The sequence below is a fragment of the Lipophrys pholis genome, assembly GCF_963383615.2.
Source record: "Lipophrys pholis genome assembly, chromosome: 8".
Lineage (NCBI taxonomy): Eukaryota > Metazoa > Chordata > Actinopteri > Blenniiformes > Blenniidae > Lipophrys > Lipophrys pholis.
In genome coordinates this window covers 19,783,181-19,853,341 of record NC_137630.1, presented here as the reverse complement: position 1 = coordinate 19,853,341, position 70,161 = coordinate 19,783,181, and the positions used below count along the sequence as shown (strand labels likewise).

General features: G+C 41.6%; 6 protein-coding genes across 8 annotated transcripts; 1 reads left to right on the top strand and 5 right to left on the bottom strand.

Moving 5' to 3' along the window:
- The first annotated feature begins 682 nt into the window (after window positions 1–682).
- Window positions 683–3,676, top strand: snai1b (snail family zinc finger 1b). The gene is made up of 3 exons (XM_080469737.1): window positions 683–896; window positions 1,472–2,023; window positions 2,249–3,676. Exons 1-3 carry the CDS (start codon window positions 821–823, stop codon window positions 2,428–2,430), a joined length of 810 nt encoding a protein of 269 aa, XP_080325863.1. The 5' UTR covers window positions 683–820; the 3' UTR covers window positions 2,431–3,676.
- A 15,384-nt stretch (window positions 3,677–19,060) lies between these two features.
- On the bottom strand, window positions 19,061–34,216 carry samhd1 (SAM domain and HD domain 1). 3 transcript variants are annotated; one of them, XM_080470326.1, is made up of 18 exons: window positions 34,159–34,216; window positions 31,585–31,635; window positions 29,357–29,598; window positions 29,194–29,260; window positions 29,036–29,108; window positions 28,121–28,281; window positions 27,590–27,705; window positions 26,736–26,806; window positions 25,786–25,944; window positions 24,173–24,273; window positions 23,964–24,072; window positions 23,731–23,822; window positions 23,509–23,624; window positions 22,999–23,141; window positions 21,560–21,655; window positions 21,372–21,476; window positions 20,230–20,367; window positions 19,061–19,955 (listed from the first exon to the last, which is right to left on the bottom strand). In XM_080470326.1, exons 3-18 carry the CDS (start codon window positions 29,535–29,537, stop codon window positions 19,809–19,811), a joined length of 1,875 nt encoding a protein of 624 aa, XP_080326452.1. In that variant the 5' UTR covers window positions 29,538–29,598; window positions 31,585–31,635; window positions 34,159–34,216; the 3' UTR covers window positions 19,061–19,808. The 3 variants fall into 3 exon arrangements, with proteins under 3 accessions (XP_080326452.1, XP_080326450.1, XP_080326451.1); XM_080470324.1 differs by lacking the exons at window positions 31,585–31,635; window positions 34,159–34,216 and adding an exon at window positions 29,786–29,900; XM_080470325.1 differs by lacking the exons at window positions 31,585–31,635; window positions 34,159–34,216 and adding an exon at window positions 29,650–29,864 and having other exon boundaries at window positions 29,357–29,539.
- A 2,215-nt stretch (window positions 34,217–36,431) lies between these two features.
- LOC308113828 (uncharacterized protein) lies at window positions 36,432–40,981 on the bottom strand. Its single transcript, XM_080470327.1, has 3 exons — window positions 40,725–40,981; window positions 39,738–40,034; window positions 36,432–38,551 (listed from the first exon to the last, which is right to left on the bottom strand). The coding sequence occupies exons 1-3, from the start codon at window positions 40,933–40,935 to the stop codon at window positions 37,578–37,580; spliced, it is 1,482 nt and encodes a 493-aa protein (XP_080326453.1). The 5' UTR covers window positions 40,936–40,981; the 3' UTR covers window positions 36,432–37,577.
- Window positions 40,982–41,726: 745 nt separating this feature from the next.
- On the bottom strand, window positions 41,727–44,601 carry LOC308113859 (uncharacterized protein). Its single transcript, XM_080470387.1, has 2 exons — window positions 44,356–44,601; window positions 41,727–43,476 (listed from the first exon to the last, which is right to left on the bottom strand). Exons 1-2 carry the CDS (start codon window positions 44,525–44,527, stop codon window positions 42,260–42,262), a joined length of 1,389 nt encoding a protein of 462 aa, XP_080326513.1. The 5' UTR covers window positions 44,528–44,601; the 3' UTR covers window positions 41,727–42,259.
- A 2,796-nt stretch (window positions 44,602–47,397) lies between these two features.
- On the bottom strand, window positions 47,398–60,140 carry LOC308113717 (NUAK family SNF1-like kinase 1). Its single transcript, XM_080470161.1, has 7 exons — window positions 59,714–60,140; window positions 53,996–54,116; window positions 52,781–52,932; window positions 51,482–51,547; window positions 49,293–49,412; window positions 48,870–49,002; window positions 47,398–48,715 (listed from the first exon to the last, which is right to left on the bottom strand). Exons 1-7 carry the CDS (start codon window positions 59,948–59,950, stop codon window positions 47,523–47,525), a joined length of 2,022 nt encoding a protein of 673 aa, XP_080326287.1. The 5' UTR covers window positions 59,951–60,140; the 3' UTR covers window positions 47,398–47,522.
- A 351-nt stretch (window positions 60,141–60,491) lies between these two features.
- On the bottom strand, window positions 60,492–67,096 carry LOC308113728 (kelch repeat and BTB domain-containing protein 12-like). The gene is made up of 10 exons (XM_080470172.1): window positions 66,961–67,096; window positions 65,342–65,539; window positions 65,036–65,217; window positions 64,822–64,954; window positions 63,748–63,981; window positions 63,291–63,649; window positions 62,902–63,175; window positions 62,150–62,297; window positions 61,872–62,069; window positions 60,492–61,651 (listed from the first exon to the last, which is right to left on the bottom strand). The coding sequence occupies exons 2-10, from the start codon at window positions 65,510–65,512 to the stop codon at window positions 61,503–61,505; spliced, it is 1,848 nt and encodes a 615-aa protein (XP_080326298.1). The 5' UTR covers window positions 65,513–65,539; window positions 66,961–67,096; the 3' UTR covers window positions 60,492–61,502.
- Window positions 67,097–70,161: the final 3,065 nt, after the last annotated feature.

Below are 70,161 nucleotides of genomic sequence, written 5' to 3'. Positions count from 1 at the left end.
AAACTGTCTCCAGAAGCTCATGCACAACACACCACGAGTTTAATCATCTGCAACATGCACACAGAGTAATGTGATCAATCCCCAAATTGTCTGACGTGGGAGATGATTGAATTAGGCTTTAAAGATAATGAAGGAAGATTTGCGGTCCCAACATCTAAATGCCACCCTACAATTTGTATTTGCTGAAAAGCTTAAGCTGAAATATAAACACAAGTGGTTTAATTCTTCACCAATAGTTTCGGATTGTTTACTGATAGATGCTGACTTTGTACCGACAGAGGACGCTCCAGCTTTTGTTTTGAGCTCGTTCTTTTTTTTTTGAGGAGCAGAATTCAAGATCCAGAAAGTGGTTACTAAATTCCCGAGAACCTTTTTTGTGTTGCGCCTTTTGCACAACACATGCAGTTTTTCCTCCTCAATGAAATCTATTCATGTGCATAATTTGATCAGGATACGAGAACAGGCTATTCAAATCGGAGCTGAGCATTCACTGGGGATTAATAGATGCCTTTAGTCAAACGAGGCTGATTTGCACAATCACCTTTTGGCGAGAGGTGGGCAGCTAAGGTGAATGATGCCGCTGGCGCCGTGAGACGGGGAGGTGTGATAATGGGGCGGAGATCTGCCCACCCAGACTGCTTCTGCCCCCCTAATAAGGGGAGGCAACTGTAGGATCCCCAACAAGACACACTGGAGATACAGACAGCGTTTGGACCCTTTGCAAGTCCTGAAGTCCTGAAGCTCCGCTCCGACTGAAGAAGCTGCGCTCCTCCGAGGCGCGCACCGCCGTGGGAATAACTCAGACCACTGAAGCCAGAAAATGCCTCGATCATTTCTCATTAGGAAATATTGTTTCAACAAGAAGCAATGGAAGAGGCAGCTGGAGAGCCAAACAGGTATGTCTTTATTCCTCACTGATACATTAACACTGACTCGGTGCGTATTACACCCTCTTTAAGATCCAACGCATTAATGAGGAACGGTTCACTGAAGTGAACAGAACTTAAACTTCAGCGGTGCCACGTTTGACAAATTTATAATATTTCGTTCAAATCAAAACACCTGCTTCTTGAAGAAAACACTTCATGACATGGTTTTAATTCAGTGCAACTCTGTTTATATTTTTTCGTGGCTTCAAACTTACTTTTGCACTCTACAACTACAAATCTCAGTTTATAACTTATTTTCCTGTGACTGTTAACATTCAAAGCCAGGCAGGTTTTTTTTTTATTTTTGTTTTATAAACTGTTCTAATGTTTTAATTACCGTTTTTAACACACGATACAATACACAACAAAATGTCACTATTGTGTTTCTGTAAATGTTTGACCCTATCATCAGTGCAAGATGATGGGATTTGGGATCAATTCAGGCTGTAACATGAAACCAGGAATGAAAACCAGTTTAGTGCTGTCAATTTTACGGAAATCCCTCCTGATTTTATGTCTTTTGTGTCCTTTTGTGTTTTCAGCTTTTGTCCCAGAAAGCTTTCCAGAGGCAGAGCTTCCGACACAGAGCCACGGTTCTGCGCTGACACATCGCCCCCCAGTCCTCCTCATCAGCAGCCTGTACTCCCTGCCTGCACCGCTCTCCCCTGTGTCCCCTCTGTCCCCTTCACCACGAGGTCCTATGGACCTCAGCAGCTCTCCCTCCTGCAGCAGTGCTGAGGAGGAGGAGGACGGAGGTCGTACATCGGACCCCCCCAGCCCCGAGGCCATCCAGTCCATCTACAACTGTCTGCACTGCAACAAGAGCTACTGCAGCCTCTCGGCGCTGTCACACCACCAAATGTCCCACCACCAGCTCCCCTCCACCTGTGTCCAACAGCAGCAGACCCCCTCCGTACCGACCGATGTCTCAGCACGCCCTGTCTTCCACTGCAAACATTGCCCCAAGGAGTACACCAGCCTGGGAGCCCTGAAGATGCACATCCGCTCACACACTCTGCCCTGTGTGTGTCCCACATGTGGAAAGGCTTTCTCCAGGCCGTGGCTGCTCAGAGGACACATCCGCACCCACACAGGTAAGCGCCTTCATGCAGTCCGGTGTGCTCTGCTGCACCTTGTGCTCATTGACGTTTATTGATGTTCCCTTCATGTGACAGCAAATGTTTTTGCTGAAAATGGCAAAATCTAATCTCAGCTTCACATTTTGTTTTCCATGATGTAAGGCGATGTGCTCACAAAGTCTCTGACCTCGTAATGTATAAATTGATTAGGCACCACTAACAACGTTCCCTTCTGTCCAGGTGAGCGTCCCTTTGCTTGTCAACACTGCAGTCGGGCTTTCGCCGACCGCTCCAACCTGCGCGCTCACATGCAGACCCACTCCGAGGTGAAGAAGTACCAGTGTAGCTCCTGCTCTCGCACCTTCAGCCGCATGTCGCTGCTGAACAAGCACAACAGCTCCGGATGCTGCCCAGCCTCATAGACTCACAGACATTCCCTGGATTACTCTGATGACTTAAAGCTGCTCGTTGGTTCTGTTTTCATTATCTGAGCCAAGACACCCAAAGGACGATGGGACATTGTTTCCAGCTGCATAAATGGCAATTCTGCTTTATAAAGAGACATTTCAAGTGCCTTATTTTTCAAGACCGTGGATGTATCAGAAGCCATGAGAATGTGTGACATAATTTTGATGCATCCTGTCAACTGTGTGTATGTGTGTGATTTAAGGGCAGCTGGACATGTAGTTAATTCCCAGGAAACTCCGTCGGTGCCGGCCGGTCCGGGACGCTCGCCATGCTGCAGCTGCTTGGGTGTGTTTGTGTGTGTGTATGTGGGGATGTCATTCCTCACCGTACTATACATACATGACATGTGTGTGCATATGAGCAAGTGCGAGTGTTGAGACAGCTGTCTGTGTGTGGTGTACTGTGGAGGCAGGGCGCTGAGAGACGTGCTAGCTGCGACCTCGACGACAGGTGACACCACCCGGCCCGGCTGCCCCCTCCTCGTGGCACAGACACTTTCGAAACACTGAATGTGTGTTATATTAGGGGGTGATACTATTTAGCGAAAATGGCTTTCATTGAGATTTGCCCTCCTTATGTGTGAATGTGCAAATTTTCGATCAGATGAACAAGTCTAATCCCCATGTACAAACCCCTTGACGGTTTGTACCCATTAAATATAGCAAAATTGTATTACCATGTGCAACTGGACCTAAGACTTGATTTTAAAGTTATTCTTCAAGTCAGATGTGGCCTAGGGTCAAATCTTACATTTCCATTGTGCCTGTATCTACTGAAATATTTTTTGTAATACCCAATTATTATTAGTTTTTAGGTTGTTGTTTTATTATAGTCAATTATGTTTAACATCAGCTGCAAATGTCAATGGGGTTGGATACATCGGGGTTAGAGTTGAATAATATGCCAATTATTGGTATCTCTCTGCTCAGTTTGACCATGGCCATATTTTAAAATGCTGATACAAATACCACCCCCACTAGTTATAGGACATGAAATGACTACTTGAGAATGACCAAAAAAAACCAAAACATTTGCCTTCACCGATATTGTAATTTTACAGTGTAAATTTATTTTGACATGCTTGTGGAAATTTTTAGGAAACATTTTGATGTTTAAGACATTGTGCCTTTTTTTTTTTTTTTTTAAGGTTGTATATATTTCTGTAAAATGAAAATAAAAGCATTACTTGACAAAAACCTCACTCTTGTTGTTTCGGTGTATTCTAGTCATTCATTTTAACCAGCATTGAATTTACATATAGATGAGTTTATTGAGACAGACATGACAGTTTCTGAATGAGAAGATAGAGCGGTGCATTGTTGTATGGGTTGTGTGTTTGGGGGAGTTGTGGATAGGTTTGTATGATGCTGAGTGAGAAGGGGAACACCTGCACGCACCTGCCCGGCTGTGTAGTGCACATATAGAGAGCACATGTCAAAGAGGCGACAGGGTGTGCACAGACCCAGGGCTGGTGTGGAAGCCACCAGCAACAATACAGAGGAGGAAGACACTGAGCACGAAAGAGGCCAGATTGAACAAGTGTCGCAGAAGGAAGTTGGTGTGAAATTAGCTGAGTGTGGGAATCCCACTTCCTCCTGCAGGAGGACCAACAAATGGACCAGGAAAACCAGGCTCTCAACCAACAAATGTAACTGCAGAGAAAACCTGTGTGTGTGTGTGTGTGTGTGTCTGCGGAGAAAGGCCGAATAACTAAATCAGATTCATTTAAACCTGTGGAGCCATCTGCTCAGAAGAGTTTTGAACACACCACTAAACCACACCAATCCCCTTAAAACTCCACAAAACTCCATTAAACTCCACCAAGGCCCCCAAATACCCCTTCAAATCTCACCAAGAACCGTGAAACCGCACCAAACTCCATCAAAGCCCACTACCCCCCTGACCCACACACACACTGACGCCAGCGTGTCTTAAAGAGGTAACAAAGTGTTTCCTCCAATAGTTCTCAGTGTTGAGAGGTGAACGCATGCATGTGTGTGTGTGTGTGTGTGTGTGTGTGTGTGTGTGTGTGTGTGTGTGTGTGTGTGTGTGTGTGTGTGTGTGTGTGTGTGTGTGTGTGTGTGTGTGCGTAGGGGGGGTTGTTGAGGAGCCACTCAAAAAGCTGGAGATCAGATTGCATGACTTAGCTTGCCCAATGTAAACAGCACCCGAAAAACGACACATGTGTGCACAGATTCAAACAAACTCCTACAGAATGGAGACTTTGATCAACGGGGGATTTTTCAATTGTCTGCGATATTTCTCTCCAGGCTCCTGTTCGTGGAGAGGTGAGCGTCATTTAACTACTGTACACCTACACAGGTAATGAGTCGGTGAGTCAGAGAAACGGGCCGCAGGAGGCTGAACTGGGCTTGAACTGCCAACACATTCAACAAGTCCACTGATGGAGCAGCAGAGGTGAAATAGAGAGAAGACACACAACGATGCCACATAGTCGACACTGCTCACTTTGCTGCATGAAATATTTAAACTCCCCCGGGTACAAATGTAAACAAACACATGCTGCTAAACAGACTGTCACATCTTGTGTGCTTCTGCCGTTTTGAAATTTAACTCTGACGTTTCGCTGGGGGGACATACTTCTGGTTTGCAGTGTGTAGGAGGCAGTCTATCACCGTGTAGCTTTGAGGCAATGAGATCACTGGACCTGTCACCTCTCTTTTTCATCGTGCTCTGCTGTGTGTGTAATATCATATTGGTGTCTTCAAAGTATTTTAATGTTCACAGCGTCACGCATGCGGCCCCTGACTAATTTGACATTCCTGAGCCATTAGTGACAGACATACAACACCACCGTCCAACAGCGAGAGGGCTGCTCTGTCTGCTGTTCTTGCACTTCGCTCTTGAATCGGAGTAATTAGATTTTCCTTTAGCAGGAAATAATGTTACGCTGACCTGATTAAGAGACAGGGTATTGCCAGTCATTTAAATTTCTCACATGCATTATTGTCATGAACAGAGCGTGCAATTGTTGTGTTATATGAAATCATCACAATGAAAATGAAATTGCCTATTTTACTGCTGAGCTTAGAATTTTGAAAGTGACTTATGTAATACATAATAAATATAACTTGTGTTTTATTCCGTCTAAAAGCTGATGTTTGACATTTTCAACTGGATGAATGTTGTTTGCTAGAGTGGCGTCATTCTTAGAAACACAAAATAAATGTCTGTTTCTAAACAATCTTTGTTTGAGGGGGAAGATGGGACGAATCAGAGGGTGTCCACCGGGAAACAAAGTGTCTGAAACATTTTTCCAAGCTGAAGTGTCAGCTTTCTCCCCCTCCAACTCTGTTTTCAGTCCATGTGTTTGTGGTAGTGTTTGGGACACAGGAAGTGGCCTGTCAGTCTTGTACAAACACAACCCATCCAAAAAAGTGCTGATGTGAAGCATCTGGGTGCGGCTCCAGCTGTTTGTGCGTCCTGGGTTGTATATGTCTGTGAAGTGTCCCTTCTCACAGTGGTCTTCACTGACAGAGAGAGAGAGAGAGAGAGAGAGAGAGAGAGAGAGAGAGAGAGAGAGAGAGAGAGAGAGAGAGAGAGAGAGAGAGAGAGAGGAGAGCTGGTGCAATCAGAACTGGCAGGGTTTTTCAAGCTGATTCACCGGAGGATCAAATTCAAGCCAAGAGGGTTAAGTCACTGGGTTAAAGTTTCAAACCTTACAGGCTGCAGAACTCTTACACAATGCTGCTGTCCAAAGTCTCAGTGCCAACCATCCTGCCTGTAACTGTCCCCATGATCCCCCGTCGTCCTTAAAAAGACAGAGAGCGTTAAAGAAAATGTCTCATTTACATTTTCTGAGACCTATGCATTTAACTCCGAAAGAAAAACAACAGTCCTCAGTTGAGGTTTTCAGCAAAGGGTGAGTTGGGGATAAGAAGATGACGAGACATGGAAAGCACCACAGGCGTAGAGACTGGACATTCAGGGAGGAAAGGGGGTTGGTGGGGGTCTGCAGAAGAATGAGTGTTGCTGTTTGCGGGCCATTAATCAAATCAGTAGGGAGTAGAATTTACTGAGGAATGCCACATGTTGCAATGCAGAGTTGATCAATGACATGTGCTGTAAGGGCAGTGAGATATGCTTTCTTCTGAATGCTTTTCCAGTGAGAGTTTTGAATGATTGTGGATGCATTTATGCAAACAGACATTCATTGAGCAAAACACATGCATAGGTACATTCTGAGGATCTTGCAACACTGTGGACCGCTTCCTTAAAAATACTTCTTTATTGTTTGTGCCGTTACAAATGCATTCGTATGCATGCAGCTATGTGACACATGCACACAAAGAGCTAAGATCCCTGTACAAATAACCCAGTTTTACCCAAGGACAGGATATGGTCTTCAGGAGGGGGTACACGCCATTTCCTGCCCACCTCCGCACTCCTGCTGTCCCCTTCAATGGTGTGTGTGTGTCAGAGTGTGTGTTATGTGGCTGGTGCTTTCTTCCTAAACACAGACCCTCTGTCCCACAGGGTCAGAGGGTAGAGGATGAGCCATAAAGGAACACAGGGGCAAACAGATTTTGTGAGAAAAAAAGTTTCCAACGTTTAGTTTACCGGAGTCAGAGGTGGGAAGTTACAAAGTACAAATACCTTTTTCATTGTATTTCGGTGTCTGAAACTCTGCTTGATATGGTCATCTTCTATCTTTTGTCAGAATTTAACACAGATATTTGTACATTAGACACATGTTCTCATCAGCTTTTAGACTTACATTTCCATGTCCCCCTTTCATTTTGTATCACCTCAACATGAAGATGGATATCAACGTAAATTAAAGGAACAAATGCACATGAAAAGAACAGTGTCTTTGTACCGACATGAATAAAGAGAGAGTTCACGAGATGTGAAATGAACCACAATATGTGGCAGTGGAGCAGCTTTTAGATTGGGAACAGATGCACTCTCCTTATCCATGGCACAATTTAAAAGAACAGAAATAATACCACAGAGAAAATCTTTCAAAGGCTCCTTGCTGCTACCACATCACGAGAATTACTTTTTTTCTTAGTTTTAGCAAAGTAAAAATGACATCAGAACTTGGACTGGAAAAGAACACCACGCTTTGCACTGCCTACATGCATGTTTGAATAGTAAAAGAATATCAAAAGAAGAACTACAAAACTGAGCCCATTGGGGTCGAAAAGGCGTGCTTGAGTCATTTTTGGGGATAATTCTGTTGACTTGAGAGCAGACTGTCTACTTCAGAAAAATGAAAATAAAGACTCAAAACATGTTTGTTAAGCAGTTTTTATTGTAATAATCCATTTTTATCATTGTTTCCTTTGAGATTTACAAATTTAAAGCACACTAAGTGTAGGATGCATGCTTGTTTTGTTAAAACTATGAATAAAATTAGGCAAGTTTGGAAACGTAACATCTAATTCTACCATTTATCCTTTGCAGTGACGTTTGGCTGTTGTGTGAAGAGCGGGACACTACTGATGGGGGAGCTCATTGGTAGAATAGTTTCCTGTCATGTTCTCTGGTCTATGACACCGCACAGAAATCAAGAAAATGAAAACTGAGACTCTGTCAAAAGTTACTTTATTTTGACCTGCCAGCTGTGCTCCACCTACTGACCAACGCGATGATGGTTTCCTCAGCGTTAATGCGACTGTGGCTTAACACACTTCATTTGGCCGATTAGTGCACCTTCACCCACAGAGAGAAGAGACTGTGGAAGGGGAGGCATCGCAAAAGCCGCCAGGGAGGGAACTCCTCTCAGCTATGATTTGCTGGAAAAGACACAGATTGAAGAAATGTCAGTGGCACAGAGAGAACTGAGATTAAATGTGGCTCAAGAAAAGGGAGTGTCAGGGCCGAGTGTGCACAAACCACCGTCCAGCATGTCAAGACATGATGGCGTAAGAGAGTGCTAACAGAGAGGGGAGAGCTTGTAAGAGAGGATACATGGAAAGTACTTTCAGAGGGGGATGTAGCAGAGAAAGCAGATATAAAAATAGAGATGAAAGAACGATAAATTGAAGTCCTAAGAAAGATGAAAATTAAAACAGAGACGGCATTGGTGTTTTGCTTGGACCTCTGTAAGTCTGTGTTATACTTGGCAATAGAGAGTAAAATATTCTTCTGTGCTGACCGACTATTTTTCTTTCATTCCATTTTCCCTCCCCTCACGTTGTGTCATTTTTTCTCCTCATCTCTCCATCTTTTTTTTTTTTTTTTTTTTTAAACCACAGGTATTCAGGTATTTGGCCCCAGGGTGGTGCTGGTAGTGCTGAGAGGTGCAAGGTGCACTTTTGTCCTCCTGTCAGGGCCTGTGTGGGCCCAGGGGAAGGGGAGTCACCGGCCGAAGGACCAGGACATTTCTATTGTCCCGACACATTCCACTCAATGAAGGATATGGTGGAGCGCGAGGGAGGGGAGCTGGGCAGGGGTTCAAGATGTGTGGAGACAGGAGAGCCGCCTTTCGGCAGGGGCTCTACAGTTTGTGTGTGTTGCTGCAGAAAGCACAGATTGCCTCCCCTCTCCTCCTCCTCCTCCTCCCTCTGTCTTGTCCCGTCCTATCCTGTCCCTTGAGGAGCCGCAGGGCAGGCAAATGCACCTGCCTGAAATCCACACCCCAGGGCCAGACGCCTATCTCCCCCCCATCTCTGTGGTTTTATAGAAACACTGCATGTGCCACACTCACCAGTGTCCACTTACAGTCTTTTAAAGGCGCCACAGAGATATCCATCCATGTTTAGGGTAAGATATTCACAAATAAGCACTTAAGTTAAACTGCAACCATTTTTGTAGACCATTAATACATGTATGATTTAGGATTTGATGAAAATGCATCTGGTGTTCACACTAGGGTAAAACAGAGGAAGAGAAAAATCTGTAGGTGTTACCCTCTCTTATTATACCAAGAACTTATCACAGTTGAAGTCGAGGTTTCAATATGGAGTTTGCATGTTCTTCCTCCCTTTGACAATAAACTTCATATGGAACTGTTTAGCTACCACACAATGAAAACAATAATAACTCACACCTAGAGAGACTTTACTAACATATTTCCATTCTCCTGAAATTTTTATGTCGATAGTATTTACTATATGTCCCCATAAATATAGTGAATACAACTGTCTTCTAGCATTGATATGACATGCTGCATTTCTATCATTTTCTTTACGTCCTCATGGTATTGGTCTGTATCTCATGTACCTTCTTGGCCAGGTCATCATCAAATGACCTACCTGGTTAAATAAAGCTTTAAATAAAGATTTTTAGAACAACAATTACAACATATCTTTAAAAAAAAATGAATTGAAAGAAAAAGGATTTGATAACGGAGAAGAAATACCTTTTTAACTGGATGAAATGCTCAGAACAACAAGATTCAGAGGTGGTAACCATCTACCTCACCTAATTTGGATTAGACTTGTTAGATTGTCTCCTTTTCTTTGGGGTGACATAAGTGTTTTTGTTTTTGTCTTGACATTCACATTGTGTTTGGTCCTTCGCTCTTTGCGTGCGCAACACTTCCATCCTTGTGGTGCCTCCGATGAAGAGTCCTAGACCTATTTTGAGGATTTAAATGTAGTTTCAGGGTTATGGTTGAAATTACCAGGAGTTTAATCACAGTTGTAACTCTCCAGGTGAGGGAATGCTTAAAGTCAATGAAAGGGTCTTGCAAGGGCAGCAGCACAAGCCTGTGCATGCATGTGTGTGTGTGTGTGTGTGTGTGTGTGTGTGTGTGTGTGTGTGTGTGTGTGTGTGTGTGTGTGTGTGTGTGTGTGTGTGTGTTTGTGTGTGTGTGTGTGTGTGTGTGTGTGTGTGTGTGTGTGTGTGTGTGTAACTGGACCCACATGTGCAAGTAGGGACAGGTGTGTCACCACCTGACCACGCCCCCGGGCTGCACGGCACCTCCTGTTCACGACACCTGTCCCCCTTCTTCTGTGCTAAGAACCTGGAGAGCTCTCCTCTTTCTCCGTCACACACACACTGACTGCAGGTTGCTGGGCTGTGACGGAGTGATGGTGGGAGACCAGGTCAGACGGTCTGGTGGCCGGTTTGTCTTGAGTATCGACGCAGCTGTCCCTCTGAAACTAGAACTTACAGTCCCTTTATGCCCTCATATGGTTTCATCCCTGCCCACTCAGTGACTTTGCTGCAAGCTGTTGGAGAGCAGCTTCAAGTCCCAGAGGCAACAGATGGCAACAAATCAAACATGTCTACATCCAACGCACAACAATAACATTTGACGTTTCAGTCGTTCATACTTCTTCAGTTCTGAAGATTTTACTGAGCGGTTGTAAAATTTAGAGATGAATTAACATTCTCCAAACATCATTACACACTATTTGACATGATATTTCTTTGTGGACAGTGCTGCTAATACATTGGGAAGTTTTGGAAAACTATGTGAAAACATTTCTGTGACAAGGCCCTTCAGCGTGTGTGGCACATTAAAATAAAACAACACCTTTCACAACTCGGCATGCTCAAGTTAATATTAAAACCTGCACCACAACATTTATTTTTATCTAGGTTGTTGTACTATAATTGTTGCACCAGATTAGACAAAGTTCAAGATCCAAACTGATGACATGCAGTAACACTTATGTGATGCCACAAGTGCTAATTGCTGGTTTCTGACCACATTTATTACATATTATGTTTTATTTCATTCCTGCTGACACTTTCAAGTTGCTTTTTATCTGAGCCTGGTCAGGTTTTAAACAAAGTGGGTGAAACAAATGAAATCAGAGCTGATAAAAATGATGACCAGGACAATGAGAGTGCGCCTAGGTTATCATAAATGGAGATTTCCTTTAGTTTTTCATTTTTATTTATCTGTTTTGAAAAAGAGTGTCACAAGGGAGAAAGGGAGGGAGAGGTCAAAGCAGCCTGAAGGCCATTGTAAATTCCTCGCTGGCTCAACCAAAGACATTCTTCTCCAATGTTTTTCTTTCTAATCTCTATGCTCAGATTACCAGCTAGAGGGTCTGAACAGATGAGAGCACGACAGGGTGGCAATGCGTGCACACACAAGTGCCCAAACATGCACCAACACACACCGTTTACATTGACTTTGCAGTCATACATGAATCATCACTCTATCCCCTGCTGTTGCACCGAGTGCTGCAATACACTGATAAAACACATGAAGGCTGTAGATGCAATCTTGACATGTCGACCAACTTTTGTAAGTGAAACAAATTAGAACAAACTCACCAACAGACTGAAGCCATTACCTGAGACTTTGTTTTTTGAAACCCAAAGAAAACAACACCCCTGTGGTGAATGCTGAGAGGATTCCCACATGACAGCCCCCCAGTGCCACCAACACACACACACAAAATGCAGGATTTGAAACAAGACGCCTTCCATAAAACCTTCCCAGATGTGCTCAGATCAGTTTAACCAGAATGGTGCTGATTCTCTGTTCGATTATTAATTACCAAAAAAGTTAAGTGTGTGTGTGGTTGTTTTGTTTTCATTGACAGACAAAGCAACATTATGTTGCCCCATAAATAAAACCAGAAAAGAAACATGTTGAATTCAAGATTGTGTTGAATTTAAGATTTTCAGCAGTGTCATATGTTGACCAGCCACACTCGTACAGGTGCACCCGTACTCCTCTTTATTTTTGCCCAAATGCACAAACTAAATTAAAGGGACAAAACCCTGATTTAAATTAGTTTCCAATAAACTATATAAACTGCAAGTACTGCTCAGCTGACCCTAAAACATGATTTAAATTTATACAATGAGGGGAAATGAATCCCTGTAAGTCCCACTAGTATGTTATCCTCACTACCAGAGGACCAAATTATGGCCAAGCACCTCTACCACAGGTATTAATAGGAATTATGTAAGTTTATTCAATTAAAAAAAATGTATGTACATAACTTAAAGCAAAATGTATGAATTTGATGATTTGGAATAACTTGAGTTGATACTTGGTTCAAATGAACGTCATCCTTCCATCACATGTGAAACCAATCAATTATTCATTTTCTTTTAAATTGCCTTGAGGGTCACAAATGTATTCAGGGAAAGGGGCCACATGTGACCTGCAGGCCACTAGTTGCCCACGTCTGAGCTACTAAATAAAATTTTACCAGTTTGCACCAGGATAATTTTTTATACCGGCTCCCAAGGTGGAAAGATTCTTTAACGGGCGTGATTCCCTCCTGCAGAGACTGCCTGAGGCGCCAATGCGCCGTTACTGTACATTTGCATACCCCCCCTCCCCTTATCAGTGTAAATAGTTCTTTCTGCTCATGCGCCTGTAAACAAATTTGATAGACCTGTAGTGGTATGACTCTCAGGGTCCTTGGACAACTTGTACATGTGGTTCTGGACATCTTGTCCAAGCCTAATCTTTTCACCATTATTGATTTAAAGTATTGGATTTCAAAGTATATTTGATACATTTGGAAGGATTATTAAGTACTTTTGACACAAAAACAAAAGATATATATTTCATTATCGTCTACGACAATTGATTTGAAAGATTTCAAAGTATATCTGACACATTTGGAAGGATTGTCGTGTTTTTAGGGTCTTTGATATGGCAAACAGAGGATTTGTTGGAGAATAATAATCAGCTTGATTTATGAGTCTAATGGACTTCTGTAGTAAAAAATAAATAAAAAGGATCAATGTTTGTATATAATTATTTCCCCATATTTCCACACCGTAACTCAGAAATGGAGGAATGAGGGAGTTATATACTAATTTGAGTGAAGTTTGATCGAATACTGATCGAATTTGACACATTACGACAACATTTTTCGATAATTTTCACTTCAGGATATTTAGATGTAGCTTCAAAATGAGCTTTTCATCAAAAATAATTCCTGAAAAGGTATTTACATGAACTTGTTTCTCTTTGTTTACCATTGAGAGAATGGTAAACAAAGAGAAACATTCGATTCCTTATCAGTCCATATGGCTGTAGGGTTCTCCTGACTTTATTCAGTTTATAGCGTATTGTTCTCTGCACACGTTCTTTGTTGTTTCATTAGAAAAACAAGCGACAGCGCCCTCCCTTGACCCGGCATACTAACTACATCGTTGTAATTGTGTCCGCTGCTGCAGTGTAAACGCAACAGTTTTTGTTTTAAAACGGATTAGGTTGTGTCACATGAAACGTTGCGTAAACGGGGCCTCAGCGAAAACAGCAAAACAAAAATCTTCCCTGTGAAATGGTTGAAAGAAGTACAATTTAAAAGTAATGTGAAGGTGCACAGAAATCCTCTCGATTTTGCACAAATATTTCAAAATAATTTGCACCGTATTTCTGTTTAGGCGCCGATTCTGTGAATCAGAGACACTGGTGCGTCGGCTCATGAATGCAGAGTGAACTTTCTCCAGCCACACACACCCACTGATCCTAAACAGCTGGGTAAATCTCTATCTGCGGTTGTGGGGACAGCAGACCCTGTAAGGTGCGCTACCAGGGGGGGCAAACACCACGAGTCCCCCCCCCCTCTCTCACCCTGCAGCCAACAGTCCGAGCAGAAACACATCACAGGAGGGCTCTGTCGCCACTTTGGTTTGTAGTGAAAAAAACACGGAGCATTGAGCTCTGAGCAGATGGCACAGGTGTAACGTAGCAGGTTGTGTTTTCGTCCATCTGTAACCTTTTTTGCTTAAAAGCAATAACAGCAGTCTCCCCATTTACAGTTGTTCCTGTCCCTCCCCCACACAGAGGTAACACCTGATATTAAAACCGAGGACCTGGCTGTAGGCCGAGGGAGGGGAAGGGGACAAAGCTGATAAAACATACTAGTTAAGTAATTAGCCGTGCTTAAACCCCGACCCCCGCTGTTTGGGCCCGGCTCAGGGCTCTGCTGAGCCGCCGAGACCAACCAGCATGAGTCCTCACACTTCAACAGGTGTGGGCAGAAGAAAGAGGGAACGAGAGTGAATGATGAAAGAAAAAAGAAAAAAGAAAAAAAGGGAACACGAGCACCTGTTTTGGCCTTCCTTTTGCGGGCCGGGGCTTGTTGCGCCCCACCCCAAACAACACATTCACGTCTCCGTGGCTGCTCAGCTATGTGAAGTGGTGCTGGGGTCAATTTTCAGGGAGCACAGTGAAACAGACATTTGGGGGGAAAAAAAGTCAAGTCTGACCTGTAATTACAGTCAGAAGTTATTGACGTTTCAACTGTCGGTCATTCGTCTTCATTTGTTTTGCAGGAAAAGTGATATGACTTTATGTATCTGTAAAATCTGACAATATGAGCTTGAAATGTCATAATTACAACCGTGACAACTGAAAGAGGGCATGCTGCTCACAAAATAATATTTACCCCCATCTCTCATGCCTATCAGGGCATTACAAGGTAATTCACCTCGCAGACACTGTATAAACTCTCCAATAAAACATTTTCATGCCACGGGCAAATTACAAGACACCTAATATTTCCAAAGTTTTTATTTCCGTCGTTGTGGTTGGTTGAGAGAAAAAGGAGGATGGTTGACACTTTGAAGCAAAAAATAATGAAATTACTGTATTTAAAAGAAAAAACAAATCCTAGTTAAAATACGAAATACAAGCATGTTCATTCAACAGATATAAGACTGTACTTGTTCTGACTCCTAGTGGAGCTTTTTAAACAAGTCATGCAATCGTCATGACGATAGTTGAAGTTGTACATCTCCGTCTTCATGGATTTCTTTTCTAATGTGTGAAGAAAAAAGGGTTTGTGCAGCAGTGTAGTGGTGAGCACTACACCACCATCTGTTTGCTTTATATACTCATAGTTTGATTCCTTCACATTTGAGATGAGAGTCGGTCAGTCACTTTTTCATTCATTTATTTCATCCAAACATGCAGACTGAGTTCAGTGACCGTGGTGAACAAGTAGAACTTTGAGAGACTTCATGTTCTCCCTGTGCACCATTCCGTATTCTCTTGATACCCCGGTTCCCTTTCAGAGTCCAAAAACATACAAATTAGGTGAATTTGTGACTCTAAATTACTTTAAAGTGTGACTGAAACCATCTGCCTCTCTTTATTAGCCCTGTGATGGATTGTCAACCTCAACAGAGATAAGATAGAATAAAATAGAACAGAAATGACTGAGTAATCCCAAGGATAAATTCTTTGCAGTTCACCGCCTTCACTCAGATTTAGCTGGGATAATATTAAAGCTACCTTAAGTTGGATAAAGCAGCTTAAACGACTTTTTCAGGATTACATTAAAATTATATTTACATGGGTTTTTTACTGTATAGATTGAAACTGGGATGAAACATCTGATTTTCTTTGCAAACTTGCCAGGAAGTATCTCCTTCATAATGTATTAGTTACCGATCCTGACACGCAGTACAAATGGACAAACACTGTGTTTTAAATGTTGAATAAGTTGTGTCATGTTTTTCATGAACATGAACTTGCCAGATTTATAACATTTAAATTTTCAAACTGGTCATCTGATGTGGACACTGTAAGGGACCATCAGTGATAGAAAGGGTCTCCAAATCTAACACACACACATACACACACACACACACACACACACACACACACACACACACACACACACACACACACACACACACACACACACACACACACTCTAACAGCATGCCTCCAGAGCTCAGTGAGGCTCATTAACCTCCTGGCGGGGGGTGGGGGGGTCAGGGGCATCAAAGTGGCAGGATCACTGCAGACTCACCCAGCAATCCTACCATGGGGGTCTGGAGCCGCTGCGTCTCACCCCCTAATGAGAGGCCATGACATGCACACATCCACACACCGTTTGACCTCTCAGGACCAGCTGGAAAAGAGAGTCTGACATGCCCCCCCTTCCTTGTCTCCTCCATTCCTCCACACATTCCTGCCACAGTGCAGCTCACAGTCACCACTGGCCCGCTTACGTCTTTCCTCCCAGATATTTCTCAATTGCAGAGAGAAAGCCACCAGTGGGCCACAAACACGGGCCGATAAAGATCGTCATGTTCACTGATGATCAGTCACTTTATTAATTAAGGTGTTAAGATGGAAATCTGGAGGAAGTCTGGACACAACTTACATGTAATAACCAACAATAGTGGCTTTAGAAACCAAATTTGCTCCATTTAATAAACAGTCTGATGATCACTGACTGATGATCACATTATAAGTAAAACTGTTTCCTACAGCTTCGTGTCACGAAAGAAAAGTTATAGACAAAAACCTTTTGTCGGTCTTTTATGTTTTATTTAAATTGCTATACAAGCAGTGTGTATTTTCTTTAAGGGAAGGTGGTATGAAATGGATCAAGGGTCTCTATGGTTTGGATATCACTCATTACTCATTACATATTTATTTTATTGAGTGTCTAAACAGTTGTGCTCTACGATTAAGACAAACTAACTCAAATGTCATTTCCTTTTGGTTTCTGCCAGTAAAATAAAAAGCTAAAAGATAAATTGCTGCTTTCTCAAGTAAACCATGGAAATGACTGAAAGACATTTTTCATCCTTAAAATAGTAGTTTGAGTATTTTATATTCATAGGCTAGAATCAGGTTAATGTTTTTGGGGTAAAGTAGAAAGAAAACATCTAGAAACAAACTTGAAGATTCTCAAAATAAGTATCTCGCCTTGAAGAAAAATCCCACATTTAAAAAAAAGCTGATATTTCAATAAAATACTCTGATTCACATATTCATAGTAATTGATATTGGCTGCTATGGATTTTGGCTCAGTAATCATTTATGATCACTTCTATCTCGTCAATCTAATCAAACGGTTTGATGCAACTTAAGCCTTCAAAATGTGTTCAGGCTTGAAATCCTGTGAGTTCAGACTTGTGAGAGTCCAAAAACAATCGGCTAAAATTCCATTAGAGCATTTCAGCTCCAAGAATCCTTCGTTTCAGTTCTGCGAGGCGTCGTCACCAAGAAAAAGAGAGAAGAGGAAAAGGCAAACACAAACACCAATTTATCAATCAGCACAACGGATGGCAAACCAACTGCGAGGCATGTGGGAGAAGGGTGTGTGTGTGTGTGTGTGTGAAGGGGGTAGGGGGGGTCTTTAGAAAGGCAAGTGCACCAGCAGCAGCAGCAGCAGCCACAGAGGCAGCGGGGTGAAGGAGGGCTGCAGGGTCAAGGGAAGAGGCACCTTGCAACAGCTGGTCTCAATTATCCACGGAGCACTGCTGAGTGTACAGGAGCATGTGCGTATGCAAGTGTGTGTGTGCGTGTGTGTGTAGGGGTGAGGCATCAGAGGGGGAGGGCTGAGACCACTGGCGCCAGGAGGGGTGCAACAGGTCAGAGAGGATGAAGATTATAAAAATACTAGCAGGCAGTTGGCCTTGGTCCTGCCGGTGCACAGTGTGAGTGTGTGTGGTGGATATTCCTCTGCTGCCACAGTGCCACAGGATGTGGAAGAGTGTGTGTGTGTGTGTGTGTGTGTGTGTGTGTGTGTGTGTGTGTGTGTGTGTGTGTGTGTGTGTGTGTGTGTGTGTGTGCCCACTGTGCTTCAGGGCGGTGTGTCTCTGCATACATCCTGTGAGATAACCTTCCTGGTTGAACAACATGCACTACCCCAACATGTTTGTATCAATTTACATGATCGCAGTGCAGATTCTTAAAGATAAGTGACTTAAAGCAGAGTTACATCACACTCACACACTCTTGTGTTTACCAAATCAGAAGAACAATTCAATAAACATTTCAAATTAAGCAAACATGCCGATTCAAAAACAAACTTTAAAACTAATCAGATAAAAGTTTTGCTATCATTATTGTCTAACATCGTAATCATATCTTTAAAAGAGAGAAGAGTATTTTCTGTACTCAGCAAAGTCAAATTGTCAGACGTACAACTGTACAGCTCCCCCTGTTGTCCCATATGTTTTATTACAAGATACATTAATTTCAGACCTTTAATTTGATGACAAGTTTATCATGTTCAGCAAAGGAGTTTTTTGAAGTGATCAGAGTGACATTTCTTTCAAACCTGATAAAAAGGACAGAAACTGCCAGCCCCTCACTATGGAAAAGAAAGTTGTGAAGAAAAAAGTAAATAAAACGGAGTGAAAAGCTTCTTTGTTTGTTTGAAATGAAGGAAAGTCCAAGTTTAATGGATTAAAATGTGTTTTTCAAATGGATGAACAAAAATGAACAAGAAATAGAATAAAATGCTGGATGAGAGGACACAAATGTACACTCATATATGCAAACTAATCATAAAAAACAAAAACTCTTGAAATTCCCCAAAATGTGATTTTTTAAAAATCAGTAACTTTCTGGAGACTCCAAAATGTTTTTTTTTTAATTTACCAAATGAACAACCCTGACTTAAAAGAAGACTTTGAATCCGGTTTGCACTTTAAACTCGATGTGAAGAACTTTCTGTATATTATTACTTCTCTTTATTTAGCATTGAGCCACGTCAGTGTAATACAGTGGACGGCACAATCGACTCATGGAAAGACGGTTCAGCTGTGTTTTGTGTGTTTTAATTAAATAATTGAAAGCTTAACCCTCCGCATTTTCATCATTTACTGTTAAAAATTAAAAAGAAAAAAGGCCTTTTTTGCCACATCTACTATGGACATGTTTAGGACACTAATTAGACGACAAAATCTCACATTTGGATCTTCAAGCATAATGTGTCAAGTCTTTTATTATATTGCATTCATTTGAAGTAATAAACGACAGAAGACCTTTAACGTCACCTCTAATACCTGTTTACCTGAGTGCACATCGCCCTCTGGTGGTGAAAAAACTTAATGACAAATAAAGTTCCGTTGACGCAAAGAGTTTATTTTGACCTTTAGATTGGTTTACACTTTTCTTTTCTCCAAAAATATGTTTATACAAAATCAATCAGAACTGTGAGAAAGATATGCCCATTCTGATTTAAGGAAAACGTTATAAAAATATAGTTTCAAAGGTGAATAAAGCAACAAACAGACATATTTACTGTAAATAAATAAGGCGCTAGAACCCCCCACCCCCCCCACACACACACTCCCCAAAAAATAAAAGCAGTAAAATAAAATAAATATATGCCAAAGAAATCACAAGTCAAATATTGATGTAGACATGCTCATAAAAACCCCAATTTGTTTTCAAGGTTTGGACAGCAGTTCCTGAATGTTGACTTTAAAGAAATCCCCCCCCCCACTGAAAAATGAATTGTGTGCTTTGATACATGATACCTCACTCTTTTAAAATGAAAAATATTGTTCTTATTATTGCTCTGTAAAAACCCTGAGAACAAGCATGAACACACATCTTTATATAACGGATGATTTTGGTATAAAACACTGTGCCAACACACTCAGCCCATATAAAAAAGATGTTTTCCCCTGATCAGATCTGCCTCCTAACATGCAGCAGACAGTTTTCCTCTCACTTAAACAGCCGAGTTTTGACCTTAGTGGCTCTGTTCAGGCAGTTTGCCTCGCTGGCGTCGCCCTCATTCCCGTCCTGGGTTTCATTGTTGCTGGCCCAGCTGGCCTTCAGAGGAGTCAGCTCGGGAGCTATTATGTCTCCGTCCTATACGTGAACAAAAACAACAGACGCCAGTCACGGGACGAGCGGTGTGACAGCCACAAAGCAAAAGCCAACTCAACATTTCAGAAAAGGAGCATTATGCTGCTGTGAAACCTACTGGGGCTCTTAACGTAGCAAAACATGGATTTATATGTAATAAAACTAATACACTGTGAATTGTGGATGGCAAGGGTCGAAAGGAATTTGTTAAAATGAACTTGTTCGTTTGAGGTGAAGATAATGCGTGTTGCATCCAGCTTGAGCAGATAAATAGTACCTGAGGTTTAGAGAAGTTCATGTCCATGCACCACTGCACAAAGTGCTTCTTGGCTGCCTCCAAACTCTTCTTGTCCGTCTTCTTGCAGTAGACTCTGATCAGCTGCTCAGCAAAGCGCTCCGGGAGGAGTTTAGATACCTGATAGGAACAGCATTAAAGCATAATTCATTGTTTTGATATATTTATCTAAAGTCAACCATTAAAGAGGTCATATTATGCAATATTCACTTTATCATGGTTTTCCAATAGTAATTTGTGTCCCAATACTTGTGAATGACGCCCCAGAAGTGAAGACAATCTGTCGTCTCTCTCCCTGGCTTGTTTGAGTTTTTAAAAAGTGTGTTGCTCCAACGAGCCAATCAGAAATCAAACCCTATATAGTGTCATCGGGGGTTTAGCCAATCCCAATCAAGGTAGACCCTCCCTTTGACCCTCACACAATTAGGCAGCTCTGCTCTGGCACATGGCACCACGAGAGGAAGTAAATCCTCCTCTTCCAAAGATGGGCATGTGAGGGCGGAGCCAGTCCAGCTCAGACAGACACAGCAGATTCTGAATGCAGCTCCTATGATCCAATATTCAAATGGATGAAAATCAAGGAAAAGCTGGATTTGGGTCAATAAAGTTTCAATACAATGTTTATGGACCAACGAGACTCATGTGGAAGTGTTGAAAAGCTGTATGACAGGAGCTCGTTCAGTAAGTTTTATCCAAATGTTTTACTTCTCCTACAGTTGAAATCAGTCACACATTCACTACAATTACTGAGCTCAAATCTATGATTTTGGACTGTGGGAGGAAAGTAGAATGTATGAATGATATTTGACTTCATTTCAGAGATAAATAAAAAAACAGACTTTAACATGAAAAGCTCCGATGGCATCTTGGTAGCTTCTGCACCAGGAACAGGAAAGAAAAGGGTCTAACGTGTTCTAGATGGTTTTACATGTAGTAGGTGATTAATTAAAAAAAAATAAAGAAAGAAAAAAAACCATCCCAGAATTAAATCAGACTGACTGGAGAAGATGTAGGATTCAAAAACCTAATGCTTTCTGCTGCATGTACGTCTCCAAATATGAGTTTGACAGTTGTTTTGGTGTTTCTTTAATAATTATTAAAGTTTTAACCCTTCGAGGGCTGACCTGGTTCTTGCGTATCTGGATGGCTTTATTTTTGTCCTCCTTGCAATAGAAGCGCACATTGTTGATGGGGTTCTTCTCTTTCATCCCGTAGTCCAAGAAAATGACCTAAGAGAGACGGACATATTTTCAGTAAAATCAGGAGAAACGTCAGACTCCCTCTTTATTGGGGCCGTATGAGAAAAGCTCACAGTGACGATGAAGTCCTCTGGCTGCAGATCGAGTTCCTGGGAGCTGCTCTGAGGGACGGATTCGGCCAAAGATGCTTCCCAGCTCTTGATTGTCTCCTTGTAGAGAATGGGCCAAGACGAGATGTTAAGTTTAAGACTTTGTCTTCACAGTTTCATACACATACAACAAAGTAATAGAAACATCCAAAACCGATATAATCCCACTTGCTTTCATTATCGAAAATAACCAGCTTCTCATATTTAATATGCATTTCTGGTAAATGGTAGATTTACTTGATCATAACCTAATACAACAAGAAGTTACTATTTACCACCAAATTATCCTTATTTGTTTAGTTCCGTTAACGTCACCTTTGTAGTTGTAACATTTTCATTGTTTTTTATATTATTTTTCCCCCCACAACAAAATAAATATCAGATTTTTTTTTGTGGGGGGGGGTGGGGTGGGGGTGGGGGTGGGGGTGTGGGGGGGGGGGGGGGTCCAGGCTCTATTACCTCATAACGATTGATCACATGTCAACAACATGTGATATCCGCTCTCAGATTAACAGGAATAACAAAATGAATAGAAATCACATCAGGACTTCAACTAGATGCAATATATTATTATAGACTGTAACCTGATCTTCAACATTATGTTGTGTATTTAGTATTAGAGTATTTATTCAACACAGCCTGCAGACCTTCCCACCTGTTCCGCTGCCTGTTTAACCATCTTTTTGCCCACAGTGCCAGTCCGGTTCCTCTCTCCTTGATTTATTTCCATAATGTGTGCTTTTCTTGTGTTCTGAAGACCATGTTTGTTGAACTGTATAAGAATGCCTGCGCTGCCTTATTGCTTATGCTCGACGCCACTTGTCATTGTGCCTTAAGATTCATTACCGGCCGTGAGTCACTCACTCATCACTGTACTCTGTCTGCCGAGGGAGGATAGACGTCTGTAACAATCAAGAGGCTCCTCAACTGGTGCGCCTTTATTTTATCGAACAATTATTGAAACGCTCCCATCACACCTCTGCGCCACCTCACTTTAACATCATATCCAACACAGGATTTGTTTTCGTTGGCCTTCCTATGGGCCTCTCCCCCCAGAAACACGGGCTGAGTTTGAGAAGAGGGATTTCATGTTCTCTGCTCCTTCTGCCTGGTTTTAGTGGTCGTTTAGTTTGTTTTATGGTCTTTCTTTCCCGAGGATCCCGTTACCGCCTTCTCTGCCCCACCCATCCCCCTCCATCCCCCATCCCTCACCAGACTGTATAACAAACCATCCACGTCACTCTCGGACTTTCCCCTTTTTGTTTGTTTATTTACGGTTTCTTCTCTACGAGCGTCTGTCCATCATCCTTTTGTTTTATTGCTGCCATTTCGGCCAGGCCTCGCTCGTTAAACAGATGATTTGATCTCAATCAACTGCTGGGTAAAATAAAAGTCACACACACCTGATTGACGTCTGTGAGCGTCCCTGCCTGAGTTGTTTGACCGAGACACTTGTAGAGGCGTCTGGTGATGATGTTGTGCAGGATCTCTCTCGCCTCGTTCAGCTCCGGAGAGGAAGAGTAGAGTATTTGCTCAAATACATGATCTACAGGAAGAAACGGACAATAAAATCCAGCCAAGGACATTACAATCACGTTTTTCAGACAATAAATGCAGTGCAGTCAAAGATGGCAATTATTATTGTTGGTAAAATGAAAGTTATCTGCGTTGTAAAAGCTCTGTCATGTCTCTTAAACTGCTTGGATAATTGTATAATCATTTTGTTTCTGAGAAGTCGTGAATGGTAAACACCCTTGGTGAGACTCCCAGTGGACAAATCAGGAACAGTCATAGAGTTAATGTGATCTGGCCTTTTTACAGTTTGCATGATCATCCAAGTTGAAATATTTCATTCCTGCAAACGTTTACTCCTGCTGGTCTCGAGGGTGTAGCGGATAAAAGTAGCTGCTGACCCGTCAGCTTGGTGTAGGCCTCCGGGTCGTCGATGGCCTCTGAGAGAGTGAACATCTTCCCCCCTGAGCCCTTAAACTTGATGTGTTGATCGGCTTTTAAAAAAGCCTCGGTGATCCTGCAGAAACGCAATGAAATCACAATCACTTCTGGGAACATTTTGCGCCATACGATAGTAACAGGCAGCTCAGAAAGCAAAACGCAGCTTTGGAGTCGATACCCACATGGTCTCGATGATGTTTCCTACTTTGTGCTGGTAGGCTCTTCTGTGGAGACAGTTCCTGGTGTGGAATAAGTCGTACAGATTTCCTACTTCCTGTTTGAAAAATCGCCTTGGTGTCAAATTGCGACATGAACTGTTGATGCCAATAAGTAGATTGTAACAAAAACACTCAAATTACAATTCAAGTTAAAGTAAACTTAATAAATAATCATATATATATTTGAAGAAGAACACCTTGTCTCTGGTGCAGATGTTTTTCCGTCCGTCCACCTCACACACCCGGGCGAACTTTAGGAAGCGGCGATAGTCAAAGTTGTTCTGGATGCCGAGGTGATAGCAATCCCTTCCATAACAGATCAATAGACACAATATATATATATTTTTTTTAAACACAGTTTGGAAGAATTTCGACTAAATTAAACCAACACATCAAGAAGTAACACCTGGCAAAGTAGTCCCACTTATCCACGTCGATGCCAGTTCTTTTGTTGGCCACGATTTCGTAGAGGAAAGACTTGTCCACTGGACGGCCTTTATATGGCCACTGCAAGGACAGGAGCAACATCAGAGTCAGCTGAACTGAACAGGACAACCCATCATCAAGGCACAGTTCATAGAGTCCAAAACAAAAGTGCAGGAACACACAGAGCTAAAAGATAAGGATGCGTGTGGGTAAGAAAGTCTGAATCACGGAGAAGAATTTCATTATCGTGAAGGCCACGAACATTTCGTCTAAATTGTGACGGCCAATTTCTATTCGAGTTATTTATGGGACCACGGATGGAAATGAGCCGTGTGCTAAATCCAGCTTATTAACAGCAACCTGACATTCATAAGATTGTTTGTACATTAATAAGCACTGTCCAAATAAATAAATAAAATTATGGCTGCTAATGCTTACTCCCCCTCCCATCAATTTTAAAACCAGTTATTTCTTTTTCAAAGTTTCCTCAGGAGGCATCAAACAAAGTGTATGGAGGCGACATGCTGCCCGTGTCTGCTATCCACATTAAAACAAAAGGCGATACTGTGCTGACCGATTGTGAGCTCCGGACGAATGAAGTGAACAAATCAAAAGGTTTACTCATATTGCAAATGGTCATGTTTAGATCGTGATGGCTAATAATATAATCAGGCTGAAGAAAAATATCACTGACTTCCATAGATGTAGCCCACTATGTTTCTCAATATATAAAGTTTTTTTTTTTTTTTAAAGACAAACCACAAGTCTCAGGCTTGTTATTTAGTAGAACCATCCATTTTAAAAAGGGAAGTTGTCCAGATACCACTAAATACAAAGTAGTCTGTCTATACAGATGCTGAAGAGCTGCCACCGCACATATTTCTGTCATGTTTGGTGCAAAGCTGACGTTCCACTTGATAATAATGGGTTTTCATTTGAAAGAATTGTTGCTTAGAATTGTTCCCTAAAGTTTGGAACAAGAAAACCACTGCAGAGAGACACAAGCAAAGTCTTCTATAGACTTGATTTTTCAGCTTAAATCACTATTAAATGGTCTACAACATCAGTCACCTGCAGTAATTGTTTCACTTTATGTTTTATTGATGCCACACTCATCACTCAGGCATTTTTTTTTATAATTTTATAGCGCATATTGCTGCAGTGGAGCAGTGACTGAAAGGTGGAGGGTTGAGTCAGAAAGAAGCTTAGGTCATGTCTGCCATAAACAAACAAATCAGTGTGATGACCCTGGATGGAAGCCACCAGGAGAACGCCACTATGATTATCACCATCATCGTTGAGCCTTGAGTTGAAGGTTAAAAAATGTACCTAAACACTAGAAATCTGACAACTTTTTAGAATACGTCCATCTGTGCGGTCCGTCTGCTCGCAGTGGAGGAGTTTGTTCTCTGATGTGAACTTCTTTGTTGCGCTCTGTGCTGTCCTTCTCTCTCTGACTAAACCCAACCAGTTTTTGAAAAAAATAAAATAAAGTCAACCAAATCAAGGTTCCCTGATCAAAACACTCCAAAAAGTACCAAAACGCTTAAAATATTGGTTAGAGAACTGACAACACCGACTAATGTTTGGTACCTTCTGGCTTGGAGTTGGACTTGTGTTGAGCGGTCCAGCAATCTGCTCCTTAATGAAGTCCAGGTCCTGCTGCACCACCAGGCCGTGCTGCTCCATCACCGGCTTCAGGCCATTGGCTTCCACCAGGTAGTCAAACATGGCCACAGAGGCCTTCTCATGCTGCAGAACACACAGTAAGAAACAATAACTTGCATGTCACACTGTACTGTGCTCAAACAGAAAAAAACAACCTACCTTATCTAAAACGAATGTAAAAGCCTGTCTTATCACTCACGCTCGCCAGACTGCTGGCCTGTGGTCATAACTTACATAAGATAAGAGTGCTGAGCTCTTATCAGGCGAAAGACTCACTCAGCTTTTTTTTTAAATGACGTTAACTGCTCTGAAAGTGCCCCTATAAAGCTTCTGTAAACACTACAACACATCAACCCATCACCTCATAATGAAACTTTAACAGCTGGGAGAAAGACTCGAGATTTCCTTCTTGTAAAACCAGTTTTGGGATGCGAATGTGCATCACGCAGGTGAGCAGATAACCGATATGTTGTCGTCGTTGGTGCAGAAGAAGCTCAGGTTCATCTCCTGCTTCTCGAGGGGGGACCCTGAATCACTCCCTGTCCTCTCAGCACTTTGAAGATGGCAGACACGGCTTCTCTCGGAGCTTTTGGGAACTTTCATTCCGGCTGCTTGCATCTGTGACCATCTAAAAGTTCATGACTGGAAGTGATGGAAGGATAAAGACTGGGGAACGCTTCACATTTTGAGCACAGATCATTTGAAAGAAACGCTGCAGTGGATCAACCTCTTCAGTGGGTGACCGAGGCACAAGTCAACTTGTTTTGTTTCTGTATTTCAATAGCCGTCCAGTCATTGCCTTCCTCTTTCAGACATACAGCGTGGTAACCTGTAGAATACATGTTCTCATGTAATAAATCTGAGTGGCTTCTCACCTTCCAGCCAAGTCCCGGACGAGCTTTGGGGATGAACATACCATCAAACATGTGGGAGAACGGTCCATGTCCTGGATAAACATACGGCCAGGGTCAATGATAATGAACGGTTTCATTCTTACTAATCATGAAGTAATAACTCCAATCATACATACTTGTCATATCTCCCAGATGATTTATTTTATGCAGAAGATTAGAGAAATGACCAGGGAGCAAAGGAGAAGAACTTTGCGCCCATTAAAAAGTCACATGAGTGTCACATTTGTGACCTGAGTGTCTCTGTTCGCTCCAAAATGCACGTCAACTGTCACATATTGAAAGCTCTAGTTATTCTGGCTAAAAAGAACAGAAACTATCTGTTAACCTCTGCAGCATGACACGCTGTTTGGATCAATCCGGGTCTATCCATACTGTGGTTTATCATCGTCATACATTTCAATTCTAGTGGTTACACCTAAGTAATACCTCTACTGCAAATTGAAACATTTTTCGAATTACTGAAAATATGAAGGGACATTTTGAATGAAAGTGTGCAGGAAAAAGAAGAATCTTCTTTTATCGGCCCTTTCACATTTATTCAAAACACTAAATGTACGATTGGCTTTTAAGAAATATTAACACAATACAAATAAACACAAGCAGACAACCACCCAGCTTTCTCCATCATTGATTCATATCCACACTGATAAAAAGAGGACATGATTGACTCTCGAATAATTTGAGTTTATCTCGGAGCAACGGGCCACGGCGCGTCACCACTGGCTTTTGATCTATACTATCGGATTGCCAACTGTTTCTGGGTGTGTGTGAGGCATGCCACTTTGTGTGTGTGAACGCCTTTCCTCACCACTCACCCAGGTCGTGGCACAGGCCGGCGATCTGCACACAGAGGATGTCTCTGCGGGAGATGAGCAGCTCGGGTTGCCTCTCGTTCAAAGCCTGAACCAGCCGTCCTGCCAAATGACTAACCCTGCCGACACACAACCGATCATTGCGGACACAATCCAGGCGTGTGAAAGAGCAGTTTGTCCGTTTACTGACACAAATCAACATTTAATGCCAGAACATGTGGATGGATGGCGCTCCGGGAAACATTGCATTTGACCAACGTTTACCAACTGAAATCCAAGTTAAAGACAACTTCTGTACTCTCTTATTATATTGTGTTTTAATATGGTGTGACTGTGTGTAGAAGCACCATTATTGTTTATGGTGGAAACATCAACTGAGCATGTTTTGCTTCTGTGAGCTGTTTTAGCTGTGAAATGTGAACTTGGAGACGTTTCTCCTTTTCAAACCCTCGATAAAATTTGTATGTTGCAGAATCCATCCTAAACAACAAGTTGGAATAGGACGGATATCAAGGAATGTATAAAGGGGAATACCCAATGCTGTGTTCAAAGCGGTTGTGGGACGCTCCGGGAAAAACAAAGTAGGTGCCTCCAAGCTGCTTGATGTTTCGTAGCCTCTGAAACTGAGGGGTGTCGATGATTTTGATGAGAAGCGGATGTAAATCTATGTGCCCGTGGATGGGATCATTGAAGACCTGGAAGCACACGGGACACAAATTTGAAACGGTGCAACATGAATTATTTCAGTTTGAAGTACATCAAAATAGATGAAACAAAACAGTTCAGATCCTGAAATACAAGACTGGAGGGCTGCAACCACTTCTACTACAGGGCTGTAGTCTATTAGATAAGCAGGTATAAACCATTTACCCACCGCACCCCTAAAAGAAACCCCGTCAGCAAGGCGAAGGACAGACTGACACTAAAGTGACTCAACACAGTCCCCCAAACTACATCTGTGGGGCGAATGAAATCTTACATAGGGACCCTCAAAGGGCATTAATTATTCGATCCAACGTGGGAAATATAAATGAATGCAATGTTTTTGTGGGTCACGTTTGAACCAAGCCCAGATTCCCTATTTCACTCGCTCCTCCACATGTCAAAGTGTCAGTAAGCATGGCACTGAACCCCAAACTGCTCCCAGTGGATGGATTCACCAACTTGCAAGAGCACTGGCGTAAATGAGTGAATGTGATTAACAGTGTAAAGCACTTGTAGTGTTGTGAGGATAGTTTCTCCTCCGTGGGTGTGTGTGTGTGTGTGTGTGTGTGTGTGTGTGTGTGTGTGTGTGTGAGGCCAACAAGTTCTCATTTTAAGACTCTGAGTGTGTTTAAGTTGAGCTTTCGTGTGTTTTCCTTCCTCTTGTTTCTGTTAACAACGACCACAACCACCACCACCACCACCACCACCACCACCATAATAATAAAGCATTGTCTTTCAGGTTACCTTGTAATAATCGGTCTCTATCTGCCACAGCTTCCGGAGGCTGTGCAGGATGTCCTTACGGTCGCCGAGACACCTGAACAGAAGGGATGGAGAGAGGGAGGTCAGCTGCAGCTCACGGAGCTCCGTTGAAAACGTTCCACCGGGAGCAACACACTGACTTGATGCCGATGTCCTGCAGGTCTGCGTCCGTCAGGTACCGCAGTCCAACCCCGGTGACTTTTTCCGCTGCAAGACACAAAATCAATGCAAGTCAGCGAAGGCGACGAGCACCATAGACGTTTCAATCTACTTTAATCCAGGTGGCAAAGACACAAAACCCACATCTGAAAATGTCCACCCACTTTCCGAGACCCTCGGTCCGCAGAAAGAGGCACGTTTCCTCCACTCCCCACCCGGAGTAGTCGGTGTCCGGCAGCCGCTCCGATGTCACTCGTTTCTCCGGTGTCGCGGGGCTTTCGTCGGGCCCAACGCCCTCCTCGAACTGTCGCTTTCGAGTCTCCATGTCTTAACGGTACGAATCAGAGGAGTACGGGTGAGACGGTAGTCCTCAACAGCTGATCGTCCTGCAAAGAAGACAGCGAGACGGCGAAAAGACCGGGGGTTTGTATCCGTACCGGCGCTTCAGGCGAGAGAGTGAATCACCAACACCGCTTCCGCTTCCGTCATTTCACAATTCAAGTCCTCTTGAGGCTCAGATGCGGGGGTTAATATAGTGCTAGAAAATGAAATAGAATAAAAATACCACCTCACCTCAACCGGAATAGTAAACAGCCGCTACCTCAGAGCCTGGTTTCTACCTGCTTGAGAGAGTTTTTCCGTCTTCTATCATATAAATAAAGTTGAATTGAATTGAACCAGAGGATCTAAAACAGGCGTGGCGAGATCACCTCCGATTCTGGTTCTGCAGGTTTCTTTCTGTTTAAAGGGAATGTTTCCTTCATATGCACTTGTTTTTTCCCCTGTATAAATACCTAGAAATGACTGTGCTGCAGTGCTTGTACATTTCCACCCTTGACAGAGATTTAGCACATCAACAATAATTAACGTGGAGCACACAAAAGAAAAAGAAGTCTCTCGTTCCACTGACTGACAGCTGTCTATTGACATGTACAGTGTTTATGCAGTCAGAAATCTACATCTTTATTATACAAGTGCGGGGAGATGACTGATACATGTGGCACGGTATCAATAAAATAGAATAGAATTGAATTGAAAGTGGTTGTGAGCAGAAAGAATATAGGTCTTATTTGATTAATAAAAGGGTATACAAAAGGGTTATGAAATAAAACGGGAAATGGAAATTAGGGAATCACAATTAGTAAAGAAGTGTCAGTGACGGGCTCATTTTATAGCTGCAATCCAAACTCTCTGAATCTAATCAAATGATCAGTCACAAATATAACTTTAGATGTAATGTAGGATAGCTTGCCAATGGTGATTTCAGTCATATATAGGAGCTTTTAGACCACAGCTTTTTTGAAGGTTAAAATAAACCAACAAAACAAAACAAAAAAAGTATTTTCTTTTACTTATTTATGAAGAGGCCATTTTCTGCATCAGTAAATCAACTCGATCCATCCTTTCAAACTGGGTTCTTCCAATATTCTATTCACATAGTTTGCACATGAAGTCACATTTTAAATACATTATCAATAAAATAGTATGCTGTTCACTGTAATTGGACAAGACGTCTATTCCTGGGCTATATATATAGCATAATCTTTTTTTTGGTCCATGTAATTAAATGACTGCTTTCACTTTCTTCCCGCATAAGAATGAGCTTTAAAACGAATCTAGGCAATGAGACTGTCAACATTTTTTGAAAGTTAAACTCTTTGATTTCCGGTATGTTATGTGATGCTTACTGGCAGCTTGATGAGGGCAGCTCCTGTTTTACTGACTGGGCGGGGCTTAATATGAGACGAAGCCAATGAAAGCGGAGCTCTGACACTTAAACGGGATTACGGATTTTGCGTGGCATTAAGGCACGGGAAAGGTTTGTCCTTTTTCCTAGAACGAAAAAATGCTGTTCTGATAAAGCAGACACGTGGTCAGCGTGACAGCTGACAAAGTATTTATTTTTAAACAGTTTTTATTGTATAGAAGAGTTCATTTGCAATATCTTTGTTGTGCCATTATTTAAATTAAATGGTCAAATGATTACATTTTTCAATGTAGTGAACCACTGATTTGGTCTGATTGAATAAACACATTTTTCTGTAAAACCAATTCAACTCTCATGGATTTTTGTGTACAGTGGGAGGAAATCAAGGTAATAATATATTCTATTGTGGTTCTGGTTAATTGGAAAAGTCAGTTAAAATATCAGCTCTACTTAGTTATGGATGTGCCGAGTTGAATTTACTTGAACAAGATTTGTGTTAGGTTTAGTAGATGTAAAAAGGTTAAGGTTTTCAGCCGGATACCGAGTCACTTGCTTAGGATTTGAATCTCAAAATTAGGACTTGGATTTGAGTTGGGAATTTAATGTCTTGACTTGAACTTGCCTGTCTGGACTCGAGACTTGGAAGTAAAGACTTGCCACTTACTTGCAAAGCGGTCACTTCCGTTACAGCTCTGCTCCGCACACTGCATTGGCTCTGGAACTAATTTTCAATCATTAAAGGAAAGGGGTTAGTGTATTTACAACACACATTTCATTTAAACCAGACACCCTTTTTAATAAAATAATCTTAAATATAATTTCGATTATTATATAATTATCTCCAAGAATAGAATCTAGTAGAATGTTAATCGAATAGAGTATTAAGATGTCAAATAATAAGTGTACGTACGGCAGTTAACACTGCTATAATGACAACGGCTGAAAAAGGTGAAGCCATCTAAAATACCTAAAGGGCCTAAAACAACTGACCTAAAATGGGGAAAACAGCAGAAATGGCTAAAGCAGTGAAGATGACATCAAAAATGGCAGATGATGCTACTTTTTTCTGATCCATTTCCAGAAAAAAAAAAGACTTCTGCTATTGCTGGTCACTTCCAAACTGTACGCTGTTCACACTGGAGTCAGATGGTCAAGCACATAAATCTGAATTGAGCATTATGACCTGCAGTGTGTCACTGTTAAGTTTACAGTCAAATCAATGTTCAATTCTAATGCAATATTACTTAACAAAAATAAATAAATAAATCTCCCTGTGGACAGTTGCTTATGACAACAAATGCTTTCATGAACAAACAACATTCATTGATTCCACAAGGTCAAAGTCAACTTTATTATTCCGGAGGTGGCGATTCCACCTCAACAGTCTTCATCACATACAACTCATACAGTGGTTTATTTAAAGCGGAAGGAAGCCGGTTCCCGCTTCGACGTTGTGTCATCGAAAGGACAAGTTGTGAATATAGTGGCGAGTACGGCTACAAGCATCGTGATTTAATACTAGAATTATTCAGGAACCTTGTATACAAGCACTCCTAAACTCTCGCTGTCTGAGGAATTTACTTTGTGCTTTCACAAGCAACATCTTCCCGAAGTGGAAAAACTGGAATAACTCATGACTCATATCATCAGTACAAGAATACACACCCATTAAAACCTTTTGAGGATAAAATACAATATAAACACTAAATGTAAACACACATCAATGGTGAGTCAATGAAAACCTGCCTGCTGCCTGAGAGGGGACCGACTTCAGATTGGCCTTTTGTTCCAAAGATGAAATTTCTTCATCAGAGAGTTTGAGGAATTCTCTATGGTGTACATTGGTTTGAATCGACAACATCAGCACAAGGCACACAAGGACAGTTAAGGCATGTAAATCCACTGCAGTGAACATGTTCTAACATCAGCAGCCTTCATATGGCTCGGTGATACTGAAGTACTGCAGCACTCATTTTCAACCAAGTGAATGGTTTTAAGACGTCAGATGACTTTATGGTGTTTAATCTGCCTTCTGCATTTAACTGCTGCATCTGTTAAAGCACATTTTAAATTGTTCCAAGTAATTCATTGGTGCATTTTTTTATGAAAAAAAAAAATAAATAAAATAAAAAGATCCTGATGAGTATTTTCCTTCCTAAATATGACCTTGAATGGTGGAACAGCCAGCTTTCCACGTGTACATGAAGTGGCTGCTGAAAGCCAATAGCAGGCCTCCAATAGATGCAAAGTGAATTCACACAATGATGTTTGGCTATTTTCACTTTTGTCTGATGGAAAAGAACTGAAGACGTTCAGTCAGCATCAGTGGTCCACATACTGTAAATAAACTGACCTCGAGTGGGAGGCGGGGCCTGTAAGCAGTGTTATTTTCCAGACTGGTTTTCCACATGAGTCATAACATTGTGATGTTTCAATTAAAGCTGCAAGCGGCACTGAATGGGTCCTCACACAACCACGCATGTTGGAACAGAACTCGACAGAGATGCAGCAATGACCTACGATTAGTAAATCTTATCCCAGGTGTCTCACAGGAGTACGGCTTCTCACCTGTGAATGTTCATGTGGCCCAACAAAGTGCTGTGTAAACTGAAACTTTTCCCACATGTTTCACAAGAATACGGCTTCTCACCTGTGTGAGTTCTCATGTGGCCCATCAAATTACTGTGCTGAGTGAAACTTCTCCCACAAGTTTCACAAGAATACGGCTTCTCACCTGTGTGAGTTCTCATGTGGCCCAACAAAGTGCTGTGCAAACTGAAACTTTTCCCACATGTTTCACAAGAATAGGGCTTCTCACCTGTGTGAGTTCGCATGTGGACCACCAAATGATTCTGTTGACTAAAACATCTCCCACATGTTTCACAAGAATACGGCTTCTCACGTGTGTGAGATCTCATGTGGACCAACAAATTACTGTGCTGAGTAAACCTTCTCCCACACGTTTCACAAGAATACGGCTTCTCACCTGTGTGAGTTCTCACGTGGCCCGACAACGTACTCTGTAAACTGAAACTTTTCCCACATATTTCACAAGAATACGGCTTCTCACCTGTGTGAGTTCTCATGTGACGCAGCAATACACTGCGTTGGTTGTAACTTTTCAAACATATTTCACAAGAATACGGCTTCTCACCTGTGTGAGTTCTCATGTGACGCAGCAAACCACTCTGTCGGTTGTAACTTTTCAAACATATCTCACAAGAATACGGCTTCTCACCTGTGTGAGTTCTCCTGTGGCACAACAATTCACTCGGTCGGTCGTAACCTTTACCACAGACTTCACAAATGTTCTTCTTGTCAGTGAAAGTTCTGGAGGTTAGACGAGAGAAGAACTGCTCAGTGTTCGATGCTTCTTCTGCTTCACTCAGGTAACTTTGCTCAATAGAAGGAATTTCACTTTCAAACTTCAGTATAAGACGCTCTCCCTCCTGGGTGGTATCGGGTTCCTTGTACTTGATCTGTGGAGGTTCTGGTTCTTCTGGCTCCTCTTTGATCTGTGGAGGTTCTGGTTCTTCTGGCTCCTCTTTGATCTGTGGAGGTTCTGGTTCTTCTGGCTCCTCTTTGATCTGTGGAGGTTCTGGTTCTCCCCGCTGTAGACAGTAGTTTCCAATTTCCTGACTAAAGAGCTGCTCCTCCAGACAGTCATGGTGCTGTGGGAGCTCTGGAGGGACAACAATGTACAAGATAAATGCTTAGTTACATTACATTTACAGTTCCAGCATTAAAAAAATCTGAGGATTCAAGCAGAGAAGTTGAAAACATTCAAGCAAGGCAGCGCCTGAGCGCCACAGGAACAAGCACCCTTACAAGGACAAGGAAAGGAATACCATCTAATCTGTAGCTGTATGAAAGTATAAATGAGAAACGTCAATAAAGTAGCCGTAACACTTCAGGTGGTTGTGTGCTGTCATGGATACAACATGCAGCTCACACAATACACATTGAGCTGATGCTCTCTCCCACTCCAGCTCACACAATACACACCCATTACAAACTTACAAAAACTGGATTTCATTCAATACAAAAATTCAGCTGCCTCATTCATTCTCACTTTTCAGATTCACATCTCTCCATTCAAATTCAGTTTTTTGATCAATGTTTTGAGCTACACATCCGAGGCCTGGCATCAGGTAAAACGAGGTGAACGCAGGTGGGAAGAATTCGATTTTCGACAGCAATGCACTTCATGCTCTTGATCTGGCGTAAGCACCTCTTATACAAATATTAATTGGAAATACGATGTACCCAGCGGTGTACTGGCCAGCTGGCACACCTGGACAGTGCAGACTGTGGAGATGAAGAGTGAGTGTATTTATAGTAACCAGTCCCTGTGAATAAATGTGATTAAAGATATTAAAAACACAACAGACACAAATCCTGATTCTGTCTGCGGTGAATAAACCAAACACAGCCAGAACGATGGAGATCCTCTACCAGTCAGATTCATGTGTTCATTCAGACTTTTCCATACCCGTTCTGTGGAACTTGATTTGAGGTTCCCAGCTGATTTCCAACAATCTGCGCTGACGATCAATCTCCTCCTCGTACTGGACAGTAGTTTGTTCAAACATGGCGAATATCTCCACAGCAACAGTAGTTAGTAGCTGGGTGGTCAAGTCTCTCTCAGAGTTGTGGGAATTGTCATTTTCGCCATCAGTAACGGTCACTACAACAAGATCCTCCTCCTCTTTAATGTGTGGAGCTTCATGTTCCTCCTCCTCCAGACTGGAGCTCGTCTTCTGGATACCATTGTGTTGCTGTGGACTTTCTGGAGGGAAACAAGACACAAGTCACCAATGTGATGGATGCAGATATTTCACAGTGATGGAGGGATGAGACTGGACAGCATACATTTAAAATAATATTTAGAAACAAAAAGCATGGTAATTTCTCTAAAACTGACAGTAGTTGTGAGGTTTGAAAAATCTATGTGAACACTGTCTAGATGCAAAATCTGTCCTGCCGACTAATGCTTCCCCCCACTTTACTTTCAACACTTCAGCATTGCATTGTGACTTTTGAACCTGCTCCTCTCACTTTAGCCCTGGATATGCCTGAATCAAATGTTTCAACATTTATTGTGTTGCCAGAATAAAACCAGATTTTTGTCTGATTTTTCTTTGACCTGTACGAGAACTACAGCCTCATTTCTATCTGCCAGTTTCAAAAGAAATGCAATGATCCTCCACGAGTTCCATTCATGTGTTCATTCAGACTTTTCCATACCTGTTTTGTGTGACTTGAGTTGAGGTTTACGTCTGATTTCCAATAATCCTTGTTGACGTTGAATCTCCTCCTCGAACTGGACGATAGTTTGTTCAAACACGGTGAATATTTCTGCAGCAGCAGCAGTTAGTCGCTCGTTGATAAACTCTTTCAAAGCCTGAACTGAACTCATTCTTGCTGCAGGAGAGGAAACGTTTCCTCTGTGAGACATGACAACTGACTCCAATGCGACTTCTCCTTCTTCTTCTTTTTCCTTTTCCGGTAGTTTTGTTGGCTTCCGGTTCTCTTCTTCTTTGAGGTTGAACGGTAGTTTGCATCCATAGAGTTGCGCTTATTACCGCCATCTACTGGCTCTGGCTATGTACATCAGTTCGGCCAGTCAGATATGCCCCCTGTCAAACCCGTTGCATTTAGGAAACTATTCAATAATCTTCTGCTCCTTCTTCTCCCTCCCTACTCCTGTATCTCCTTAAATGATATTCTGCAAACTTTTGAATGCACATGTGCAACTTGCTATTCTCAAAGAAGCTTAATAGCAAAATTTATAGCAGGTGTTTGACCCATGAACGAATCAATATGCTTCTTGGTTCAATTAGAATGGGTATTTAAACAACCGGAGCAAGTTTATGACTCCTCATAACCTCAACTTAACATCCGTTATTGTGAGTATTGTACATTAAATGTTTGACATTGCATTCAAGCAGACATGTGTTCCATGTAAGCAAAAATGAATTTTTCCTACATGCTTAAAAAGAATGAAAAATTGAATTGACCCAACACGTTAAATGAAAAACACTGACTAAATAAACATTTTACTTCCATTTCTTCAAAGTTCAATCTTCTCATACCAAAAAGAAGTCATTGTTAGAAATAAAAATGAACTATGCTTCTCTAAGATTCATAATAATAATATGACATTTTATTTGGAATGGACATAAAATGCTTCAAGTGAAGATAAAGAAATAAAAGTGTACTCATAAAAATCACAAATAAAATCAAACGGCTAAAAAAAATACTAACAACATTGAAAAATAAAATCAGATAAGAGCAGGGATCAACAAGGTTGGCAAAAACCATTAAAGGGAGAAAAATACTTAAAGCAACCAGGGGACCATTTGTCAGTCTCTGTGTAGTTCAACACAAATGAAAACATTTATTCCAATCTTCTCATTTCCTTGTGACAAACTAGAAACAAACGAATCTGAACCGTGTTTAAAAAAAGTAACGTCTCCTCTCAACGTGATGACCCCTTGTTATTTTGGGCTCAAACCTTCACCTTCAGCAAATGACCCAGTGTGAGGTTTCTCAGCAGGTCGCAGTCTTTTATGATGTCATTGCTTTATGATGTGGTGCAACAATGACCTGCGATGAGTAAATCTCATCATAGGGGTCTCACAGGAGTGAGGCTTCTCACCTGTGAATGTTCATGTGGCCCAACAAAGTGCTGTGTAAACTGAAACTTTTCCCACATGTTTCACAAGAATACGGCTTCTCACGTGAGTGAGATCTCATGTGGACCAACAAATTACTGTGCTGAGTGAAACTTCTCCCACACGTTTCACAAGAATACGGCTTCTCACCTGTGTGAGTTCTCATGTGGCCCAACAAAGTGCTGTGCAAACTGAAACTCTTCCCACACGTTTCACAGGAATACGGCTTATCACCTGTGTGAGTTCTCATGTGGCCCGACAAATGACTCTGTCGACTGAAACGTCTCCCACACGTTTCACAGGAATACGGCTTCTCACCCGTGTGAGTTCTCACGTGGCCCGACAATGTACTCAGTAAACTGAAACTTTTCCCACAAATTTCACAAGAATACGGCTTCTCACCTGTGTGAGTTCTCAGATGGCCCGAAAAAGTACTCTGTACACTGAAACTTTTCCCACATATTTCACAAGAATACGGCCTCTCACCTGTGTGAGTTCTCATGTGACGCAGCAAACCACTCTCTCGGTTGTAACTTTTCCCACATATTTCGCAAGAATACGGCTTCTCACCTGTGTGACTTCTCATGTGGCGCAACAATTCACTCGGTCGGTCGTAACCTTTACCACAGACTTCACAAATGTTCTTCTTGTCAGTGAAAGTTCTGGAGGTTAGACGGGAGTCATGAGAGAAGAACTGCTCAGTGTTCGATGCTTCTTCTGCTTCACTCAGGTAACTTTGTTCCTCAATAGAAGGAATTTCACTTTCACACTTCAGTATAAGACGCTCTCCCTCCTGGCTGGTACCGGGTTCCTCATACTCGATCTGTGGAGGTTCTGGTTCTTCTGGCTCCTCTTTGATCTGTGGAGGTTCTGGTTCTCCCCGCTGTAGACAGTAGTTTCCTGTTTCCTGAATAAAGAGCTGCTCCTCCAGACAGTCATGGTGCTGTGGGAGCTCTGGAGGGACAACAATGTACAAGATAAATGCTTAGTTACATTATTGTTGAAGTTCCAGCATTAAAAAAAAATAATCTGAGGATTCAAGCAGTGAAGTTAAAAACATTCAAATTTCTAAAATAATGCACAGTGATTACATTATTGCTTGATGGTTCCCTTTAGCTGCTGAACAGCTCGTGGAATAACCAAGACATTTTTCAGGATCAACTATTTTTAAAAGGTGTTATATTCACTTATCTTCCCTCATGTTCACACAACATTCTATTAACTCTTTACCACCTGAGATGGAGTGAAAATCAGACGTACTGCTTTGAAATGTTCTCAGGACATGCCTGTTCAAAAAAAATAAAAACATCCACAACTTTATTAGGCAGTCCATGTGGGGTAAAAGTAGTAACAGTTCCGTCAACTACCTCCAACCACCAACGCCCCATCCCCATCCCTAACACGGCCAGACCCACAAGCAAGGCAGCACCCGAGCACCACGGGAACAAGCACCCTTATCAGGAAAGGAAAGGAATACCATCTAATCTGTAGCTGTATGAAAGTATAAATATAAAACAACGACAATAAAGTAGCCAAAACACTTCAGGTGGTTGTGTGTTGTCATGGATTTGAGAGTGTGTGTGAGTGTGTTGTCATGGATACAACATGCAGCTCACACACAGATAATCAGAGTGCAGCTGTGAGAGGGAGAAACTAGCGGTTTGCGGGACTCAAACAAAATTATTACTGTTTGAGAATCGAGCGACTGACTTGAAAAATGTTAATGCTGAGAGTGCCAGAAGGAACTCGTGTAATTACTCTGAAGGTTTCATGTCTGTGTCGTCATGTAGAAGGAATGAATTTAGACAACGGTTTGCACTTTTTGTAATCACATAATAAAAACATCTTTCCACAAAATGAATTGCAGAGCATTGGAGGAAGGAGAAGGAGAAGACCCGTAGCTAAGAATGAGAGAGAAATGTATACTGGCCAGCTGGCACACCTGGACAGTGCAGACTGTGGAGATGAAGAGTGAGTGTATTTATAGTAACCAGTCCCTGTGAATAAATGTGATTAAAGATATTAAAAACACAACAGACACAAATCCTGATTCTGTCTGTGGTGGATAAACCAAACACAGCCAGAACAATGGAGATCCTCTACCAGTCAGATTCATGTGTTCATTCAGACTTTTCCATACCCGTTCTGTGGAACTTGATTTGAGGTTCCCAGCTGATTTCCAACAATCTGCGCTGACGATCAATCTCCTCCTCGTACTGGACAGTAGTTTGTTCAAACATGGCGAATATCTCCACAGCAACAGTAGTTAGTAGCTGGGTGGTCAAGTCTCTCTCAGAGTTGTGAGAATTGTCATTTTCGCCATCAGTAACGGTCACTACAACAAGATCCTCCTCCTCTTTAATGTGTGGAGCTTCATGTTCCTCCTCCTCCAGACTGGAGCTCGTCTTCTGGATACCATTGTGTTGCTGTGGACTCTCTGGAGGGAAACAAGACACAAGTCACCAATGTGATGGATGCAGATATTTCACAGTGATGGATGGATGAGACAGGACAGGATACATTTAAAATAATATTTAGAAACAAAAAGCATGGTAATTTCTCTAAAACTAACAGTAGATGTGAGGTTTGAAAAATCTATGTGAACACTGTCTAGATGCAAAATCTGTCCTGCCGACTAATGCTTCCCCCCATTTTACTTTCAACACTTCAGCATTGCATTGTGACTTTTGAACCTGCTCCTCTCACTTTAGCCCTGGATATGCCTGAATCAAATGTTTCAACATTTATTGCGTTGACAGAATAAAACGAGATTTTATTCCGACTTTAGCTGGAACTATAGGCGAGGAATTTCTTGCCACCTATGAGAAGCAGTCCAGTCACCCCTTACATTCAGACAGGACCCATCAAATGACTCTCATGGAGGAATGGGGGTGTAGAATGGTAGAACGCAGCTCTACTGCAGCTTTTCTTCCTTTGCAAACGGCACAAACACCGTTTCCTGTATTTCTGATACACATGTTCTGTTAAACGCTGAATAGTTCTGCTTTAAAATCACGTTATTTGACCTGTACGAGAACTACAGCCTCATTTCTATCGGCCAGTTTCAAAAGAAATGCAATGATCCTCCACGAGTTCCATTCATGTGTTCATTCAGACTTTTCCATACCTGTTTTGTGTGACTTGAGTTGAGGTTTACGTCTGATTTCCAATAATCCTTGTTGACGTTGAATCTCCTCCTCGAACTGGACAATAGTTTGTTCAAACACGGTGAATATTTCTGCAGCAGCAGCAGTTAGTCGCTCGTTGATAAACTCTTTCAAAGCCTGAACTGAACTCATTCTTGCTGCAGGAGAGGAAACTTTTCCTCTGTGAGACATGACAACTGCCTCCAATGCGACTTCTCCTTCTTCTTCTTTTTCCTTTTCCGGTAGTTTTGTTGGCTTCCGGTTCTCTTCTTCTTTGAGGTTGAACGGTAGTTTGCATCCATAGAGTTGCGCTTATTACCGCCATCTACTGGCTCTGGCTATGTACATCAGTTCGGCCAGTCAGATATGCCCCCTGTCAAACCCGTTGCATTTAGAAAACTATTCAATAATCTTCTGCTCCTTCTTCTCCCTCCCTACTCCTGTATCTCCTTAAATGATATTCTGCAAACTTTTGAATGCACATGTGTAACTTGCTGTTCTCTAAGAAGCTTAATAGCAAAATTCATAGCAGGTGTTTGACCCATGAATGCATCAATATGCTTCCTGGTTCAATTAGAATGGGTATTTAAACAACCAGAGCAAGTTTATGACTCCTCATAACCTCATCTAATGTCAGAGCAGTTTGAAGTTTCCAACAGTGAGATTAAAGAAACCTGAAGTCTAAATGTGATACTGAAGTAAAAATATCCCACATCAGACAAGTTGACATTTTTCATTGTGGTATACCCACCACTGTTGGGTTTTGCTTCAATGAATTGTTTGAGATGAGAAAATCACCATTGCATGCTTCTTTGTAAATGTCCTACTTTTAGGATATAAGATCACTGCAGTATGAGTTTTTTTAATGATATCCATAAATTCCACCTAAAACTAGATGTTATTTTGAGTATAGTATATTAAATGTTTGACATTGCATTAAAGCAGACATGTGTTCCATGTAAGCAAAAATAATTTTTTCATGTCACGTAAAAAGAATGAAAAATTTTATTGACCCAACACGTTAAATGAAAAACACTGAATTAAATAAGCCATTGAATTCATAAATATTTTACTTCCATTTCTTCATAGTTCAATCTTCTCATACCAAAAAGAAGTCGTCGTTAGAAAAAAAATCAACTATGCTTCTCTAAGATTCATAATAATATAACATTTTATTTGGAATGGACATAAAATGCTTCAAGTGAAGATAAAGAAATAAAAGTGTACTCATAAAAATCACAAATAAAATCAAACGGCTAAAAAAATACTAACAACATTGAAAAATAAAATCAGATAAGAGCAGGGATCAACAAGGTTGGCAAAAACCATTAAAGGGAGAAAAATACTTAAAGCAACCAGGGGACCATTTGTCAGTCTCTGTGTAGTTCAACACAAATGAAAACATTTATTCCAATCTTCTCATTTTCTTGTGACAAACTAGAAACAAACGAATCTGAACAGTGTTTAAAAAAAGTAATGTCTCCTCTCAATGTGATGACCCCTTCTTATTTGGGGCTCAAACCTTGACTTCCTGAATGAGATCTCCCATAGATTCGCCTCTGTGAGTCTTCACGTGGCGCAGCAATGAACTACGGTGCGTAAATCTCATCCCACATGCTTCACAAGGGTACGGCCTCTCAGGCGAGTGAGTTCTCAAGTGAGTTCGCAAACCAGACCGCTCCCCGAAACGTTTGCCACACATTTCACAAGAATACGGCTTCTCACCTGTGTGAGTTCTAATGTGCACCAGCAAGTTACTATGCATGCTGAAGCTTTTCCCACACGTTTGACAAGAATACGGCTTCTCACCTGTGTGAGTTCTCATGTGGCTCGACAGAGCATTCTGTTTCCTGAAACTGTTCCCACAAGTTTGGCAAGAATACGGCTTCTCACCTGTGTGAGTTCTAATGTGGGCCACCAGAGTGCTCTGTACACTGAAACTCTTCCCACATGTGTCACAGGAATACGGCTTCTCACCTGTGTGAATTCTCATGTGGATCAACACATTGCCCTGCAAACTAAAACGTTTCCCACAAATTTCACAAGGATACGGCTTCTCACCCGTGTGAGTTCTCATGTGGCGCAAGAGATCAACGTTTTGTTTGTAACCTCTACCGCAGACTTCACAAATCCTCTTCTTAACAATGACAGTCCCTAAGTTCTGACGTGATTTACGTTTTTTACGGACAATTTCACCGCATGTTTCCTCACAAAGAAGCTTTTCACGTTCAGCCTGCTTCTCCAGCGCAGGAACGTTGTCCACACGGTTACAATAAAATATTACGATTTGTTTCGGCTCTGCATTCAGAACCAATTTTGAGTCAATATGTTTCTTCAGATGGTGGACTGAGGAGTCACGAGAGAGGAAGTGCTCAGTGGCCGGTACTTCTTCTGGTTCTCTCAGGTAACTTTGCTCCTCAATAGAAGGGGTTTCACTTTCAAACTTCAGTAGAAGCCGTTCTCCCTCCTGGCTGGTACCGGGTTCCTCATACTCAATCTGTGGGGATTCTGGTTCCGCCTGTTCCTCTTTGATCTGTGGAGATTCTGGTTCCCCGTGTTCCTCTCGAAGCTGTAGAAGTTCTGGTTCTTCCGGCTCATCTTTGATCTGTGCAGGTTCTGGTTCTTCTTGTTCCTCGTTGATCTGTGGAGGTTCTGGTTCTCCCTGCTCTAGACAGGAGCTTGTTACCAGTTTAAAGAGCCGCTTCTCCGTGGAGTCATGGCGCTGTGGGAGCTCTGGAGGGACAAAAAATACAAACAATAAAGGGTTAGATTTATTTCTGGGACTCAAGCAGGGAAGTTGGAAACTTTCATTCAAATTTCAAAAACAACGTCCAGTCATTACATCACTGCTTGATGTTTACCTTTAGCTGCTGAACATCTGGTAGATTATCAATGACTTTTTTTCTAGATGGTATATTCACACATTCTATTAACTGTTGACCATTGTACCTAAGTGCTATTCTTGCTTGCGACTGCTTTTAAGATTTCTCAGGAAAAGCAAAAAAAAAACCATTAATGTCCACAACGTTATTGGGCAATTCATGTGGGGTACAAAGTAGTAATAGTTCCATCATAAAAATATATAAGTTAGCTGTGATGATTGAGGCCTCCAGTCAAGACGATCGGGTAAATATATGTTAAAACTTTGAGATAATGTTTTTAAATGGTCGTAGCTCGTGATATATTGTGATGAGAAGTTAAATCATGAAAACTGATTATTTCATTTCAACTGTGTATTTGGAAACTTTAAAAAACTGCTCAAACCAGTAAATTTCCTCATGAAGCCTGCTGCTGTGTCTGACTTCCTCATCCGGCGCACACCACCAAGATACTCCACGAAACACGTCCAACAGTAGAAACACGTTGTTTCAATGACTATCCATTTTATTATTATTATTATTATTATTATTATTATTCTAACTTTGTTTCGAGGTATTGTCAGGTAGTTCGGGGTGATCCTCTCTTTGAGTTTCCGACCTCAACTGCAAATGTGATTCAAACCAATTCATGTGCAAAAAAACGCCAAAACAGAAGTCAAAGTCTGAGCTCAATTCAAGTTTCCTGCCTGCGACTGAAATCCTGCTTCACGTGTTCGTTCGGACTTTTCCATACCTGGTCTGTGGCGCTTGATTTGACGTTTCCAGTTGAGTTCCTGAAATTGGTGTTGACGGTGAATCTCCTCCTCGTACTGGACGATCGTCTGTTCAACCACGGAGAATATTTCTTCCGCAGCAGCAGTTAGTCGCTCGTTGATAAACACCCTCAGAGGGTGAATTGAACTCATTGTTGTTTCCAGAGATGAACTGTTTCCTCTGTGAGACACGACAACAACACAACCAGGCCGCCAAGGCTTCTTCTTCTCTCGCTTTTTTTTTTTTTGGAGGATCACAAACAACGTTCAGATTCATACTGACTCCTACTGGACGCTAGGGGTAACTGCATGTTAATGGCTGCACCTGGAGCACTTTAACGAATGGACTGTCCTGTGTGTTTTTACAACTACCAAGTTAATGATCATAATCTGTGAGACTTAAACATGCAATCAAATATTTTTAACATTGCCTGGAGTTTCTGATCTGTTGTAACATTTCCAGAAAGAGGCCAGGACATTTTTGGTTAATCATAACCAACCAGTCACTGTCAATGTTAGAAACATAGGATGTAAAGCTCAAGCAATTGTAAAAGGTATGAATGAAACTATATAATGGTGATTTTGGCCAAATTACAGGCAGAATAACTTGGATTTGAGGAATGAAGGAAATGTAGTATGCTATGTGAAGCCATGTTGTGACATCCTGGTGTGCATTCATTGGGACTATATCTCCTGTTGCAGTGTTACAGCTGATAAAGCTTGCTTGTATGTTTTAATCAATTGCTTCAAATAAACAGTTTGTTTTAAAAAAGATTTTTTAAATCTTCATATTTTGTGCTTTCAGATTTATTTATTTTCCATTCAGCAATGAATTAAGTTACTTCCTGAACATTTGATTTTGTCACTGTACTGTGCATTAGAGCAGTAGTATAAGTACTCAACCCTCAGGAGGCTTGTGTGATTGATTGTTTTTATTTCCTTAAAACCCATTTGTTCATTCAGGATTAGTGAAAATATTTGATATCATTTTGTTGTCACACTGCTGAAGGAAGTCCAGTGGGAAAATGTGGCACTTTTAGAAACCCTTGTTATTTACTATCAATATCACCACTGTTATTGTTTACATGATGGCTGCCATTAAACATAGTTTATTAAATATTTACAATGCATTTACAGTACGAGTGAATCCAACTAAATGTAATACTGGCTACAGAATCTACTGGGCAGGATGTCAAGAAAACATTGGCACACAAAAGTCTTGTTACAGCTGGTTTTAAAATGTTTTTGCTGAAAAGCATTAAAATCCTCAAACCTGAAGCCAAAAGGTTTTTCTATGGAGATAATGGTTTCTCTTCATCACACACTCAAGGAGAGACAGCAAAACACAAGGCCCATGTTTACATGGAGATTCTAGTGGAAGCCATTTAAGGAAACAAAAGTGAAAGCTTGCTTCACTCAGGCGCAGAGGCCCATCACTTATTTTTGTTTTGCTCACACAAGTTGTTGATCCGTCTTTAAAGTAAATGATTTCAAAATGTAAACACCCCTTATGTAAAGTAGGTTTGTGAAATGTTTGCCCGAATCCTTATCTGACCCCTTTTTGCAGAGGGTTTTCTCTCTCTCTAGTTCATGAGCTGCAATGAAAACAAAGGTAAACACAGCCGTTTTCAGAGAAAGAAGAAAATGCTGTGCTCTTTTATTTTCATAAACAGTGCTCTTTATCTTCTTTCTGTCGAGAGAGGCAACCATTTGAAACGAAAGGCTGATTAGTGTGAAAATGTGATCAGAAAACAGCAGCCAAAGCTTTGTTTGCACTTTTCCAAAGTCCTTTGTCTTCTCACCACTGCAGGCATTTAGTGTCGCATAATTTGTTTTATTCCAAAGACAAACAAAAAAGTATGAAATTGTTAAACACATATCAGAGAATTACTGTCTCACAGTATTGAGGTTACAGATTTAAAAACGCTTCCACTGTGCATGTAATTTCAAACACTGACCGCAGCACTGGTAAGAAAGCAAAGTGATTAATCTGCTGTTGACTCTGTGTGTTGGTGCAAAGGAGCAAATTGTGCACAATACTACATTGTGTAGTATAAATACATGTCGTTGATAACATGTAGTGAAATTACACTTTTCTTCAGCATTCACATTTATATAAAGGTGGAAAATAAACATTTTGGAAACCGTTTGAGACCCACTGTAATAGAGTCGTACACAACGGTGTCAATGCTTTCAAATTCAATGAAATCAATTCATATATATTCCAACATAGTCATAGAAAGATTTAGATGATTAAAGGAGGAATTTAGTGTTTGTTTTTCGAAAACTAAAGTGTGTTAGTATTTAAGACTTGCAACACCCTCGTATGTGCTTAATATTCACTCGCGTTCAGATTTACTATTCTTCATATAAGGCTTGAAACTTTATGGAAATTGTTCCATGTTAATCCCATTTTCGTAATGTATAAAGTAATGTGTAAAGTTATAAAGAAGCAAATGCAATATGTTTACAAGTTTGTTATGTTACTGCAATTGAGTTGATAACAAGATAACATGGAAATATTGGACTCTTGTGTCTCTGATGTATAAATTAGATCAAATATATTATTGTTCTTCGTTACATTATCGGGATCATGTAAAATATTGCATTATTTATTCAATAAGCTGGTTTCAGTGTGCTCTCACTTTCAGTCAAATGTCAGGCGATACATTACAAAGGGAAATTCAAAATGCACTTTAAGGTTTCTATCCTCAAAATAACCCAACATTTTGATAATGGAAAAACAGCACGTCCTTCTTGACATGTCTTTCATACCTTGCCAAAGATGATAGCGTGCAAAAACAGATCACACAGAAATACATCTGAACAGAGGATCAGTTGAGTAGATGAGGTTAAAGTGAGTCTTTCCTTTCATCAGTACAAACTAGAAGATGCGGGATAACCATCAGGTGTCACTTATCGACTTATTATAGACAATACAGTTGAACTGTTAACTGATCTATTTCACTTTTATGAAGAGTGTTTTACATGGACAGACTCGGGATGCAACCTATCCATAGTTTAAGTCTTTTCAAAATGGCAATATATATTATACAGTATATATATATATAATATAATATAATTCAAAGGCACTAAATATCATGGAATAGTGAACTAAATATCAGCAACATTGTAATTTTGTTTATTTTTATGTTTGCATCTCTTTCTGTCCTTGTTTGTCTTCACCGTCTGCCACGGCTCTCAGTTGCTCCAGGTCCTCCTCAGAGCTGCAGGCACTGTGCTGCATCCCACGAGAGAAAATCCGTCGACGTGACTGAGTGCTGAGATCCAGCAGGTCGAAGGAATCCGATGAGAAGAGGCTGTCCTCACTCACGACACTCGACGGGCGGCTCCGACGGCCCTCTACATCCCCTGTGGTCCTGAGGAGCTGCTGCAGAGCTTCGGGGAATATCACCGGGGCTGAAGGGGGAGATGAGTAGATGCTGTCGGGAAGGTCCAGACTGCGTGAGAACTTGCCGTTGCGTTTAAGGATACCCTTTCGTCTTCTCACAGCCTCTGTGCGCATGGTGGGACTGTCCTCCACTGCTGGAATACGTGTGCACTCTTTACGTGAGAACATTTCACCTTCAACACTTTTTTCGACTCCAAATCCGGAGCCTTTCCGTTCTGAGGACGAGCCATAGCCGGACTCCCCGTATAAGTTTTTCAGTATACCCTTTTTGGGCATTTTGGATGAAGGCTGATTAAATGTAGAGGGAGGTGGAAGGCTGCTGGACAACACGTCCGCATGATTGTGAGCGAGTGCATGTGTTCGATAAGTCTGGGAACCAGTGTTACACGGCTGGGAGGGACAGTTCTCCTTCGGAGGGCTGTGAAATACTGAATCTAAACTCCTCTGGTGTTTTAGGATACCTTTGGGTTTCTTTCTCTCGGTGGTGGCGGTGGAGGAAGTTGCAGCGGAAGAGGCCAGCGTTGCACAAACACCACCACCACAGGCACCCAGTGCAGCCTGAGGAATTACATTCTCCTTGCGTGACTTCCTGAGGCTTAAAATTCCTCCACGTGGTCTCCCTCCTCCGCAGTCACTCTTCAGAGGCAAAGTGAAGTAAAATGAGTTTGGACTGAGTTGAGGTGAGCAGGAGGTGTCCGAGGATGGGCAGCCCGGGTCAACAGTAAGGTTGCCTGTTGCAGCGACACGGTTCTGCCAATCAATGTAGCGTGCCAGCAGAGGGGAGGGGCACTCTTGGAGCGGGGATGAAGTGCAGTCACACACACTCTCTTCATAACCCCAGTTCACCCACCAGTGGTTAGCCACGTCCTCTATGGTTGCCCTCTCATCAGCACGCACTGTCAGGAGCCAGTCAATGAGGGCGCAGGCGTCTGGAAAGAACAGCATCAAGAGTTTACCCACAGCGGTCAACCTCATGCAAAGCAAAACAGCACATGAGTAACTCGCCAACGCAATCACATATAAGAGCTGTGAAAAGAACTAAAAACTATTTCAGATGGCGATGTGCACACTGCAGAGGGTTACCTGAGGGAGGATCTGGCCTGCGATATCGACCTTGGCTGATCTGATCCGTGAGCTTTTTGTGACTGGCCCCATCAAATGGCATGCTGCTGTACACCAGGGCGTAGAGCAAAACCCCCAGAGCCCAGCAGTCCACCTGTCACACAAACACAATGAATCCTGCCTCTTCTTTTTGGAAATGCAGAGTTCCACAAAAGCAGGTTTTAGACTGTCCTGTGACTCAAATGCTACTGATTTTTAATACTTTAAAGCAACACAGAATGAAATAAAACTACTTCAAAGTCAATGTTCCAGTACTAATACTATGTTACAGAGAAAAGTAAAACAATATTACATAGTGATTACAATAACTTGCGATATTTGTGAAAATGCAACCAAAACCTAGAATGTTTAGAAACAGTTTCCCAGGACAGTGTGTTGACCCACCTCAGGCCCCTGGTACGGCAGTCCTTTCACTATCTCTGGGGCAGCATACAGTGGACTTCCACAGTAGGTCTGCAGCACAGAGCCCTTCTGGAAATTATTCGACAGGCCAAAATCAGCAAGCTGCAAAGAGAGAAAGAAGGAAAAAGCATTAACTCAATTTGGTTATGACTGCATTTATTCCCTCTTCATCTTACTATTGCCACACCAACACATATTCCAAAGAGACATTAGTGTAGCTGCTGAACCTTTTCAGCTAATAGATCACAGCACTCAGGCTTCAGTGTGATACGAAGACCACACCGTGAAAGGGAAAATGCACACATGTAAAGTTTACAGTCTGTGTTGTACGGTTGCTTAAAGTGAGCAAAATAAGCTCATACTACCATTCAAAATAAAATTAAAATCACACCCACCAAGCACAACCAAGTATTCTGTCTGCTATTGACCAACATACATGACATAATGGGCTGATCAGTGAACACACACAACCCTTTATAATTCTCATTTACTCATTCGCCTCAACATTCACACTCGTCCTCATGCGATCCAGATTCCCTCTCTGTGAGTGTGCACTGCGGACTTTCAGTTATGCAGCAAAAACACAATAACTTCAAAGTATTCCTTTGGAAGGAGCCAAAAATAGGTGTGCTGAGAGTTCGCCAGTATCAGTGTGAGGGAGGGAAGAGAAGAGGGCCAAAAACATCAGGCTGCTTACACTCACGTAACGGAACAATCACTCACTCGAGGCTGCGAGAGCCATACACAGACATACTGTGTCTCCTCTCTATCTGGAGAGATTATTAACACGCACACGGGCCCACTATCACACCCCGTGGTGTCGAAACTATTCAACATGACAGCTTTATTTCCATGGAACAGCAGTCCAGAGAAAAACACACGGAGAAAAACATCGTGTATAAAAGCCATCCCGCTACTATTTATAAATGCAGCGCCTGTAATGTAACTGAATAAAGTTTGAGTGTGTACCTGTGTTTTTGTGTGTGCGACACGCAGTGTAAGTTGCCTTTAAACACCACAAATGCATATTTGTGAGGTTCCTGTAGTGGACCCAGTGGCAAAGACATTCATTGTGTTGAGTGAGTGCTTGTATAACACACACACACTGTCCTGTAAACATACATTCAGACATGCACGTGTCCGCGAACCACATGAGGTTGGTGTGAGAAGCAACAGTCTGCAGAGACTGCAGTCATTTGAAGGCTGCAGGGGCTCGATTTCTCTGCAGTTTGCCGTGGTTTCATTTAACGAGACGCAAGATTTTGTTGAGGTGTGAAAGATCATGTCATCATCAATAAAAATATCAAAAGATGACTAGTGAAATGTTTAATTTCAATATTTGTATTTCAATACGTGATATCCTGATGCACTGGTTGATTGTTTGTACTTTCTACTTTAAGAGTATGAATTAAACTTCTTCAGTCATTCACCACAAAGTCGGTTATACGAGTGGCAACAGTGTCTATTAAATGCAGAATTATGTAATGATTGTATTTTTAAAAATACTTTCACAGCTCTTAAAAACAAACCACCGACTGAGCAGCCTTGTGACGTTAGATTTAAATAATAATGTCTTACCTAATATCTCCTGCTGTTTTTGTTTCCTGCAAATGTGACACGAAGCAGTGTTTGTGCAGGCATTACACGGACATGCATTACACAGAGCCTCGGTCATTTCCTGCGACAGATCCGGTGTAAGCATAGTGTGGTGAACTTGTGGTGATTAGATCGGCATTGAATGAGAAGCTGCTGAGAGGTTGGCGTGTTGTCGTTTCTTTTGACGGACAGACAAAACATACATTCGTTTAAGACTTTGGACTGGCACGAATGCCAAGACTGCCGCTGGATTCTCTACATTCCTCTTTGCCCAGGCATCGCCCCCATATAAGGAAAGGAAACATCCAAATAAGGCAGAAAAATCCCCCGGGTTCCTTTATAAGACCTTCCACCGTGGTTGTTCAGGCTCAGCATGGGTGAACAACACATTAAAGTTACTGTGTGCAGTAAGTGATCCAATATTTGTTTGCCTTTTTTACAGCAGTCTCAGCTAATGTGTAATAAACTGTGTATTCTGATCATCAAAACCACCATTTGTTCTCTCTCAGCTTGCATGTTTTACATTTTTGAATGTGACCAGAAGTGTCAGTTTGTGTGCTTTTGATTGATCCCACCTTTACATTCAAATCTTGGTCTAAAAGGATGTTCTCCAGCTTGAGGTCCCGATGAACGACAGCGTTCTGCAGAGGAGCAGAGACACACATGAAGTGGTACACTCGGGGAGTCAAAAGAAAAATGACATGCAAAAGAGGACATTAATGTTAGGGCGATTCAGTTTGAGCCACTTATAAATGAAAAGCACGTTTGTTTAAACTTCAAACCCTGTGAGAGGAGGAAGTCTTCAGCAGAAAGAAGTGCTGCACTGAAGATAAGTAGGAAGTAACTGAAGAGACAAAGCTGCAATAGATGTGTGGCCACCCAGGAGGTAGTGTGACGAGAAACCTTAAACATTGCTGTCTGTTTCTCTTAAAGAGCCTCCCTTCTTTCAGTAATTACTTCCTCTTGAGAGTTCTTTTGTGCAGGAAATGACCCGTGACCTTGGACGGTGTTTTGTGCACAGCATTCAAGCAAAGGGAGAAAGCAAACATAAAAGAAACCCACGATTAATCAGGCAACTATCCGAGCTGCATTTGAAATTGGTATGAACTCAGTTTGAAGGGGCTCATTCTTCTCCCGAAGCCTTGCTTAATCTCTCCATGTGGCCTGCATACCTCTGAGGCACGTTCAATAATTTATTCACGCTGGAACATTTGTGTCTATTTTGGGACTATATTTGAGGGCATGAGGAGCATAAAACCCACCTCGCTGCACTTCACCAAGCTCAGGGAGCAAAATCTTAATCTCTGAAGTTCATGTGATGGATTCCTTAAGAACTCAAACTGCCAAAAAAAAGACTAATAGAAACACAAAATCTGCGCGTCATTTCCAGCTCAGCTGACTGTCAGGCACGGATACTCAGGTCTCCTGTAATGCACTTCTCTATTGACAGGATTTATGTGTTTCCTTGATAATTCCTACTTTGTGGCACAGCTGTTGATTCTATGTACACAACAATAAAAACAAAAGAAACAAAGAAGATTTAGTTTCCTTTGTTGAGGCTTACGCTAATGGGGAAGGAAAAAGGAGAGTTTCTTTCAGGCAGCACACTTGTTAAATGTGTTAGTGTGTGACCGGAGAGAGCAATCAAGGCCTAATGCGTGCTTAGCCCAGAGAGATCGGAGAACTCAAAGTCAAGTTTTTCTGCAGTATTAGGATTAGGATTTGGTGGATTTAGCAGTACAGTATTTGCTTATGCCCGATGAATACTGCAGCATGCAATTCAGCACGTGTCTGCAGGCGTTCCACTAATTTGGGCTGAATTCCTGTGGAGCCTGAGCTGAGCGTGTGTGTTTACTGTGTGCACATGTGCAAACCTTGTGGCAGTAGTGGACAGCAGATGTGATTTGTCTGAAGATGCCTCTGGCTTCTATTTCTGGCAGTCGCCTCCTCTCCTGAATGTAATCATACAGCTCTCCTCTGCTGGCGTACTCCATCACTATCACGATCTTATCCCGACTCTCGAACACTGTCGACAGAGGACACACGCATTGGTCAAGGCAAGGCATGATGCATTTTTATATCAGTGTGAATTATGTAAACTGACTTTCCTTTGGGAAACACATTTTTCCTGAGACCAGTTAAACACGGTAAGCAATGTCACACTCTAATGGGATATATTTAGGATCCGCGAGCGACTGACCAAACGACATCAAGGGAAAAGGGAGCAGTGGTGGTCGTGTGTGAATCACTGCATCCAAATTAACTTGCTTTATGTTCTTCAGTGACTTAATATCAAAAATAAAACTCCAAAAATAGATTTTATATAAGTGGGTATCAATGTATTTTTACCAACATTGCACATTTTACTCCATTAGAAGTCTCCATTCACCTTACATCTGTCACATTCAGCTATTCACTCACACCAATAATGCCTGCCATGCAGCTGTTCAGTGTCATGCTCAAGGGCACTTTGACACATGGACCAGGCAAGATGAGGGTTTAAACTAACAATCACAAGATCGGAAGGCGATCGCTCTACCGAATGAACCACAGCCTAACAAATAAGAGGCATTGTGCTTTAGCTGCTCTCATGCAGCAGCCGATCATGAGACCTTTTTAATTTGGTTTTAGCTGTTCCTCAAGAAACTCTCAGCAGAGACCCACAACGAGGACTCACTAATATGGAGAATCAACCCAGCAACATCTTGTTTACTGGTTTACATTTCTAACCTTGTGGCCACAACTGTTCCTCGGCTGTAATTTGGCCACTGTCTTTTACTAAAGTAAAGATTTACTAAAGATTCAATATTCCCTCGATATTGTTTAAAGTCAGGAATCTTGTTTCACAAACAAAGAATATTTTTTCAAACTCAGCTACCTTTTCCAACTTACTGACCTGAGGGCTTTAATGGGTATTTTAGTGCTTTAGCTGTAAATGACCTAAAATATAATAAGTTGGCCGTAATCCTTGAACGGACTAAACATATCACTATTTCCAAAACTGTGGATCTGGACTTTATTCGTTTTTGGCGAGCGGGGCTGTTTCAAATCTGAAGAAATTAATCCTGGTTGCATGTTTGAAGTTGTACCTTCATGGAAGCGTATGATGTTGGAGTGCCTGAGCGAAGATGTGATCTCGATCTCTCTCTGAATGTGAATTCTCTCCAGGTCGTCGGTGATGCGCTCCTTGCGGATCGACTTTATTGCCACCTGAGAAGGAAGACACATGGACATAATAATATTAATCCACTGAGAATGTATGGAAGGGTAACGAATTTCACAAATTAGCTTATGTCCTAGTGCTCCTTTATAAAATGTTTGTTTTCCATTCTCACATAAAATATTGGACCTAGAAGCCAACCAGCTAACCTGCTGTCGGTTTTACCTCCCTAAAAATAACTGGGTGAATTCAGTAAAACACATAAATACAAGCGAATATCAACTTATGAATTGCATTTCCATTAAAACAAAGAAATGGATACACACAGGGTTCATTGGTGCAATCAGTCAACCACAAACATAAATATAGTTTCTGGGTATTAGAGTTGATTATGAGGATTTTTACAGGCTGGATGCTGAAAGAAGGTCTGACCGTACCCCAAAGTAACCCTCAACATGTGAATATACACATGGACCTCAATGTAAACAACCCAGAACGCAAACCCATCAACCACTTTGGAGTCACCAGGATGTCAACTTGAGGAGACAACACAAAAACAGACACACAAACAGGCATCGTAATGGTCCTTCCAAATTATTTGAGAATTAAAAAAATATGACGATGAAGAGTACATCATCATTTGTCATTAAAGCCACAGAATTGATTTCTGAAATAACAGAAGACACAACAAAGAGAAGTTTCTGATGTAGATTAGAAAGCAGAGCTTTCAGCCATCAGGTTCCTCTTATGTGTGATCAGCTCCCAGTGTAAGTAACACGATCTATACTTTTAAGGTCAGGCGGAAAATGTTTCTATTTAATGAAGCGTACAGTTAGGGCTGGTTCAGGACCCCCTGGACCATTTTCTCGTGAAGCTGCCACGGGTTTATACTTCTGGAAGACATCTTAATGAACAGAGCTTCACTCCCTATCCATATGTTCTTTTCCTTGTCTCCTCCTGTCTTGTTCTTTTCCCTCCTACCATCCTGTAACCACAGTGAGTGTAATAGGAATCCTCCACCTCCGAGACTGAATCAGCTGGAGGTTTCTTCCAAGGAAGTTTTTCTTCTTTATTGTCGTTGAGGCTTGTTCATGTGAAAATGTTAGGATTTCTCTTTATTGGTATTAGATAACTATTTTTGTTTAAATCCCATTGAATCGCATCATCACTGTGGTGCAGTGATGTCAGCAACCACAGAGTTCTTGTGAGTGAGTGAGCCTTTACCCTCGGGGTCACAACTCCAGCATTCTCAGCTGCCGGAAAAACGTCCACGAGAAAGTGAAAGATACAATTCGCACGCTTCATCAACCACAATGGATACACAGCACAAATCAAACACTTTCCTGGGACAGAGCTGACCCTCTATTAGTTACATAGATCAATCTGGTGAAGGCTTTTCTTTCTGTTTTGGGTTTGTGTCTTTTGTATTGCTTTTCTCCTCTTATCAGATACTGCAGGCTGATGTGGCGCCTACTTGAGGCCAGTTTTTGCTACAAGTCCAGTGTTAAAGAGTTATTAAAAAGCAGACTTGCATATTTGTGAATATCACTGACTCAAATACGTGATAAAATGTGTGGAAGGGGAAAAAAACTGAATATAGTACAATCTGCAGTGAGCAGAAAAGCTAGTGTAGGATGTATTAATTATGAATGTAAGTATGTAAATTCAGTAAAAAGGTTTCATTACACCCTGAATAACCCTTGATTTACTGCCTCCAAGACTCCAAGCATGCTTGCCTGATCAGCAGCACACAGAGAATAAAGACACACTCTGGGCATTGTTCCCTTCCTCAGGGCAACTGGGACATTTGTTTCAAGAGGCACGTGTGAGTGGAGGAAGTTTGGCTATGAGCGCATTTGCATGATCTCACCCTTGTGAATGCAAATATGCAATAAATACGTCATGGGTTAGCATAACCCCTGAAAGTATCCTTCTCACAAACAATGTGTTATTGTTCATCGGAATAATGTCCTGCATGTGAAATAGCCTGAAAGCTTGATCCTTGTAGGAAACAGAAGTGGCTGTGCGGTGTGAGTCATGACAAAGTAATGAGATACTGGTTTAAATGATGTGCGAACCAGAGAAATGTACATCTAGCGTATAGTGTAACGCTATATCCAGATGTACTATACCTGTAGAGTAATCTACAAAGACGTCACTGTAATACTGAGTACGAATAACACAAAGTGCAGCGCTTCATTGCTGGAGCTTCAGGGCCCAGGGCATGTTCTGACTGCATCGTTCCTCAGCACAAACCTTGAGCCCACTAACTGCATGTGCAAGAGATTTGAGGCGGCATTATAAATGCTCCTGGACCTCACCATTCAGCGAAACAATCTCAAACTGTCCATTTCTATCAACAAGAACTACACTGGTGTCGTCTGTTCTTGTATGTGGCAAACAGGTCAAGGCGAATGGCAACTCTAACATTTGTCCATCTGTAAGAGTCTGTGTTTGACACTGACAGTATGTGCTGGCCTTGTGATGGACTGGCACAGTGACCTGCCCAGTGTTTTATCCACCCATCTTGTCCACCCAGTGTATCCCAGCTGGCCTTGATGTCACTGTCACTGAGGGCAAACACCCAGGAGAAAACCAAACTAAGGATGTTCTCACAGGAGTCTTGACCACTGCACGTCAATGAAGCACTAAAAAAGATGGTAAATCCATACAAAGTCATAAAAAAAAAAGAAAAAAGTTAGGTATATGTGAGTCTTGTGTCTATAGTCTCGTATGTTGTGTATTTGTCTGTTTCTTCATCATTTATTGTTGACATTGCTGGTCGAAATGTCAGTGAAGTTCAAACTGAAAGCATGGTTCAAATCCCACCACTGTGGTTCCCAAATCCCCAACTGCTCAGGCTGTGCCAGGAAGTACATCCAATGTCCAAACCCTGGAAGGCTGAAGCTGGCCACACGCCCTCTCTTTACTGTATTCATGTTTGTAATAAATTCAAAGAATCACACTTGGCTTCTCTGTTAAAATTGATTCAGACTTTAAGGACTGTTCTGTATGAAATTGCACATCTTCAGAGTTAAAGATTTCAATCTAACCATATTCCGTTCAAAGGCGAAACTATATACAGTATATAAAATGCAACGTGAATATAAAATGTATTCACATCACTTTGCCCTCATTTAAAGCAAATCTCATAGATGGTGAGATTATTTAACAGGTAAGGCATAATCCAGGATGTAGATATCCTCATCCAATACATGGTCTATTTAACCTCATGAAGCCTCATAGTCATAAACACATTGCATAGCCAGAGACGTTTAAGGTGTCAGACCTCCCTTTCTGTGATAAATGAGTTTCATGATAGGCCATTACAATCAGATATGAGGGTTTTGATTTCTGACCTTTCCGACCACACAGCTTGTGAACCATTTCTTTTTCTTGTGCTGCACTTCAGTGAGAGTTGCCGGTCCTTTTTCTTTTTAAAATCTTGGTACAGAGCCAGGCTCGTACTTTCCCCCTCTGGCTGCTGTTTCCAGATTTATAAACAGACAGATATGAGAAGAGGATCAATCTTCATAGTAAATGTAGGAAAAAAAAAAAGAGAAGCGACTCCCTCTCAGTGCAGACGGATGACACATCTGTGTGGGCTGTTGTTCAGGTCTGACAAAGGAAACACAAAACTTTTTTACATCTTCTAGTTGAAAGTAGTTTTGTCTTGAAGAAGCACAAGTTAAAAGCTATATATTTCTAATGAAACCATGAACAAAAATATCATAATATCCACACACCAAACGAAGTGACGTTGATTCAATCATCATGTTTGGAAAATTGTGAAAATCCCACAAAATGTAGGTCACGCTTTAGTAAACCCATGTAACTCTGACCTGATATTCAGTTTTGCTTCTTTTCATCTCTTTCTGTGCAGTCATTACAATCAACCCCAAAAGCAACGTAGAAATCTTATTAAAACGACATAAAGTCAGTTTTCATACTCGGACAAAAATCCAAAATTAGAAAACACAAACGAAAGGGATGCAAATCTACTCTTGATGCCTCCTTTTCTTTCCTTTTGTATTTCTAAAACTGTCTCCTCCTCTGAATCCTCCCCACACTCACACAACGACTCCCTGGTCTTGTTTCCAAAAATAATGTCCGTTTTGTTTCAAGGAATCCTTGGTATGTGCTGGCTAATGGCTCAAGGAATCCAGCTTTTTCCCCGTTGTTCTACCGAACCCACTCACCCCACATGCACACACACACACACACACACACACACACACACACACACACACACACACACACACACACACACACACACACACACACACACACACACACACACACACACACACACACACACACACACACACACACACACACACACACACACACACACACACACACACACACACAAACACGAAGCATAGCAACTGTCTTCTCTCTGGATACTCTCCCATCAATCTCTTATCATCACTGTCTCTGCTTTTCTTTCTCACAGGATTTGAGGTGGAATTGTGAGAAGTCTTACTTACACAGTCTGACTGTAAAAATGAAAACAGATTATCCAGATTACCCCGTGTACGTTTACTAAAAAAACAGAAGTGGAATTTGAGGTTGATGAGGCCCGTGTCTCTTTGTGGTCAGATCTCACCAGAGTGAGGGATTAATGCCCGACTGCAGACATAAACCCACGATTATTCCAACTAATCTGGCACCACATTCTGTTTTTAACCTAGATATACCCAACGTTTAATGAAAACATATTATACTATTATGTCTGTGTGTGTGCATTAGTTGTGTTTCACTAAGCTTGTGGTAAAAGGGGTCAGACTCCTATCGGAGGACACTATTGTAGTAATTTTATCCCCTTGTTCAAGTGCCGAGTGACTCAGACAAAAGGCATCTCAGCCTGGCAGCACAGGAAGCAAGAACAGTGCTCAGCAGCATCAGCCACTGAGCTCAGTCCATCCACACATTCCCCCCGACACACAGGAGACATACCACCCAGGATGTAAACTCCACCTCTGAAATGACTGAAAACACCAGAAGTAATAAAGCAAATACAGTTTCTGAGTGTCAATTACTTTGGGGACTTCAGCCATGTGCAAGAGACATATGTAATATTTAGAAGAAACACAACTGCACTAAGGCAAGGTGAAAATGTGAAACTGCCTTTAACAGACATCCACTGAGAAATATTTCTGAATGAAGGAAAATGTGTGATTTTGGTCTGCATTATTAATAATAATAGTATTGCAACACCAGGTTTACATGTATTTACATTTAGATTTGCACAGCTGGTGTACTCCCTTCTGCACTACTTTGTAAATACTCCCATTTGCTCCTCCCAGACTTTGTTGTACATATCTTAATATTTTAATATTTATATTTTACCTCTGCTGTATTGTATCTTCTACATTGTGTGGGGGTTTTTTTACATAAAAAAAAAGTGTTTTAACATTGCTACAGAGTGACAATAAAGGACTATCCTATTCTATTTTATTCTATTCTATTCTACAAATGAAAGAAAAAGGACACTTCACAACACTTTTGGCAAACATCTTGGCACACAAAGACACATGGCGGCTGCAGAGGATATTTAAGAGAATGACATATCACATCTTCTGTAAGAAGTTGTGCATGGGTCATCTTGGGATGGACTGTCACAGTGTGGCAATGAAGCACTGACCGTCTTGAGAGTCGCTCTCTCCACAGCTTTCTTCACTTTTCCGTAGGTGCCTTTCCCCAGAGTCTCCATCACCTCGTAGCGGTGCTTCAAGTTGTGCTTGTGCTGGTGTTTCTTCACCTCCATCGGTTGGCGGTGGTCCATCCTCGGGGAGGACCCACCGCCCTGCAGACAGCCGGGTTCGGATCGGTCCCCGGTGTTCATTGCGCTTCTGCTGTCCGTCGCCTCGCGTCTGCCCATCGTCCGTACCCCCGCGCACTGCGCGCACCTGTCAGCGGCCCCGTTCACCGCGGCTGGACCGGAGACACACGGAACAGTTCGCCTGAGAGCGGATCGCCCATAAATGAGGCGAGATCACAGCGTGTGACCGGACAGGATCTGTCCCATCCTCCAGCGCCCGTTACGCCCCAGTCTCTGTCTCCCTCACAGCAACAAGATTGATGGGAAGTGAACCACATGTGAGAGATGGGTGGAGCCAACCCGGACACTTAGCACTCATTTGGGATCATTATTTCTTTTTTTCATACCGGCTCATGGGGCTTCAAGACCGACTGAGCTGCAGAGGAGGGAGGAAGGCACGTAAGGAATGTTATTGCGGGTCAGACTCACCACAAATCCTCCACTTCAGACAGAAATATCCGTGCATGTTTTTTGTTTTTTTCTCTCCATGCGGTGGACAAAAATACACAATGAAAAATACTTTGAAGAACTTGGAAAAGGAATGAAATAAGAGGGTGGTGTTGGCATCACACTAGAGTTTGGCTTTTTTTTTTTTTTTTTTAAGTTTATTCAAACTCACAAGGGCTATAATTGACAGCAAAAAGGAAAAAAATTGGTAACAAAACAGTTTTCAATATTACCTTGATTGCTTGCAAAAACGCTTCTGAGCTTCACAGTGTCACAAATCAACATAACTTAATTCTCTCAAACATTGGTGTTTTGAAAACTGTGGCTGCTTAAAGAGAAACCCCAAAACCAAATGAGTAATTATTGCAGTTTTTTGTGCAGTGGCGGCTGGTCAATAGATGGCGCCGGGGCACCGCCTCCCCTGGTGGAAGCAAGAGGAATTTTTTAGTTTTTTTTAAATATATGAATAAACTGTAATACTGTCGAAATTTGTTTTTGTCAACACACTACTTCAACTTTCTCCAGTGTAGTTATTTTTTCAAGGTTTCTTTCAAAGCATTCTGAAATGCTTTGAAAATTGAATTGATGTGTTGTTTGAAAATATACCTGATGTACCTCATGTTTTCCTTAAACTCAGACTAACTATCATTTCAAGTAAACCAGCCCCAAAACACATTCATTTTCTAAAAGGGACTTAATGAAGCATCTGCTTGTATTCGTTTACAAGTATGCTAATAAAAGAGTCTTAATAAGTGCTCTCTATTCACTAGCCATTTCAAAGAACCATAATGTTTCATCTCTCAATCTAAAAAAGGCAAGACTGTTGTAATGTGGCTTATAAACGCACTGTATTTAAATTAAGTTAACATTGGCTGAAATCGAATACTAATGAAGAGCATTGAGAGCGAAGAGCAAGAGAATGAAGTGCATAGTTTTTAATCAGCTCAAAGACACATTTGTCATCTGCTGTTTTCCAACTTGCCCCAGTTTATTTACAGCACAAGATGGTGTGTTGAGTTTCTCCCAGAAGCAGCGAGATAAATGACAAAGACAGCAATGGCTAAGCCTCTCTTGCATACTACACAATGAGGTCTACATGATAGGCAGGTGTATTCATTTACCCACCAACTGCAAGTACCAACCAAAAAGAACAGCCAGAAATGGATTAGGGTGTGAGGAAGTCTCGAGGATTGAGATTCGCCACCAGACAAACATCATAGCTGTCGTGCATGGCTGCTCGTCTTTCCACCACTGTCCAAACATTGTCCGCAGGGTCCAATTCTAAAATCTCCTTGGTGATGATCTCATGGCGGCCTGCAGACATGAGAAAGAGTATGTGATGGCTGAACAAAATCTAATTTCCAGAGACATTGTCTCTTCTGTTAGCTACCATTCCTTAACGCTGACGCAAATAGAAGCTCTCCCTTGGGCTTGTGCAACAACAAGCCAAAAGCATTTCCGCCCCAAGTGAATGTGTGCCCAGACATTATGCAAAAAGCTGTAAAAACACAATCAACAGACATTCAATACTCACTGGCTCCTTTGTAATATCCACAGAGGTAAAGCTTTCCCTCCACCACCCCTGTGTTAGAGGCGTTGGTCCGAAGAGAAAGCAGGGATGTGGGCAGAGTGGGTCCTGCCCTCCAGGTGTCTGTGTTTGGGTTGTAGATCTCCACAGAGCTCAGACAACGACGTGATTGTCCACGATCCTCACCATCACACCCGATACCACCTGAAAACACACATGTAGCAGTTGTTCCCATGCAGAAAACGAATAGTCCAGGTTACAGTTATACAGGCCTGCAGTTTTACCTAATACATAAATTTCTCCATTGAGGACAGCTGTGCCACAGCGATACCTGGAGTATTTCATCCTGGCACACTGTGTCCACCTGTCTTTGCCCGGCTCAAACAGAAACACACGGTTACTCAGCATGTCAGGTTCCTCATCTGGCTGCTCCTGAGAAATGAGCAAGGAGATTCATGTAAATGTCAAGTTTCAAGTAACATAATAATGGCCATTATGAATGTAGTAAAGCCAATAATGAAATAAAATAGTAAAAGATTTTTTTAGAACCACAATTGAATATTGCATATGAGCCCTCAATGAATGGATATGATAACTATCCCATCCATTAGACCTATTTGTGATAAGCAAATTACACAAAACCTTCCAACACAGCTCCAACTTTAATGCATGCAGTTTTGTCATAAGTGAGTTCGAGTTTGCCATTTTCCGATTCGCCTCAATCATTTTGACTGTGATTTCTGAAGGTACCAGAAGGGGGCGTTATAGTCTGAAAATATATACTCTACAGAGTCTGCCTTCAAAACATGGCTCTTTAATTGCACACTTAATTGTTATTCTTTTGGCAATCACTCAAAAACTGACTGCAATTGTGCGTTTGAAAAGAGCTTACTGCGTCACTTTAACAAATCCTAGGATTGTCATCGTAATTCAATTAAGATATAACAAATTAAGAAATAAAGTTTTTAAAAGCATATTTTCAGAGCTGTACTATGAGGACATTTCCAACATGTTTTAAAGTGACAGTCCCGTGTACCTGTGGCGTCCATCCTCCCAACACGTAGAGATGCTCCTTCAGGCTCACAACACAATGACAGGCTAAAGGAAGAGGCAAAGGAGCGAAGCTCAGCCAGCTGCCTCCTCTCTTCAGAGACCATCTCTCCACGCTGTCTGTGATAACGTAGTGATTACGTACTTTCATCTGCCCACCTATCAAGTAGAGGGCATCACCTACCAACCCTAAAGCGTACATGTCCCTGTATGTTGCTGAGCACAACTCCACCCAGTTGTTCTCCTCTGAATTATCATACCTGAAACAAAAAGAGGAACTTTCACAGCAGGGTTATTTGATAATACATATATTTGTGTATATATATATATATATATATATATATATATATATATTGGATCTATGACTACACACACCTGTACACATCAACTTTCTTCATCCTGTGTTGGTCTTCTGCCTCTATTGCCACCACAACACTGTTGTCTGTGGTCACTGCTCCTGCTGTGATTTGCCCCACACCTCCACAGCCCCTCAGTGGAGAAGGGATGTAATAATTCTTTCTACCGTGGGGGGCAAAGCAAAAACTGAGGTCAGCACATCCTCCTCGGCGGGCAGGAACTCCCTCCATATTCACCCCACCCAAACAGAGCAGCAAGTTAGTCGTCTCCATGCCGTAGCGAAGAGCAGGCCGTGGAGGAGCTGAAGCCTCACAGAGACCTGACGTCTGGAGAACAGCATCGATCATCCCAAAGCACTCTGCGTCGCGGAGCAGCACCTGGAAGATTCATCCAGAAGTATGGAAGTCTATCATGTCACTTAGTGAATGTTGAGAAGCAAACTGACTTTCATGAGCCTCCCCTTATATGCCCTCACCGGGTTTCTCCTCCTGGCTTTGCGTAGAAATCCAGGGTCTACAAGCTCCAGCCGCACTCGTCTGAGTAGCTCCACGGCCTGAGCTTCACTTTGCGAGTCGCCCCTACGCCTTTCCACCCAGCGAAGCACCAACTCCAGCACAACCTCCTCCTGTGATACGTTGAGGTCGTCCAAACCCAACAGGTCACAGAGACTTTGGGCTTCCAGTTCCAGTACTTCCTCTTCTTCACAAACCTAAAGAGAACAGGATCAACAAAGCAGCAAGAAACATTGTCAACCAGAACGGGCACTGGGTAGAGCGCATACCTTCACCAACACCACATTCGTTTGCGGAACTGAGTCAGCATTGCTTGCATCACTCACACCGGAGTTTCTGGAATTTGTGGTACTGAGATATTAGCTGTGAGCTACCCGGAGCAGAATAAGCAGCCCTGACTGACGGCGCACTGCGGATCTCCAGTGTGTCCACAATGGAGTAAATATCTTATCTCTCCAGGAGCTGTCCCAAAATCTAATTGATTGGTTCTTGGATGATTACAAATCATCCCAGAAGATTTTGTGTATTTTGGGTCAGTAGTTTTTGAGCAAAGTTGGTTACATACATACATACATACATACATACATACATACATACATACATACATACATACATACATACATACATACATACATACATACATACATACATACATACATACATACATACATACATACCCTTCACCCCAACGTTCGTTGGTGAAGGTAATGAATTGGGGGAAAATTAAATAACACAGATAGGTGTTAATCCATAAGCGCTGGAGTGAAAAACGTGTTAAACATTATTTTATTCATTCCTAAAACATGCCTACACTTTAACCTTGACTCTACAAAACTAATCGCACTTCTTGTTTGAACATAAAACCTGAAAAACAAGTCCAATGGAACAAGGCCCAAGTCAACTGTGATCTCGACTTCCATCAAAGAGGCTTGTGAAGTACTTTTTTCATCAATCAAATAAAGAATAAGTACTTTTTTTTTTTTGATCTTTACTCTGGTTTTGTGTGTATTTGCCATTACGAGGAATAAATACTCCACCTGTGCAAAGTGTTGACAGAGGTATCGCAAGGCACAGTCAGCGAGACTGGTTGCCCCGAGGTCTCGAGCCCAGTGGTACAAACCAACACAGTTGGATGAGTCCATGCGAGCCTCCATGTGGCTCTGACACAACCTAAATAAAATGGAGATGATAGGAATCATTACTTCTGGACCAGGTCATACGTCTTTTTAATAGTTGTTTTTTTTGTCCAACCTAAAGGCTCCGTCCACATGGAGTAGGAAGGCAGCAGCAGCCACTCCCTGGATATTACTGTTAGAAAGAGGAAGCTCAGCGCTGTACATGTAATCCAGCAACAGCTCCAGGCTCTGAGCAGGAGTGTCTCTGAGAGGCACCTCTCCTCCCCGGGTCTCCTTCAGGCCACATGTAAACATGGCCTGAGCACAAATGTTGATCAACAGGATAAAACCTCACGGCGTCACCATCACATTTACATCTTGTCATTCTGACATCATCCTGTTTGATTTAAAATGTACAGTGCGTGGTACACGGTCAGGTTACCTGGAAATAAGGACTGAACGCAGACAGCACCACCTTGTGGCAATGGAAAGGGATCCCCTCTGCCAACAGCACCACATCAGTCAGCTCCTCAGATGCTCTCATCTTTTCCAGCTGGCTTAGCAGAAGTGAGCCATGTTCTGACCGCACGGAGTCCAGTACGTCAGCATCCATGGTTTCCTCCTCTGGATGTCTGCAGCACTTCAATCAGCATACAGAGACACAAAACTGTGGATGTGTTGGAAACACATCAATGTGTGTAAAATTATCAGGAAAATTTTAATTTTGATGAGAGCCACATGGTGGCGGAGGGGTTAGCGGAGGCCTTCCTTTGTGGCATTTGCATGTTCTCCCTGTACGTGCGTGGGTTTCCGCAGGTACTCCGTTTTCATGTGAGATTAATTAGTGATCCTAAATTGCTCCTAGATATGAATGTATGTTTGTGAGGTCGTCTGTGTCTGTGTGTTTGTCCTGTGATGGACTGGCGACCTGTCCAGGATGTATTCTGCTCTCGCCTATGGTTAGTTAGGATTGGCTCTATAGTCCTGTGACCCTGCACAGGATTAAGTGGTATATAAGTTAGATGGATGGTATTTTTGATGATTAATTTAATTTCTTAACAACTACAGTGCTCTCGCTCAATCCAAAATGTGAATAAAGCACGAACTGGATTATTTAAAAAAGTAACAGTCAGGTTTTGTCTTTCTGAAGAGAATATCTCAGTGTCAACAATTATTTGGCAAGAATTGGTGCACAGAATTAGACAACTGAATGAAAAACAAATATATTTCCTATCTACTTGTGTATTTACATCTGTTAAAGTCAAAATAATGAGCAAACGACGGAAAATTTACAACAACAAAAAAAAGTTCTAACATTTCCACCAAAAAATGATCAGTGAGCAATAAAGCTACACTTCTTTTTAATAACCGTCACAAGCCTTCAAACCATGGACTTTTATTTGCTTACAACCAACTTTTCGTGCAGCAACGACGAAAACCTCCAGACATTGACCACAGAGAGGTTTTCTTTCACATTATATCTCTTGTTTAAGAAGAGCTCACAAGTTCTCCATAGGGTTAAAGTGAGGTGACAATGTCATCTTTAAAAAAAATCGATAGATTGATGGACTGGAATCTGCCATTTTAAGTATTGATTTTAATCTAATTTATCAAATTACCTGCAGGTGAGTCCCTATGCTAACACATTTGATTTATTTTTCAAGTGAGCGTATGGATCATGTGACTAATAGATTTCACAAGGAAGTCAGCTTAAAAAAAGCGTGTTTAACATTTTGTGTGATGCAAATGATGACTAATATCGCAGGTAGCATACCATTAACAAACAGAAGGAAACCTCTCAGGCTGTATATTTGTTGTTTCTTGGGAAGATTTAAAGTTCTTGTTTTGAGAAGACTTTGTAGAACTTGCCATTGTTGACATTGTTTTTAACTAAGTCTGCCTCAGAGCAACTGGCCAACAAACAAAGTCACATACTTAATAATGACACTACAAGTGGCTAAGCTAAACATACACATGACACCTCATAGGCCTGTGCAAGCACAGCATGAAAAAGCACTTTAGCGTAAGTTTAGCCGTGAGCACGTGCAGAAAGAAACATACCTGTGGTGTCCAAAGGTTACCCCAGGTCAAGATTTAGACCCCCAAAACTGCTACTGCATCAGTTATGATACCATTGAATACAACACAGGTGGCTGTATTTCTATTTACAGGCTCGTCTGTGTAGCTCTCATGCAGTGAAAAGAGCACGCTCACCACTATGAAGTTTAAAATAGACCAGCAAAGGCCAGTGGGGCTGTCGGTGTGTTGTGCTCTCAGAGTGCTTGCCACCACTTTTTTAAAGATGCAGTTTTGCCAATAATTTCACAGGTAAAACTTAATCTTGCATATTGTTGAATAGTGGTTGATATTATGTTTTACACTATAACCATATGGCGCTGGATGTTGGTGTCTCATAGGCATATAGGTAATATAGTAGTCTTCGGAAAGCAAGAAATCAGTAAATATTCCATGAAACAAACAGAATTTGATTATTTTATCAAAACTAAGAAAATATAGTGCAAATGATCAGCTTTTTAAAATTTTGAAGATCAATGCAAGAGTCTGCTTTTTCCAGAATTATTTATGTTGGAATTTTTATTGTAATTATTTCTGTCTTCTGTGGAATTATTCAGCATTTGTCCATTCATCTTGAGTGGACTCACTTTGTGTGACACGTGCTAATGTTAAAACAATAAAGAATTACAATAGTCGATTCTTACCTTCAAAACTATACCTCAGGTAATGTTACCGATAGGAGTCTGTTCATTTAAAAAGGACTGGGACACTGCATGAAACAAAAAACGAAAAAAAAGGACAAAAACATCTACAATAACTCATCATCTCATTTATCGGATATTTACAGACTTTTGTTAATAAAAGCGAGAATTTCTCTTGAAACTGTAAACTGTCTTATGTTGAATACCTCATATGCTGTCAAGCTATTGTTAAAAAGTGAATGTTTACGAAGCATTTTTTTCATATTTATATTCATACGTCACCCTTCAGCTGAACGATCAGAAAACACGTTTTAAGACGGAGAATAGTTAAGTTATTATGTCTTATCCACACTTCTTTAGGATGTAACATAAGCTAAATGTAGTGAACTCTAAAAGCGCTGGTGTAATTCTGCATATACACAGTCGCACACCACATGACTTTTATTCTATAGACTTAATGAGAGTCTGAGGTCCAGGTGTCTGGAGGTGTGTCTGCTTGTAGAGACACATAATTGGAGGAGATGTAAATGTCAGTACAGTTTTGTTCTCCGACAGTGTTTTCACGCTCGGCTGAACATAGGGTATTACATAACAGCGTGTACCTTGCAGTTTATAGAGTTAGTGTGGATTAATCACTGACACTCAGTCACTATGTGAGTACAGTAACTTTTCTGCACATGTGAAAAGGGCCTCTTTCCATGTGTTTGTGACAGACAGGATTGCTACCTTCTTTGGCCACACGTTTATGTCAGACAGGCTTTAGTTTACCTGTCTACCTTGTACCCTGACCGTCACCCAGTGTCAGCCGTGATCGGATCCATACAGCCATCTGCTGTTCCACACGGTACATTGTTTGTGCCTCTCAGTAGTGGCGAATTGGATTCTTGTACCCGAGAAGTAGAAGGGCTGGAAAGCAATCCCAGTCTACAGTGCATGTTGCCAAAAATTGTTGTTGTGAATTCCTGTAAAATGGAGTAGACAAATAGAAAATATAATTCCACCATGAAAACATTAAATCATCCCAACCTCCTGCCAACAAATCTCGAGTGATTTCTAGGGGACACAAATTGATTTTCCAAATAATGGAAAAAAAAAAAAAAAAGCTTGCAAAAGGAGGCGGTCCCGATTGGTGTTTGTATTAATTGGTTACTTTAAACCATGTGACGCATGGCACAGCAAACACAGAAACTCAAATTGCACCATACCAATATAAAATCCTCCATGATAGGAGAGTGAGCATCCGCGTCGTTGTGTTTGTATTCCTGCTGTTGCTCTTGCATAGTTGTAAATTTCTAAATGTGACTTGACTGACCCCAATGTCTGAGCAGCTATTGGATAGATTGATATTAGATGGCATTGACAACGACACAACTTCTCTTTTTGCATCATAAACTGTTTCACTTTGTTGCCAAAATTACAACACTGACAATGCTTTGATCAGCCTTCACTGTTTTGAGTCATTTTTCAACCAAGCAAGAATTACAGGAAACAGTCACATTATCAGTTCTATAGCTGCTTATCACATAAATTGTCATGTTTAGTTTGCACAGATTGTTATATACTTTCCTCACCGCCTTCACCTCAATGTCTTCAGAAACACTGTTAAAAATGTTTGCTGAGTCACCTTTTTCTTGCTACTTAGTCAAGTAGTTATGGCCTTTCTGTTCAGAGCTACCTCCAAAAAACAAAAAACAAACATGTTTTCCTTAAAAAGCAGGTCAAAAGAACACGTTCTGTCCTCAAGGAAATATACAACCTTCACAGGTTATCACTGAAGGCATTAGTGCTTCACCTCTTTCTCTAAGCAGTTCAATGATTTATCTCACTATTTGCCTTATGATAAGAGCTAATATAAACAAAGAGCTTTGTGGCTACATTTGTTTAATGCTTGCCTTTCTTTGGCTCACTTGTGTTGTTTGCAAACCATTGCAACATGTGTTTGCATGATTTAAAAAAAAAAATTAAAATTTTTTATGCTAGTTACTTTCATAGGAAATTCCTGAGGATATCTTTTATAAAAACCTGTATTTGCCGCGACAATACAAAATAGTGTGAATGCATGAATGCACAGACAAAACAGGCCTGGTCAATTTTGGACACAAATTCACAAATGTGATTTTAAACCTAATGTCCATGTAAACTGAAAAGGGGAATTGTTCAGAGAAAACAAGCAGCTTCAGACTTTTTGTACCTGGTTTAATTGTCAGTGAGTGTTCTCGGAGTTAGTCATCCTTTCAACTCTGCTCAGTCATCAAAATGTTCCAGAGATTGACATGAGAGAAACCGGGGCCAGGGTTAATATGTGCAAGAATGTTTCAACGCTGTGTCCAACACTCATCTATTGCTGTTAGTTATTTTGGTCTTGACATGAAACGCCTTCCCATGAGTCAGTTGTTCCTTGACGTAAACACCAAGGACGCGTGGCGGCGCTTGCTTAATGATCACTGGACCTGACAGTTTAAATCGACAACAAACATCTGTTGTTGGAAGCATTTCAAGTCAAGAGAAAGGGCCAACAGTGGTACCACAACATAAACTTTGACTT

Excerpts from the sequence above, each read along its gene's own strand:
- snai1b (XM_080469737.1), top strand. The coding sequence starts at position 821 with ATGCCTCGATCATTTCTCATTAGGAAATATTGTTTCAACAAGAAGCAA. Across the intron at positions 897-1,471 it reads GCAGCTGGAGAGCCAAACAG|CTTTTGTCCCAGAAAGCTTT; the intron begins GTATGTCTTTAT and ends TTGTGTTTTCAG. Across the intron at positions 2,024-2,248 it reads ACACATCCGCACCCACACAG|GTGAGCGTCCCTTTGCTTGT; the intron begins GTAAGCGCCTTC and ends CCTTCTGTCCAG.
- samhd1 (XM_080470326.1), bottom strand. The coding sequence starts at position 29,537 with ATGGAGACTCGAAAGCGACAGTTCGAGGAGGGCGTTGGGCCCGACGAA. Across the intron at positions 24,274-25,785 it reads GTCCAACTCCAAGCCAGAAG|TGGCCATATAAAGGCCGTCC; the intron begins GTACCAAACATT and ends CTGTCCTTGCAG. Across the intron at positions 23,142-23,508 it reads GGCCTACACCAAGCTGACGG|ATCATGTATTTGAGCAAATA; the intron begins GTCAGCAGCTAC and ends TTCTTCCTGTAG.
- LOC308113828 (XM_080470327.1), bottom strand. The coding sequence starts at position 40,935 with ATGTCTCACAGAGGAAAAGTTTCCTCTCCTGCAGCAAGAATGAGTTCA. Across the intron at positions 40,035-40,724 it reads ACTCAAGTCACACAAAACAG|AGAGTCCACAGCAACACAAT; the intron begins GTATGGAAAAGT and ends GTTTCCCTCCAG. Across the intron at positions 38,552-39,737 it reads AATCAAGTTCCACAGAACGG|AGCTCCCACAGCACCATGAC; the intron begins GTATGGAAAAGT and ends TTGTCCCTCCAG.
- LOC308113859 (XM_080470387.1), bottom strand. The coding sequence starts at position 44,527 with ATGAGTTCAATTCACCCTCTGAGGGTGTTTATCAACGAGCGACTAACT. Across the intron at positions 43,477-44,355 it reads AATCAAGCGCCACAGACCAG|AGCTCCCACAGCGCCATGAC; the intron begins GTATGGAAAAGT and ends TTGTCCCTCCAG.
- LOC308113717 (XM_080470161.1), bottom strand. The coding sequence starts at position 59,950 with ATGGGCAGACGCGAGGCGACGGACAGCAGAAGCGCAATGAACACCGGG. Across the intron at positions 54,117-59,713 it reads AGAGAGCGACTCTCAAGACG|GTGGCAATAAAGTCGATCCG; the intron begins GTCAGTGCTTCA and ends CTTCCTTCTCAG. Across the intron at positions 51,548-52,780 it reads CTGTCCACTACTGCCACAAG|AACGCTGTCGTTCATCGGGA; the intron begins GTTTGCACATGT and ends GCTCCTCTGCAG.
- LOC308113728 (XM_080470172.1), bottom strand. The coding sequence starts at position 65,512 with ATGGATGCTGACGTACTGGACTCCGTGCGGTCAGAACATGGCTCACTT. Across the intron at positions 65,218-65,341 it reads CGTTCAGTCCTTATTTCCAG|GCCATGTTTACATGTGGCCT; the intron begins GTAACCTGACCG and ends ATTTGTGCTCAG. Across the intron at positions 63,982-64,821 it reads TCTGTCAACACTTTGCACAG|GTTTGTGAAGAAGAGGAAGT; the intron begins GTGGAGTATTTA and ends TGTTCTCTTTAG.